The 61,391-nt window shown below is 38.1% G+C and overlaps 5 protein-coding genes and 2 non-coding genes across 8 annotated transcripts; 5 read left to right on the top strand and 2 right to left on the bottom strand.

Moving 5' to 3' along the window:
* The first annotated feature begins 1,325 nt into the window (after positions 1 to 1,325).
* On the top strand, positions 1,326 to 16,039 carry LOC103722171 (eukaryotic translation initiation factor 2 subunit beta-like). Its single transcript, XM_008812625.4, has 10 exons — positions 1,326 to 1,535; positions 1,815 to 1,902; positions 2,195 to 2,300; positions 2,444 to 2,499; positions 2,602 to 2,644; positions 2,820 to 2,917; positions 6,109 to 6,254; positions 10,499 to 10,641; positions 12,075 to 12,160; positions 15,717 to 16,039. Exons 2-10 carry the CDS (start codon positions 1,858 to 1,860, stop codon positions 15,792 to 15,794), a joined length of 801 nt encoding a protein of 266 aa, XP_008810847.1. The 5' UTR covers positions 1,326 to 1,535; positions 1,815 to 1,857; the 3' UTR covers positions 15,795 to 16,039.
* Positions 13,423 to 13,503, top strand: LOC113463751. The gene has a single exon (XR_003388546.1). It is a non-coding gene; the product is annotated as a small nucleolar RNA SNORD34 (small nucleolar RNA).
* Positions 15,034 to 15,131, top strand: LOC113463752. The gene has a single exon (XR_003388547.1). It is a non-coding gene; the product is annotated as a small nucleolar RNA SNORD34 (small nucleolar RNA).
* A 2,490-nt stretch (positions 16,040 to 18,529) lies between the features above and the next one.
* On the bottom strand, positions 18,530 to 25,356 carry LOC103722170 (serine/threonine-protein kinase AtPK2/AtPK19-like). Its single transcript, XM_008812624.4, has 7 exons — positions 25,146 to 25,356; positions 22,082 to 23,016; positions 20,287 to 20,369; positions 20,066 to 20,186; positions 19,771 to 19,944; positions 19,163 to 19,270; positions 18,530 to 19,084 (listed from the first exon to the last, which is right to left on the bottom strand). The coding sequence occupies exons 2-7, from the start codon at positions 22,736 to 22,738 to the stop codon at positions 18,758 to 18,760; spliced, it is 1,470 nt and encodes a 489-aa protein (XP_008810846.2). The 5' UTR covers positions 22,739 to 23,016; positions 25,146 to 25,356; the 3' UTR covers positions 18,530 to 18,757.
* Positions 25,357 to 28,218: 2,862 nt separating this feature from the next.
* On the top strand, positions 28,219 to 30,617 carry LOC103722184 (high mobility group B protein 6-like). The gene is made up of 3 exons (XM_017846432.3): positions 28,219 to 28,724; positions 28,892 to 28,960; positions 30,269 to 30,617. The coding sequence occupies exons 1-3, from the start codon at positions 28,317 to 28,319 to the stop codon at positions 30,329 to 30,331; spliced, it is 540 nt and encodes a 179-aa protein (XP_017701921.1). The 5' UTR covers positions 28,219 to 28,316; the 3' UTR covers positions 30,332 to 30,617.
* Positions 30,618 to 36,157: 5,540 nt separating this feature from the next.
* Positions 36,158 to 49,276, top strand: LOC103722169 (phospholipid-transporting ATPase 1-like). Of its 2 annotated transcripts, none has more exons than XM_008812620.4 (9): positions 36,158 to 36,505; positions 37,302 to 39,294; positions 39,964 to 40,294; positions 40,494 to 41,346; positions 41,545 to 41,668; positions 42,484 to 42,703; positions 44,509 to 44,967; positions 45,070 to 45,370; positions 48,809 to 49,276. In XM_008812620.4, exons 2-8 carry the CDS (start codon positions 37,902 to 37,904, stop codon positions 45,266 to 45,268), a joined length of 3,579 nt encoding a protein of 1,192 aa, XP_008810842.2. In that variant the 5' UTR covers positions 36,158 to 36,505; positions 37,302 to 37,901; the 3' UTR covers positions 45,269 to 45,370; positions 48,809 to 49,276. The 2 variants fall into 2 exon arrangements, with proteins under 2 accessions (XP_008810842.2, XP_008810844.2); XM_008812622.4 differs by having other exon boundaries at positions 48,833 to 49,276.
* A 1,019-nt stretch (positions 49,277 to 50,295) lies between these two features.
* On the bottom strand, positions 50,296 to 59,638 carry LOC103722167 (transmembrane protein 87B-like). The gene is made up of 6 exons (XM_008812618.3): positions 59,255 to 59,638; positions 57,537 to 58,470; positions 55,744 to 55,839; positions 55,121 to 55,257; positions 53,703 to 53,886; positions 50,296 to 51,151 (listed from the first exon to the last, which is right to left on the bottom strand). Exons 1-5 carry the CDS (start codon positions 59,479 to 59,481, stop codon positions 53,730 to 53,732), a joined length of 1,551 nt encoding a protein of 516 aa, XP_008810840.1. The 5' UTR covers positions 59,482 to 59,638; the 3' UTR covers positions 50,296 to 51,151; positions 53,703 to 53,729.
* Between the last annotated feature and the right edge of the window lie 1,753 nt (positions 59,639 to 61,391).

Raw genomic sequence — 61,391 nt, forward strand, 5'->3', positions numbered from 1 at the left:
GAAGAGGCTATCTTGGGAACCATAAAACATGGAAAAATGTTATAAATAGATAAGTAATTACATCTAAAAAAATAATTACTCAATTATTATTTTCATTACCAAACATCCATACAATCAAAAATCATAAAGAATGAGAAAAATTCTAAAATTATCAAACTTAGTATAAATATTGATATATTATAAAAAGACTATCATAAATGATATGGACAGAATTTTGGTGTAACAAGATAGGTTGCGGTTTCACTAATCACTGCTTGATTTTTTTTTTCTTTTATGTTCGAAAAGAAAAAATGATTGATACATACAAAAAATGCATGAATACATATATTCATATTTTTATGTATACGATTATATTTGTATGTATGCCACGTAACCTAATTGGGTTTTTGGTTTTCCGGTATAAGTTTTCCCAAACCCAACCCAATGAGACTTTAGGTAGAATTTCAGAATCCAAACCCAACCCAATAACTTATTAGGTTTATCTTCCATATGCAAGTCCTATATTTTCGTACTATTGCTAATTAGGCTAGTGGGTTCTTTGGCCTCCATTGATGCATCTGAATGTAGTTTTCTTTTCTTGAGGGTTTTGTGGTGATTTTATGGTAGTAGGTTATAGGGGATATAGATAATTGGAAAGTATTTAAACTGGGGTTACGAGGGTTACTAAATTAACTCCACCCTTGATTTGTTGCATGTGTCATCAGCGTTTTTGTCCCTTGATTTACTAACCACTTATCATCTAGGACGAAAAACACGAGATTTCTGATAGCACTCGAATGGGGAGAACCCGAAGACATAACGTTAGAGTTCGAATGTTTTTAGATGGTAATTCGCTCTTACTCCTTCGTTTGATTGCTATTACATTTCACTACTTGAAATTTTCAACAACTTCGAAACCGGAGCAAACAAGCGCGTAACCAGCGACAACTAGATACTATTGATTAATTTGACCTAAATACATGGTCATAACCAAATGCAGAGCATCTAACAATCAATCATGATGCAAATGGATGTGAATCTAACCAGCAATCAATGCGATCTCAACTCGGCCTAGATCAAGTTTTGGATCCAAATGTTGCATTCACATGTACACATGTACAACTTATTGGTTATAATTGACAACCTCTAATTTTTTTTAAGGTCAAAATTTCGCACATTTAGATGTAAAAGAAAATCTAGACAACAAAAGAAGGTAGCTCTTTGCATTTAAATTGGACGTGTTTGATAAGAACTTGTAGATCCACCAAGCAAATTGGCTCAATTCAGAAAACACAACCAAAAGTACATCGTGTCCTGGTCCTGGTCAAGCTGGACCGGACGAAAGCCAATTAAAACCCCACCGGATCACTGAACCGGCGATTCAACCGAACCGTATCCGACATCCGCTCCTAGCGATTGCCCTTGCCTAACCCTGTATAAAGCGGCGCCTCTTGCCGAAGCTTCTGTCCGGAATCACTCGCGCAGCGACTGAAATCTCCGGATGCTCATTTCTTCTTCCAAGAATTGGTGGATTCGTGATTGTTAGAGGGATAAAGGTTTTCCGATCTATTATCTATATTTCCACATGCTTCAATAATTTCTTGTTTTTTTTTTCCTCCTGTTTTTGCTCATTGAAAAAGAGCTAGGTTTAGATCGTATTTGTTCGAGATTTAGGCTTTTCCTCGATCTGATGCATCTGACGGCTGGATGTTTTGATTATTCTGCCGTTTGTTTGTTTGTTTCCTTAATCGTGACTTAGGGTTCGATGATTCCTTTTTTCTATTTAAACTTGTTAAAAGAAATGGTACTGATTCTTTCCAGATTCTTATTTTTAGGGTTAGGTGTGTTCTTGTCTGAGGATTTGAAGGGACGGTCAATATGGCTGACGAAAAGCCAGCCGAGATGAAGGAGGAGGTGCCGGAGGTAAGTTTCTGGACTATTTGTTCGGCAGTTTCCCTTTTTTTTTAAAGAAAGATTCTTCATGTATCAGACATAAGGCTTGCCGTTATGGGTGTAAGATTAGGGTTAATGTACAATGGGAATAAGAATGACACTTTGTTTGATTCTCTGTTGATGCATCAGTAATGGCTTTGCCACGATTTTGCCACGATAATTTGTCTTCTCCTTCTTTTTCGTATTCTTCTTCTTATTGTTCTTCTTATTATTCTTTTTGGTAAAAGATCTGTGTCATTTATTAGTGGTAATTGTCTTGTAGGTTGCCCCCTTTGATCCTACAAAGAAGAAAAAGAAGAAGAAGGTGGTAATTCAAGATTCTGCTGAGGAGGTGGATAAACTAGCTGAGAAAACGGAAAATTTAACAGGTGCGTGCTTGTATTTGAACTGGTTAAAAAATTTCGAGTGCAGTGGGGAAGGCAGAATGAATGTATTTCTAGGCATACATGATTTTTTTTATTATGCATAAAGATGACTATTATGAAGTTACCTCTGTATTCTGATGATGCAGTTGCCGAGTCTGGCGAAGTAAACTTTGTCGGCATGAAGAAGAAGAAGAAGAAACCGGTCAGTTTGCACCCAGATCTTATGATGTTGAGTGAATCTTTTGATCTTCAGACAGCATCCTTGGTACGATGATGTGAACTTTATGGTGTTATGTGATTTCAGGTAGAGACTGATGAAAATGGGGATGCTGGAGAAGACCTTAGTGGTAAGGACTCTTGAATTCGTGTGTATGGTGCTCTTTGTAGAAAAATGAGTTAATTTTTTGGACCCAAAGAACCAGGAGAGTTTTACTTAGCATGCTCCGTCATAGTAGCATATCTGTTAAATATCCTAAATTAGTCCCATTTACAGAACAAGCTACAATTTTCACTGATGTTCAGGTGACCAAATTGGAGAGGATGAGGAAGGGGAGGGCATCGTTCTAGGAGGTGCCCGATACCCCTGGGAAGGAACTGTTCGGGATTATAAGTATGAAGAGGTTGGTTGTCTCATTAAATTTGTAAATTTGATTGTTGGGCATTTCTTTGTATATGCTTTGTTCTTCGGAGGCACTGACACTGACAATAAGATGGTGGTTTCTTATAATTCCATCTTCTTGGTATTGTAGTCTTTAAGTATTAATTAACTTTCAAGGTTTGACTCTTAAGATACTTCTGTTGTAATGCAGTTATTACAGAATCAAAGTTTTAGCAAGAGATCATTGGTTATTGATATTGACAGTTGGATGTATTCAAAGGTGCTAACTATGATATGCCAACTCAGGGTGATGCAGTACATTAATAGGCTAGAGCAGCAAAATGATGGGCCACCAATTAAAAAACAAGATATAAAGCTGGGGAAGGAAGAATGGTAACTTTGAGATATACCAGTAAGAAAGATAATTAGAACAGGCAAATGTATTTAATTTGTTCATAAATATACGATATAAAGCTGGAGAAGGAAGAAAGGTAACTTTGAGATATACCAGTAAAAAAGATAATTAGAACAGGCAAATGCATTTAATTTATTCATAAATATACAATTTCTGTATCATGAGATGCAACCCTAACATATATAGGCTGACTGATTATTGATCTTGATCTTCAATTTGATCAAACTAAGGTTGTCAAATTGCTTAGGCAAAGCCAGACGGTAGAAAGCTTTATGACCTTGGCGAGTGCCAAGGTGCTTGGGTAGTTCGTAGGGAGGAAAGCCTTGAAGCGTTATTATGAATTATTTTGGTGATATACATAAATTAGTATATTCATATTATCATATATGCACTCTTTTTTCCCAATAGATGGCATCATAAAACCTTTTTCGACACTTAAAAAGACCAAAGAACAAAATTTAGAAGAGAAAGGAGAGGGCTCATAGAATTTTTGCTGCTGCACCAACCGGCTTGCTATAGGACCATGCAGTCCGCACCAAACAAGGAGTATAAGAAGGAAGAAGAAGAGAATGGTAGAGACGTAGCAAACAATAGATTGCAGGGCTATATCAAACACCGGTCATGAAGAAGAACAAAAGGAGATGGAAAAAGGAAAACAGTGGCTAGCAAGCAAGAAGGGCAAAAGGTTCATGTTTTTTTTCCAGCAAATTTTTTACAACCATGAAGTCCTAGTTATATGAAACACGGAAGAAAAGTTCATGTTTTTTTAATTGCTTAATTGGGTAAAAGTTATGAACTTAAACATCTGGAAAGGCACCAGATCTAGGAATCACAAAAACTTTAAGTTCTATCATTTAACTTGATTACTATAATTGCATACAGGATTTCCACAAGCTTAATTCGGAACCAAATTCTGCCACTTAATACCCTCGAGTCAAGGAACATAAAACATTGCAATGTCAGTGTACATGGACATGTGTATCCATATCTGCCGAACCGACCGGTTCCGGTCCGTTCAAGCTGTACCGAACCGATGCCGACAGCTACCGGTACGGTTCGGCTGTGAAAACTGGTACCGAACTGAAACTGGTGCGACCGGCACCGGTAGAAGCAGGGAAGAAGAGGAAAAAAGAAGAGAAGAAGAAGAGAAAGAGGAATAGAAGAAAAAGAGAAGGCAAGTACCGGAAAAAGGAGAATCTCTCTTCCTTGCTTGCGGGCGGGACCTCTCTTCCTTCCTTGCTCATGGGAGAACGGGCGGAAACCGGAAAAGAGAGGAGAAGAGAGAGGCGATGAAGGAGGGTTCGGAAAGAAGAAGAGGAGGAAAAAAATAAAGAAAAAAAAACCCAGTGCGTGGGGGCAAGTGGGGAACCGGGCACGAGTGGAGAACCGCAAACCTGCTCGCGTTCCACGCTCAAGGAACCTCGCCCGCACGCGGTTCCCTGCGCTGGCCGCGATTCCCCATGCGGGCTTGCCGCACGGGGCTTTTAATGCCACATAGAGTGGCATTTAACGCTGACGTGCGCGCCTGCGCGTCCGACGCGTTTTTTTCCCTATCTCGACCGGTTCGATACCGGTTCCAATCGGTACTGGTCTTCACTGGTACATCAGTGCTATCGGTACCGCAGACCTTATATGTATCTGGTGGTAACATTTCTCTCTTCAAACAACCAGGACACCTAGTTTATACACTTTCTTGTTTTCTTAATTGTTCATCTTGTGCAATGTAAACAATACAAATCATACTTCTGCTGCATAACCATCATAGCCACTGAGTCTGGTCATAACTATTTGGGGCTGGCTTTACGTATCCTTGTTTGCCAAGCAATCCTATTTAGGGCTATAATCGATTGTACCTTTCAAGTGATCCATGTATTTCTTTGCACTGGAGTGCATGTATAACTGTTCAAAAAAGAGTTTCTGGCTGTCATAAAAGAAAGAACAGGGCAACTGTGGAAGTCCCAAATAAACTGTTTTGATGGTGCATGCTATTTAGAGCTGTGCCAAAAGCAGATGAATTTTCAAAACTCTCCCAATTTCTTCAAATTTTTGATTCTGTCTTCCGATGGGCCTATGTAGATGACTATGCGACAAGGAGATAAAAGTAACAATATTTCTTAAGCAAAGCAAGAAATTGATTGTGACAAATGACCAAGATTATTAATGAAAATCTTGGTTCAACATGCATGGGATTTAAAGTTGGAGAGCATGTGATCAAAAAACTGTTTTCCATAGTAGGTGAGTTCCTTTAATAGATCAAAATTGAATCATGGAGAAGAGAGGAAACTAAAAATTTATTTCAAACTGTTATGGTGCTCACTTCTGTTGGCAGGCAAAAATTACTGCATTCAAGCTTACCTTCTTCTCAATCAGGTTCTTTTATAATATATTTGCAAACAGTAGCTAGCTATTATGTTGATTATCTCCAACATCTATTGAGAAATCCTTGCACATTTTTTCTTTTTTTTATTTTTATTTTTACAATCTATAGTGTACTTTTATCACTTTAGTGAAGGGATTGTGAGGGACTATGGATTAGAAGTTGCAGATGGCACTTCAACTAGCATGTTCTGACTAGAATGAGGTTTACATCATTCATAGAATTGTGCTTTTATAGTAGTTCTAAGTGTGGAACTAAGTTGATTTTTATGTCAGTGCATTGCTGTAGCATGTGATGGTTCTTTCTTTGTTCTTTTGCATCTGTTTTGTGGTTTCTTACATATTCATGCTTCACCCCTTTAAAGAATCTTAACTCTTTTATATTTAGTACCAGAAGGTTGATGTTTATTTTGGTCATGCAGCTATTGGATAGAGTGTTCAATATATTGCGAGAAAATAATCCAGATCTTGCTGGTGATAGGCGTCGAACGGTGATGAGGCCCCCGCAAGTTCTTAGGGAAGGAACTAAGAAGACTGTATTTGTGAATTTCATGGACTTATGCAAGACGTATGTATTGGTTCTTTATTATGGATGCCCATGTTTTTTTTATCTTTAAACCAAGATATGATGATATTTCCAAATTTTGAAAAGACATCTCCAAATTTTGAAAAGACATCATTTTTATCCCCTTTGGACAATTAGTGATGGAATTTCAGCTTGCATATGCTTATTTCTAATGAAATGTTGATGTTAGAAGGAACACTGGAAGGTGGGGAGGGCATATTATTTGGGAACAAACAGATCTCATTAGGTTTTCTCTTTTGGTCGAAATGTAAATATTAATTTTGATACCTGTTAAATTATTTCTTATTTTTGTAAATTTTTGAATTTATTATGCTCCATGGTTGTTGATAAGGCTTAGGAGATACTTTCATAATAGGGAGAAAAGAAAAGAGTCATTAGGGAAGCAAAATTTTGCTTAAGTGGATTTTAAGTATATTGTTCTTTGCTGATGCAAATGCTTGTCCTTAGACGACAATGATGGTGTATGCAAAATGTAGGGATGTTGAGCAAAAGTGAAGTTGCATGGAGGTCCTGTTTGTTTACAGAGTAATTGTACGTTATCATTATGTGATGGAAGGAAAATCATGATCTTTCTCTTTTTTGCAAGTGCTAATGTAGATTTTGAGAGAGAAATAAAAGGTAGATTATAAGGTATGTATTGGTAGAAATTTTTTGGCTGCTTAAAGGTGGTCAGATTGCAGTGAATTAGCATTTTGCTCCATGTATAGAACATTTTGAGAATGTGGTCAAGGTAGTATGCACAAAATCCTAATTGGCCAAGGTTCGCCGTCTTGGTATTGGACCCCGTACCGGTACTATTCTATTACAGTGTCGGTACACGGTACGATATGAGATGGCAACGCATACCGAGTGTCGATACGGTATGAGACTACATAACAGTTTGATACTAAGATGGTATGGTATCGGCCGGTATGACGTACCTTGTGATTGGCTGCTGGTATATTTGTTACTCTTTATTAATATATATATATATATGTATATATATATATATGTATATGCATGCATATATATGTGTGTATATATGTGTGTGTATATATATATGTATGTATATGTTACATTATTGATTGTGACTTGGAAAAGGTGGAAAAGTGCAGTTTTTGAATGGGATCAAAATGGAGGAAGAGTGGTTGGTAGAACCTTTTATCACTTGTCAGAACTGTTCTTGATTTTGATATTTGATAAGCTTAACGAATGACGGCTGTTTGTAAGTTTTCTGTCCTTTAGATCTAGCCATGTGCTTTTTGAACCATGGCATTTGTAAGAGTGAACTGGACCCCCATTGTGAGACCCTTCTGGAAGTTGCTTTGTTCGTAGTGGTGATTTTAAATGATTTTGTGGATCTGCTTTTCTGTATGGCTACACTAATTTATGCTTAGGCATTCACCATCTTTATTCTTTTTCCATGTGTTCCTTTAAATTCGGGTTCTTGGAACTTATATCCTATAGCTACCTTGTAAGAATTTTGGATCTTAGTGAATACCTCATACATATTGAAAGCATAAATCACGAAACAAAGGTGAGAGTATTGTGGCTTTGAGGTCACCTCTCTTGTCAGGGTATGTTTATTTAGTTATCTTGTGTTCACAATCATAGATCTCTGTTACAATGTTCACTGTCACCTCTTATCAGGGTTGACTTAAATGCGGTTTCTATTTTGTTATTGTTAATAGTAGTTTTCCTCCCATGCTTTTTTAACAAAAGATAAGAAGGAAATCTAGGTGTACAAGAAACATTACGAAGACAAAAATATTAAATAAATATTTTCCAATAAGTAGCGACTTGGTACCATGGCACATACCGGCAGGTGGCTGGTTTGGCATGGTACGGGTCTGTATTCTGCCGTTTTGGGGTATATTGTAATAGGGAGGGAGGGGGAGAGGAAAAACTGGAGAGGGGAAGAGAGAGGGAGGGAGGGGGAGAGAGAGAGCAAGAGAGAGGGTGAGGAGCTTCAAGATCTTCGGATAGGGAGAGAGAGAGGGAGAGGGACTCATTTGCTCGAGCAACCAAGTGCTTCAGAGAGGGTTTCAAATAGGGGAATCTGCGATTAGATTTTCAAACAAGGAGGGCTTCGAATGGAGAGTGGGTGAGAGAGAGAGGGAGAGAGGGTGGGGGGATGAAGAGAGGAGGGACTCATTTGCTCGAGCGACTGAGGGCTTCGGGGAGGGTTTCGAATGGGAGGACCGTCTCTTATATATGGAACTGAGGTGCTAAACCGTGCCGGTAACTGACTGGGCTGGTTTGGCCAACTGGTTTGGCATGGTTCAACAATCCTTGATATAGATTTTTGCTATTCCTGCATTCATAGAATGATGTAGCTTTCTGTTAGCTAATTGCTCCATTAATGTTTTAACATCTTCTTTCATCCGACTTATTGATACTCTTAGTACTTGAATCGTTAGATGGAAGAAGATGTTAAAACATTACTGGAGCAAGTTGTCAAAAATTAAGATGGTATAACTGGTGTAACATTATCAACCTATTAAATCAACAACTTGCCTTATGATCTTCAGGTACCAAGAATATCAATAAATTAGATGGAAGAAGTTGTTAAAACATTTCCAGAGCAAGTTGTCAAAAATTAGCAGCGGTATAGCTGGTGTAAAAGTACCTTGTACTTAGTATTTAATTCCTATAGCATTCTCTGTATCATTACTGACGGAATATATTATCCTGACCATGTACAAGTTGCGATTCAGAAACTAGTAATTTGCTAATTTTTTGAATTGCTTCTTAGCAATGATCACAAGAAGATTCTGAAGAAGCTAAATCAGGGGCAAATTTTGCCCTTCATTAAGTAGTGAAACTATTTAAGATTTGTGCCAGGCGATCTCCTCCTTGAATATAATGAGTGGTTTTTCACCTTGTAGTTCTTGACTAGGATATATGTAATAATTCCATTCTTAATGCAATAGAGCAGTTGGGATAGGTTTAGCTACAGAGCAAAAAGTTATCTGAAGTTTGGGGGGTTGGGGGGGGGGCATGTTTGTTGGGGACTGTGAAATGGTAATAAAATGTGTAATAGTGATTGAATCAGGTCTAGAATATGCATGATGGACCGAATAAGGAGGAATCAAAATATGCATGATGGACTAAGGGTGTCAAGCGTTGTTGGAACGAACCAGAAAATTTGAGCTTGAATCCTATTGATAGGATGCAAGCTCAACTTTCTCTGCGTGTGTGCATGCACCTTAGAATTGAAGTTCCATGACATTTGGTATGAAACTGTTTCCCAAATTGAATATAGTCTACTTGTTTATGTTTTTTGGACTACAATGAGTTGATAACAAAGAAGATCTTGCTGTTCCTTATGTCCCTTATCACTCTGGCAACTTTTTTCTTTTCGTGAAATTCTAAGCTGCTAAGATTAAATCTTCTATCACTGTGAGAACAACAGAAGAGCCAGTTGGAGTTATTTTGGATTTTTTTCCCTTTGTAACTATTACTGAGAGACAAAGTGGAATTAAGCATCAACTTTTTTGCTACCTGTTCAAAATTAATATGATACCTTTTGTTGAAAATTTCTGATGAAGTTTTGGGGCATGAAGTGCAACTGTGTGGTCAGGAACGCAAAGCCAGGTCATGGTTGTGTTTTCTTAACTCCTGTGGCACATGGTGCTTCATGAAACATTTTGGCAAGGCAGTTGAAGATATCTTTTCTTGTTCTCCATATCCTGCTTGGTGCCAAATTATTTATTATGATTAGTCAATCCTGAGCCATGCCATATAGATTATGGGTTGAGATACAAGCAACCAAAATTATCTGATGTTGCATGAGTGGTGATTGCTTTTTCATAAATTAGATGCACTATTTACTCTTGGAAAATGTTGTAATGTCAGGAAATTGCTATGTCCTGTCTATTTCAAGTCGTTTATGATTGCTATGCTTAAGTCATGGTTGTGAACTGAAGTTTTTCTTTGTATACCAATCAAAAGAAAGATTCTCTATTGTTGTAAATTGAATCTCTGCAGCAAAAGAATTCTGGATATTCATATGATCACTTTTTTAGATTCATTTTTTGTTTTTTTCCTCTTTTTTGAGATCCTCACTTCATATGCAGCACAATTTCTGCGTAAAATCATGGCCATTGTTGAATACAGCACACTTGAAAGATGTTTTTTTTTTCCCATTTTAAGTTATTATTTAACCTAATATTTGTTTGGTCTTCATTTTTTCCATTTCTACATTTTTCAGTTGTTCTCATGATGAGATTTTAATGGATGTCCAGGATGCATAGGCAACCAGAGCATGTCATGACTTTCTTACTTGCTGAGATGGGAACCAGTGGATCCCTTGATGGACAGCAGAGATTGGTTATTAAGGGAAGGTTTGCTCCAAAGAATTTTGAGGGTATCCTTAGAAGATACATCAGTAAGTATACTATCCTGATGTTAAAATCTACATTTCCGAGTGATGTAGCACTATAACATTTTTCTTATTGTGTATTCTAATTTGGAAGGGAATCTAGTTCTATATCAGCAACTTTGATGACTAATTATTTGTTTTACATAAAAAAAATTATTTGTTGACAGATTTAAGTGTGTTTGTTGTGGAAGCAAATATGTTCAGTGCTGCATGTTAGTTGTACTCCGGCAACTATTGTTGTTATATAATGAAACTCTGGTTATTTTCACTATTCTAATGCATTAATAAGGCAGAGAAACATCAGAAGCAGAACCAAAGCGTTATGTTCATAAAAAAATCTTCTGGCCTGGAAGTTCAAGTCTTTTGATCAAAAGTAGATTTTCAATGATAGTTTCAAATTGTACTATGCTGTCCTTGAGTTAGTTTATTTTAGTCAAAATGGACTGGAGCCTCGATGAAGGCCTTAAAAAATAAGAAATCTTGAAAAGCCAATATAGTGATATGCAGAGAATATGATAAAAGCAATGAAGACATGCTTTTTCCATCATCTGTTACAATGTTTAATTGTTTAGCATATTTTAGTACGTTATAAACCATTTACAGGTAATTATACATAACACATAAGGTATAGATCCTCAATTTTTTTTTTAAATCATGACATGTTACATGAGGGATAAGTTGCTTGATGTAAATATCTTTAAAGTAAAAGTTTTACAGCATCAATTCTTATCAAGTGTCACATATTTAAAATCATTGATAACTACCTTAGTAACTTTTGATTTCTGCAAAGACTAATTATCAGTGATGTAATAATAGTAGCTGCTGTTAGAAGAAATATGTATTCTGCTCAACCACTGAATTGGTCACTCAAGCCGGTTTGAACTAGTTCAAACTTATGATCAATTTATTGTTTTGCCTGCCTTAGTTACATCAACACAAGCATATGAAGTTGACAAAGTGCTCCTAGTATTTGCAGATCCTTCCATATAACCAGTTACGTGAAGGACAATATCATGAAAATTGAATGATGTGGAAATATCGACGTTGGTGAAGGCTCACGCTTATAAATTGTTTGCTTCACTGTTAATTATGGATACATCACACATAAATATGAAGCAAAACTAGTAATTTGCCGAATGTTCCATAGTTTTGGGTGCTTTCTGCACCGGGAAACTAGAAGTGGAGCCTTGTAATTGGATACTGGCTAGGCTCCAGATTTTGAAGTTGATAAAAGAAAGAGTGTAAAATCTAAAGTACCATTAACTCCTCCATGCATGCCAATAGTTTATTATGCAGATGCTAAATGTTTATAGAGGTTAAATTTCACCAGTGGTGTTGCTGTGTTACACTTGAAAGCACTAAGAAATTTATGTGTGTTTTTGGTCCCAGAAAGATGTTGGCCATCTTTAATTTGTCTAATTTTGACTCTTTTTTCCCAGATGAGTATGTTATATGCAATGGCTGCAAAAGTCCTGATACAATTCTTTCTAAGGAAAACCGTTTGTTCTTCCTCCGCTGCGAGCAGGTGGCCACTCAGCTTATTGTTTTCTTTATATGCATTTGTTAAATTTTTGAACTTGCTGTTCACTCTGACTTTACAAAGAGGTACTTGCGGCATTTGTCTTATTTTCTTTGTTTGGTGAGGCCTATTATGATTAACCAATATGTTGCCTTCATCTCTTTATTTAGTTGTATGATAAGAATCTCCTGTCATTCTGAGGCTCTCCTATGGGGAAAGTAAGGAACTGATATCATGCCTCAGGCTTCCCACCCCATACATAAGAGAGAGAGAGAGAGAGAGAAGAAAAATGTCAAAATGAGCACAACATGACTTCTAAAACTCATTCTGTTTTATAGGGTTAGGCATTTCAGAGGTTCAAATGGTCTGCTTGGTTCTAGACCTCTGGAAACTTGTATTCATGGTCGGCGGAACCGTTTCGAACCGCCTGGTTTGGGGCGTACCGGGACGGTTCCGGCAATGAAAATGATAAACCGACGACGAAGGGCAAGAAGGAGAAGGAAAGAGAGAGGGAGAGGAAGAAAGAGAGAGGGAGGTAAAGGCCGGCCAATGGAGGGCTGGCGGCCGCTGTGCAGAGGAGGTGAAGGAGGCGCTTCACCTCTTATTCTCCTGTTTCGTTCGAAACAAGGGTCCCGGAGGGGGCTCCTTTTTATTTTTACGATTTTAAGTGAAAGTTGGCAAATCTCATGCCAACTTAACTTTTTTTTTTTTTTTTTTTTCAAACGGCAAGGAATTTGCCGACTTTCACTTAGAAGTTGCAAAAATAAAAAAGGGCCCCTCTGGGTCCCTGTTTCAAACGAAATAGGGAAACTAGAGGCGGAGCCCCTCCTCTGCATGGCTCGTAGGCCCTCTGCCGGCCTCCCTCACACTCCCCCCTTCTCTCTCTTTTTTCCTCTCTCCCATTCTCCCTATCCCCCGCCCCCTCTACTGTGTCAACACAGAATGGCACAGAGCCATTTGACCCGTGCTGCCGGAAAACCGGTCCGGGCCCCGGTTCCGGCCTAGCGGTCCTTGCTCGTATTCTATGTTACTAGGATTGATATGATTGGATTTTAGTCCTCGCACTACCTCAATGAATTATAGGCTTTCTTTTCCCTCCCTGTTTTCTTGCAAAGGATAATTGTTGTTAACAGGACCCAACTATTTTCAGTTCTTGTCAGTTTGGTCTTGACCTTGGTCGAAAAGGCAATGTAGTAGTTTTGGGCTTGCCAGTTTCTGTTTTTTTAAAACTGTTTGGATTCTTGATACTACTTTTACCCTTAGTTAATGAGGCCTATGATGATCAATATATTGCCTACATTGCTTGATTCAGTTGTATGATAAGAACATCCTTTTATTCTGAGGCCTTCTCATAAATAATCAAAAAGAAAAAATATTCTATTTTGTATGTGTAGGCATCTCAGAGCTTCAAAAGGTCAGATTGGTTCTGCACCTCTCCAAGACTAATGTCCCATATCACTAGGATCATCATTGTTGAATTTTAATCCTTTCACTACATCAATGAATTTCTGGCATTCTTCTCCCTCCCTTTTTTCTTAAAAAAGTTAAGATTGCTGTTACAGCTCAGACCCAACAATTTTTCATGTTCAGTCAGTTCGATTTTGAGTCTTTTGACCGAGGCATGTGGTATTGTCCCATGCTAGCCATACTGTATGCTAGTATGGTACCAAGGTTCGGTTCGGTATATTAGCCAAATTGGTCCGTACTGGTCAAAATGGGGCGAAACCACCCTATATAGATCCGATTTTGGACAGTACCATAGTTGGGAGTGAGAAAACTGTTAGAAGCCGTCTTGTTACCGAGTGCGTACTATATTGTACCCGACTGTACCATTTCAAATTGGTACGCTTTTTTGTACCAGTTTTGCGAGCTTTGCTTTTGACTTTGGTTTGCTTTAGATCTTTTGTAAAAGGTGATTCAGTTTTGGGCTTTTTTATTTATACTTTTTCTTTTTTTTCTTTTTTCTTTACAAATAAATCAGTTTGAATTCTGGTTACTGCTTTCATCTTTCTGTAGGGTATGAGGTCTATGATACTCAACCAACATGTTGCCTGCATTGCTAGATTCATTCGCATGATAGGAATTTCCTCTTTTTTTGAGGCCTGTGCATGCCATAATATTGTGCGCGCTCTCACTGAACCTGGTTGTTTTGGAGGTACAATCAGGTTTAGTCTGGCTCTCTTGATTGTGGTAAGATATCAGGACATAATATTGGATTTCTTTCAATCCTTTAGATGGGGTTCCTTCATATCGTTTTCCTGAAAATATTGGATTGCTGTTATGATTTGAATGCACTTGTTTTTAGATCCAGTCAGTTTGGGTTAAAGATGGGTTGGGTCTGAATCTTTTAGAGAGGGCGGACTAGTTTTTGAATCTTCATGTTTTGCCCTTTTTTTTAAAATATGATCAGTTTTAGTCCTCCTTTCTTATAGCTCCCTTTTTTCAAAAAATATAAAAACCTATGATCATCAACTAGTATATTGCCTAGATTGATTTATTTGTTTGATAAGAATATCGTACCATTCTGAGGGTTTTTGGAAGGAATACAAGGCATGAATGTCATTATGTGTTCTATCTTGCATCTCCCTCATGCTGTTTATATGGTTGGACCTTCCAGCAGGAGATCATGTTGGGTTTGGAGGATCTCTTATTACTGCGGTCCTACATCAAGATTGGATTTTTCTGAGAGTTTTGATATTGCTGTTTTCCGGTTTTGACAATTTGGTTTCAGATTGGGCTGAGTCTTAGTTTTTAAGAATAGGTTGTATGCTTCGTAGGCGGTATACTTCATAATTTTTTCCCCTTATCCCTCCTTTGCCCCTTTTTTTTTCACAAGGATTGCTTTTACTGTGTCACATGTGGTCAACCCAGCCCTCAATACTGGCCTATGATGATTGCAGAATTTTTGCCTACATTGTTTGACTACTTCATTGTGATAAGTGTTTGCTTTGCAAGTTGCAACTCTCCTGAGGCCAGCATATAGATGACCTGTTCTGCTGTGGTTATTTTTCACAATTTTGCTGCTCTGTTTTGATGCTAAAATTGGGATTTAATCATATATGTCGGTTGAATGCAAATAAGTGGACTCCATCAGGCTTGTCATGGCAATTCTTGTCTGGAACACCAGGATAAGTAGATATTTGTTTTCTCGTTGGATATTTTGCAACAGCGATCAGAAAGGTGTGCTTTCAAATTGCTCTAACATCATTTGGTGGCTTTATGTTTCACCAAAAATAAAAAAAAGCAGCCACATGTTTCACCCCCAAAAAAAAGCAGCAGCTACATGAGTGCACCAAATGTATACTCAAAAAGATGGTGAATTATAAACATGTTTTGAGGAGGAAAAAGTTACACAGAGAAGCCACTATGTATACTGTAGTTAACTATTGCCCTGCTCTTTTTTCAGCTCACCTAAAGCATCAAAGACCAAACTTAGCATTTGTTTACTTGGTCTCAAATCATTTACCGTCTGAATTCCATATGGATTTTGTTTTGTGCCTGTGGCTGCTGTTGATATTCAAATTCTTTTTTAATATTGAATCAATTTGTTTCTTTCTTTCAGTGTGGTTCTGCACGGTCCGTTGCACCCATCAAGGCTGGCTTTGTTGCAAGAGTTGGACGTCGGAAGGCTGGGACGTGATCTTATATTGTCTTTGTTATTGTTGATCCTCTCTGACCATTAAAAAACGGATGTTTGTCGGGCTTCACCTGTCTTTATCTTCTCATTCAAATTTGCTCACAGTTTTGCCCTTGAGTTTTGTTATAATCTTCTTTTTATGTGCTTTATTTACATGATTTTAAATTTGACTAGTTTGACAGGATACATACGTGAAGATGCATTTTGATCAAGTTTGATAATTAGTAGAAATGGTGCACCTTAGTTAAGATCCTTAAATGATGTTGAAAGATTCAAAAATTCTCGGACTAAGTTTCAGCGTCGGAACTTCATTTTGGTGCTTGCAACCTCATTGTTTGTGGAATGAAGGCATCAACTGTAGTCTCTTGAATCATCTAGTACACCTGGTTCCCTTCGTGCATTTGATAGTTATTTGGATTTTGTTTTTTTTTTTTTGTTTTTTTTGTGGTAAGCCCTGAACAAGTATTCCTTTTAGGTGGATGGCTAAGCTGTCTCCTAGGTGGTATTTGGCGGCTCAAATAGGATTATTATGACAATCTTAAACCATTGGTGTTCTTCATCCCTGGTGATCTAAGATTATGTTATATTTTAGTAATTAAAATTTTTTAAATATTGGTAATTAACATGTTTGATATGCTCATTGACCATGTAATATCAAAATTATATGTAATATCAAAATTATATTGATGTATTCTAAATATTTTGCAATTAGTAAACTGAATTTTTAAATAAATCATAGAAAAATATAAATGAATATAAGTCAAATTATCAAAATCTGTCAAACCAGCTCCATAGGATCAAAAGTTAATCAAAACTGATCAAATAACTTCAAGGAATTACTGAATCTTCCTAACAAGAAGAATTTTTATTTTTTTTTGCAGGATTATCAAATTCTTCTGAACTTATTTTTCCCAAAGATTGGCATTTTTTTGATGTTTCGTGCTGGATGGGGGGTAATCAAATTCATCTGCATCTACATCATTGTTAATCATAGAGTCATCATCCTATACCAAACGCCACCTTAGGTGGATATGCCATTGAGGCATTAGAGAAGCTGTAGACTTGGTGTTTTTACATGCCGTTTCGTTCAATTCTATTTCTTATTTGGGAGGCTGATTTTAGCCGACTGTTGTTGGAACAACAAGTTTCAACTAGGCTGCATTTGGCGCGAAGATGGACGACATCCCTGAGGTGAGCCTTGCGTGCCGCTCAGGAGTTTTCTTTTAATAATAGACAAACTTGTTTGTCTTAGCCATGGTATATGTCGAGCAAGTCGAGCCTTCCTTCTGATGGTAGCTTATATATTAAATGTTAGGGTGATTGTTCTGTTTACGACCGATGCAACTGAGGCTTGTTTAAAACTTTGGTACCGAGCAGCTGCAATTGCCCTTATCAGGCATATTCGTCGATTTAAATTACCTGTTTCGTATTGGAACTTATTTTGTCAAATTGTATTTGATCGTGTCAGCCTCACATTTCACGAAGCCCATTTCCTTTCTGATAAAGTGGCCGCATGTTTAACCGCGGCCGACGTGGGAACAAATGGGCTAAATGCATGAAGGGGGCATTTGGTATGGGGTGATCGTTTCAGGACCAAGAGTGATGTGGGTGGAGGTGATGAGATCACCGTGTTTGGTTGCACTATGGTGATCCTACGTGGCGGTGATTCTAAATCATCTTCACTATTTAAATCACCGCCCAATCCGGTGATGGGATATCCGTCGTTGAGGTCGGAAATTAAGGATCATTCCGGAGCAGTGATCCTGAATTGAAATTAAAGACAAAAATACCCCTCAATCTTTTTTTTACGCTCGAGCTCGAGTCGTTACCTCTTCCATCTCTCCGCTTCTCTCTCTATCGCGCCTTTTTTACCTTTTTTTTAACTGAAATGATCTATAAAAAAGAAAAGCCTCCGCCCAAAGGAAGGCTTCCGGAAGGCAAAGAGAAGATAATCACATAAGGAAAGAAGAAGGCAAAAAGTCCCAGACTGGTGATGAAATAAAGAGAGGAGGGAGAGAGAGAGAGAGAGAGAGAGAGAGAGAGAGAGAGAGAGAGAGAGAGAGAGAGAGAAGAGGGGGGGGGGGGGGGGGGGGGTGGGAGGGTAGGGAGGTTCCTTGCCCTTGTTTTGAGCCTGCTAGATCAGGTTGTAATGCTATCAACTAATTTAAAAATGATAGGCTTCTTTTATCCACCAAGTATCGCCAAGGCTTGTAATCAGAATGTTCGTTGTTAGCCGAACGGTTGGTACGTTTCTCATTTGTAGGTGTCATAGATGGTGATTGCTTCGCATTGGCATGGTTGCATGGTACGATAGGGTCTTCTTTTTCCGGTGGTCGCGTCTCTACGGTGTTCGAATCTTGGATGATGGTGCATCCTCTCCTCTTCCCTCCCTTTCTTGATGGATGTGTCAGAGGACGATCTTTCTTTTGTAACAAACTGCCTTAATATGAATTAGTGATGGATGTGCGAAGAGGATAATAGTACATGCATCGTCATATCTTTTCCCTTAAACAAATTGCCTGGTCGAACCAATTTTGTTTTATTTTCTAGAGAATAATCTATGGTAGGTTCCGAGAACACCTTCTGTGTTTTTTTTTTTGCTGCTCATGGTCGTATCAAAAAAAACTTCTGTTTATAATAGTAGTTTCTGCCTTATCTTCTGTTTATAATAGTACTCTCTGCTCCCGTAGAGCATAACGTATAGTTAACCTACTAACCATTGTTTTGAGGGTAATTGAAGTAATAACTGAATAACCTAGAAATTTAAAAAACAGAAATCTGAAACATAGAACACAAATAACCAAAATGGGAGGTTAATATAGATCACACATGCCAGAGTAAAACTCCCGGGGTAGGAACAACTAAAGTGTCATCGGTGTACATGCACTTGGAAGCAACACAAGAAATTTTGGATAACTGATTAGACTAAAACCGCCATGTTCTAATTGCAAACTATTTTGGATGCTCTACCCGTAGATGTCCTCCTTTGTCCTTGAGCCTAAGGGGCTGGGCATCTGAAGAAAAGGAGCAGGCCTCACATACGTGAATCCTGCAAAATTGCTGTCTCCAGCGACTGGACTGGCAGCTGGAGAATCCAATAATGGCATGCTGGTCCAACACTCGTCGAAGTTGGCAACACAGTTCTTGCCAGCAACATTGGGCAGGAAGCTTGGTCGGACTTCCCGAGCCGCCAGTTTCCTCCAGTTGATTGACTTGAACCACTTGTGGCTCTTGATCTCATTGCTGCCACCAGGCCCGCTGCCAAGGCGTTTGCTTGCTTCTTTCTGCAACAACTGCGGGCAGAAAAGAAAAATAGTCTGAGAAGACCATGAAAAATTTGCAAGGGTAGGAAACAAATGATGTAGACTTACGCCTTTCAACAGCGAATGAGCTTCACTGGACAGGTATGCTGGCAGTTTTATCTTCTCCTTTACTATTTTCTGCTGAGCCTTCTCCCTATTGCCATTGACAAATGGTGGCTGCACAAATATATAAAGATAAACATAACTAAATGAGAAAAGCTATGCATATGGTTCGCCGTACCGGCCCAAACTGAATAGTATGGACCGTACCATACTGTACTAGTTCAGTACCAATATTCAGTATGGATGACGTATCGATATTCAGTATGCCAAAAAAAACTCTGTACCATACCGACACAGCGCTAGTGTAGCATTGGTATAGGAATCGGTACTGAGATGGTAAACTTTAGCTACGCATGTGCACTAGAAATAAAGCAGAATTCTAAAATTGCCGATCGACTTGAGAGGAAATGATCAGAAATATTACTAATATCATAAAACTACCACTTCTAGTTGCTTAAATATGTGACATGAATGAAAGACCTGGTAGATAATATTATTATTACCCTAATTTTCAGAAATTATCCCTTGTCATTGCTCGAATTCATGACGTGAATAAAAGCTCTGGTAGACAATTTAGTATCTAGCAGGTGACGTGGACAGAGAATAAAACTAACCTTTCCGGTAAGCATTTCAAACAACAGGATACCAACGCTCCACCAGTCAGCAGCCTTATCATGGCCTTTCCCAAGTATGATTTCTGGTGCCATGTACTCTATCGTGCCGCACATGGAATTTGATCTAGTGTTTTCATCAAACTGCTTCGCCAGGCCAAAGTCAGTCAACATGGCCTAACCAAAACATTAGAAAATTTTATCAAGGTGATGTTAAACAACAGTTACAAGAGGGATGGACAGAAAGAATTAAAGACCATAAGAAAATGGTGCTAGACCATAAGAAAATGGTGCTCACATGACCATCAGCATCGAGAAGTATGTTCTCAGGTTTGAGGTCCCGGTGCATTATACCATTTGCATGAAGGTGGGAAACAGCGGACACTATTTCAGCTGTGTATATGCGTGCCAGATCCTCTCTGACAAAAACAGTAGTAGATTTCATGAATGGGTTTCATATATTTGAGATCATTCTTGACATCCCCCCCCAAAAAAAGGTTCAGAGAATAACATGCTCACCTGAATAGACCGTGACGATACAGCTGAAAAAATAAGTGTCCCCCATTTACAAAGTCCAGCACCAGGTATAACCGATATTTTGTCTGCATGACATATATACGATAACTATAAATGGAGAGTTGCCACACAGAATTCCCAAGGGTTCAAGACATTATACAATCAGTTAGTGCATCTTGTCAAGGTGAGGCCCAAACCTTTACAATTCAACTAAAGAAACAGGGACTTCGGTAAATAGATGCTAGCTGCTGCAGCTATTTGGAGAAATCAGTGGACCAAAGAGCGAAGGCAAGAGCCATAAGGCTTTCTGTATCGCACTTTCATAAAGGTGTTATCAGTGCCAGGTGCTCTCCAATGGCATGTTATAGGAGAGGTGTGTTCTGGAAAGTGGTCTTTTTTAAGTGGAACTCCCACAAAATGTGTCTATATTCTATGCAAGGATATTCGAACTTGCCAGCAGCCCAATTAGGGTTTGTTTGGATAATTGAGCTAAAAATCTTATAGGATTCATCCATTGGGCCCGTACAACCAGCGAAATCATAGAATTAGAGGCTGGGCTGGGCCCATATTCATAAATACCCAAGAATAGCTTTGGAGTGGGCTGGCCCAAATCCCATTGGGAAAGAAAAAACCTTGCTATTCCACTCCAAAGCTATTCAGAGTTTTTTTCTCCCTACGGGATTCGAGCCAACCCACTCCTGAGCTATTCTTGGGTATTTATGAATATAAGCCTAGCCCATCCTCTAATCTTATGATCTAGCTGGTTGTACTGGTCCAATCTACGAATCCTATAGGATTTTCAGCCCAATCATCCAAATAGGCTCTTAATGTTTTTCCAGTTCACATGTATATATATCTAGGAATGGAAACAGAAGACTGTCTCTTATTGCAGTTGGGTGGATTTGAAAGCCAAGACATACTCTTTCTAGTAATATTCTTCAGCCTCCCAGTATAGTTACAGAAGTGACCTGGATTTTTTCACCTTTTCTGGTGTGTGTGCGTGTGCGCGCGGTGGGGGGCAGCAGCACTCATTAAAAGTAAATAAATATATAACGAACTGCTGGGTGCTTCTTGAGTAGCTGAATTTCTTTAAGAATCCTAATACTTTGGTTTCTTGATCTATGGCAATTGTATACACTATTTGATACAGCAATAACTATCAAAGATAAAAAAAAAGTAAGAAATAAGGTACTTTTGGCAGACTTGGTGATCTTCCATAGATCATGGGTAACATAATTAAAACAAGGTAAAAAGAATGCAGTTCTTAATGTACTTCACTGAAGATGCTAGGTGCATGGGTATTATAAGCTTGACTTTAATGGTCAAAAGGACATCTGGGTGGCACTACTAAAAGCTTTCAGAAATGCTAGTTAAAATACCATAAAATTTGTGCACATACTGAAGATCCATGCCTGACTGATTCATCCAGCACATATGTAGAGATTGTGCATTGTACCTTGAGAGGTTTCAGTCCCACCCAACATCAGCAGTGCTAACATATGTTCTACTTACAGTGAGATGAGTCCTAATGAAAGACTTTTAAAGATGATTTTCTAATGCAAAAACCAGGAATGGCGTCAGGAATTCTCTGGCATGAGAAATTCTTTTCAATGCAAAATAGAACATACTCCAGTTTATGGATGGAAAATCGGCAAGATGACACTTTTGGTTTCAAAAACACAACAAAGAACATATGTATTCATCACACCTCATAAGCATAAAATATTAGATCATTCTCCAAGTGCAACATATTTTTAGATATAAATGTGGAAAAGAATAATAGAAAAGACAATAATACCTGGAAAGAGTATCTGAGCTGCACAATGAAAGGATGATCAGTTTTTGTCAGTATATCTCTCTCAGCTTTCATGTACTCAGAATGATTCTTTTCCATAATCTTATCCTTTCTCATGACCTTCATTGCATATATTTCTGAGGTGCCCTTCTTCTTCACCTGAAACACCTTTCCAAATGCCCCTTGCCCAACAACCTTCATAACTTCAAAATCATCAAGCCCCACACCCTCACTCTTCTCAGATTTGCTATCATGCTTTTCAGCAGTGCAGATGCATAATGCCTGGTCTCCTGTCTCTTCAGAAACACTCCCTATGAGCTCCAATGAGCTCTCAGTTTCATGTAAAGTGAGCTTGTTGAGCTGCAAGGACTGACTAACACGAGCCATGGGCCCCACCAGAGAATGTGATCGCTTGCAAATCACCACTGGATCATCATAAACTTCCTCATTTGAATCTGATGCAGGAAGAGAATTCTCAGAGGCTACTTTATTTACATCAATCGAGGCTTGAACTGGGGCAGGACCAAATACATCAGAAAAATCAAACTCCGTGCTCTCGGAGGGCACAACATCAGGGGGATGCATCGGAAGAAGTATCTGTCTCTTGAAGGACTTGTCACCATGTGTCCTGGTTAGACCAGAAATCTGAGAGGAAACCATCTCTAAGAATGCTAAGTGGATGGCAGTTGTGATATGAATAGTTGCAGACGGTTCCTGCTAAAGCTAGCTCCCTCCACAAATCTCCGAGACAACAACTGATGAAGTAGGAATCCTGACAATGGCCTTGAACAACTGGAAGTTCACGTATACAACCGGAGCTCCCAGGAATGCTGGGAGTAAGCAAACCAAAATCCAGAAGTTGCCCTTGTTTCCCGAAGTACAGGAAACAGTAGCTGCCACAGTGCTTATAGAATTCATGAAGAATGAGCTGTCTGAAGCTGTTGAGTAAAGTAAAAAGATTATAAGTCATATGACATAAAGATAGAACCAGACTACCAGAAGCACTCCAATGTCATTGATGTACCACAAGGAGAAAACAAAAATGCAGCAAAACATGAAAACATTATCAGACTCCAATATAAAGTATGACAAGGGCACATAATGAAGTTATAATAGTCGCAGTAATTTCTGTTGATCATCTACAACAACATGTATGCATAGTAGATGATTCCTTTCCTGCATCCTTGCTGTATGTGAACCATGTTCATGGCCATAGTCCTCTAAGACATGGATGTTTTATGTTAGCCATGTTAATGGTCGTAGTCCTCTATGAATCAGAAGTAGGAGGCACATTTTAAGCCCTTGTGAGTTTTTGGCTACACATTTTGTTGTGGTATCTTAAAGAAAAATATGCCTATATCAAATATATACACAGCAAGTGAGGCATGGATGGAAAGGAGCAATCTGAGCTTGATAAAGCAACCAAGTGTGTGCAAACTGAGACAATTAGTTAGAGGAGAACCGGGAGTCGGCAGCAACAGAAAAATGAAGAATAAATAGCAAAAGAAAATCCATAACAGAATTACATATATCTAACACACCCTGTGCGATAGGTATATAAGAATAACTCTTCTCACATCAATATGAAATGGGATGATAATAACAAGGAGGGAAAGTGAAACCAAGTGACGGTCAAACAGAATATTGCATCATTGGTTGGGGAAAAAGTCATAAAACTAAGGCAATAATGGTCTCCTTGTGCTTACAGACAAAAAAAAGCAGCCTATATAGATTGACACAATAAAGTTAACATATAAAATTGTTCTTGATGAGTTAAGCATAACAGCTTTGAGAAATAAATGACTGCACAGATAACAGACACTTTAGCATGAGGGTGATCAGATCTGACAAGTTGTTCAAACCTCATCAACAACTTCATATTCATTTGTTTGCATAGAGACAAGCATTGGCGCATCACTGAAATAGTGATTGCAAAGTGTTTACTCAAAGCCCATCTACAGTTTTACTCCTAAAGAATTTAATGAACAGAAAAACAAAAGTTAGATGAAGTGCACAGGGGCATCTAATTTGATTAGAGGAAGTCAATGGGAAGAATCTGCACCAAGTATATGGGAGTCAGATGTTAAAGCATCTAATATGCACCTCAAGATCTCACAGTTGCCTCTCAAACCTTAATTTTCCACTCAACACCGTGCTAAAAAACCAAATTACATGGAACCCCTTTAAAAATTCCATTGTTCCCGTACACACAAGTCATATCCTAATGCCCCTACCCTAGGAATTTTCTCCCCCTGCACCTCCCCAGCTCTGGGGAGGAGGAATAAAAACAAGAAGAAAAGATGGGGGAAAGAAACACACTTAAAAAAAACCCTCTTTCCAATTGCAAGATCCAAACGCCCACGCCTCTATTAACAGCTAACTCATGATCCCTAACACTAACGCCAAGCCTTCACCCAGAGTCGTCTCCTTTGCTCTCTCCAACTAACCATCTCTCCAAATAACCAGAGGCCCTGATTATTATCAACAACATTTCCGCTCAATTTTTGGGCAAAAAAGGCATGCCAAACCTCCACAAATCCATCCACTTCACCAAATCCAACCACATTAACTCAAAACCTCCCTTTTTTGTCCTGAACACGCCTCAATAAGATCTACCAAGAGGACCAACCGAATCGCACGAGATTTCCAAAGAACAATATTTGAGGAAAACGGAAAGAAAAGAATCTTATTTCCCCAATTCTTCAACAAAACTATCCAAATTTTCCATGAGAGAGGTCACAGAACCGATTGATTAAAAGAAGGCATCTTTATGAGGCAGAATCTACTACCAACTATGTAATTGAAAGAAAAAAACCCTAAATAAACGATGCTATTAACCAAATTAGATCGGATTACAAAAAAAAACTAGGGAACTAAAAGAATAAAGATCCAAGATTTACATACAATAAGCAAAATAAACACATGTAAATCGATCAAAACAAAGATCTCGCATACGCAATCGAATTGAAGCGCGTTTAAAAGCCAAAGATCCCGATCTGAAGCCCTCTAAACACAAATTAAAAAGACAACAAAACAAAGTGGAAAAGGGGGTAGAGAATTCCCTCACCTTGGAAGGGAGCGACGATTCGATCAAGGAACCGAGGGCTTGCTCGACCACCGCTTCGCGCGATCCACTCCGCCGCTCTTATTCGGGTGGGGCGGCCTTCCGCGCATCAAAGCCGAGCCGATGGAGAACACGTGGAGAAATGCTACTGGACAATCCGAAACACCCCGTCGCTCGTTATTCGGGAATATGCGTTCTTATCGGGTGGGCGCTCGCCGAAAGCAACGCGCAAACAACGTGCTATTTTTTCGGGCGTGGCGGCCTACCGCGAATCAATACCGAGCCCGATGAGGACACGTGGCGAAATGCTACTGGAAGATCCCAAACCCCGCGTCGCTCCTTCCAGGGGAGTATGCGATCTAATCGGGTTGGTGCACGCTGAAAGCAACGCGCAGGCAACGTGGGCCGTCCGATCGGATGGGGCGGTCCCTTTCCCGCGTGGCCATTGACCTGGCTTTGGTCTGGCGTTCAAGGAGTCGTGCGGGACGCGGGGAGTGGGGGGGGGGGGGGGGGGGGGGGGGTGGGGTCAGAGAATTCGTTGTTTAAGCAAAGGAGATGCGGAGTTGTCCCGCTACCGTCAGAGCCTGGATAAGTGGATAATGTTGAGATCATGATATATTATACCGATCCAACCAAGATAGTATAAGACCGTGCCATACTGATTCGATATCTATATTCAGTATATATGGTATATCGACATTTAATATATCAAAAAAAAAATTTACTGTACCGTATTGATACTGTACTAGTGTGACACCGATATAGAGTCCAGTACAAAGACAACGAATTTTGGTTGAGATATACTTGATGTATCATGTCTAGATTTGATAAGACTCGATTCCACATCTCATTGCATGCCAAGTTCACTTCTGCAAGCCCATGCAGTGCATGGAGCATGCACAAGAGATGGGGAAAGTCACAAGCTATGAAATTATTCTGGCAATTGATTCATTACATCCTGGCTCTAATGGTAAACTTTCACATGGATGCAAACCCAAGTTGTAGATCTTGAGGTTCTTAAATGTTGACATTTTTTGACCCGGATTGCGGCCCATGGGCTATGGATACGGTCGTCACATCCATGAGCTCCTCCGGCCTTGCCCAATATACCACACTCGGATATTAACTCAGGTACATCCTCCTGAGGAAACACACCCGGATACTTAATATTTTATATGGTGTTATTAGGTGCATTATGTTGACATTTTTCGCTCAAATGTGAAAGTTAACTCAATCATTGACTTTCAGAAACAAAGTTCTATGCAGTTCATGCAAGATGGTGGACTAACTAGAGACGTTTATCTTTGTACTAGTCTATTGTTTATAAAATTGTTTTGCTAATCTTTTTCCTATGTCGAGATGGAAATGGATCTATTGATCTATACACTGTTGCAATAAATAAGAAGAATAACAAAAGAAGAAGAAGAAAGAAAAAAAGAATAAGAGTATACAATATTTATGTGATTCGATTATTGACCTACGACCAGGAGCCGATACAAAAGTTTTGCTATAGAAAAATGGAGATTGCAAAATATAAGGTTTCATCTCAAATCCTAGCCTAACACTCAATTAATTATTTTCTTTTTGTAGGATTACAAAAAGTGAATATAATATAATAAGTCGATTTGGACTTGAATAATCAAGTTAGTTTGGCCTGGGGGGGGGGACTTTTTTCCCCTCCATTCCACTCCTTTGGCTTACCTTGCTTCGGAAAAAATGTCTCTTTTTATCTCCGTAAAATTTGTAAAACAAAGCATACTCAACAAACAGCCAAGATGAATAGTTGGCAAAATAATTAAGATTTCCTACCTTAGAGGGCAGGACCGCAGGAGAAGGAAATGAGAGTTGTTATTGGCAAAATCTTAGATACCGACATAATGATGCATTCTCTTCATCTTTCCTTCTGTCTCTAATCCAAGCTTCATGTTTCCTTCTATCTCAATCCGGGTCATGTTCATAAATCCTAATAAACATAAATCCACTTAACCAAGACGAACTTCGGGTGGCCAGACTTAGACAGCGGTGCCTAACTCGAACTCATATGTTATATCCAATTTGGCTAGTTCAAATTCTAGATCAATCAAGCAAAACGACAGTAGAAAAGCAATCATACTGGCCAAAGATCCAACCAAGAAACACTTCAAAGAATATTAGATAACATAAATATTTCCAACTGAGATAAAAGACTCATCCATCGGCCGGGATGCTTTGTATCTTCACATTTGATATTTGAGTTAACAAAAATGTTGCTTCTTGTATTTTTATTACTATTACAATCAAGAATATAAAATACTTTAGTGGCATTAATGCTTAATACATATTTGAAAATCTGTTATGGACATAATGATATTGAATATAACTCGATATTCTGTATATCTAATGTCACACAAATGTGTTTTTGGAATTCAGCGATTTATCAAAACCGATCTATAATGTCTCATTGTGTATAAAAAAGAGTAAGAACAAGGATAATACTCAAAAGAAAAAAATTCTTAAAATCTCACTATTGCAAGTGTGGTTGTGTGCCTCCAATTTTTTTCCAAAAATTAGTTCTTAAAAATATTATACTATATAATAATATATTAATATATAATGATAATAATTGTAATACTTTATATCAGAATATTATATTATACTATAAATATATCATTATATTACATTATATCACAATATATTACTATGTTTTATTATATAATATAAAATTATCTTATATTATTATGCTATATTATATTATATTATATTAAGTAATATTATATTATGTAATATATTTATGTAATAATATATATTATATTTTATTATATTCTTCCATACAAATACTATGCAATATTCTTTATGTTTATTTTATCATTTTAAACATATTTTATCAATTTGTTTGTAAATATATATTAAAATTTTACGGCATCTTAAAATTATAGTTATCGAATAATAAACAAATTTTAAAAAAATATTTTTTAAAAAAATTAGTTTTTCAAAATTTTACCTAAAACTTCAAAACTTTACTGGCTTTGCCAACGAGGCGTTAGATATTTAACGCATTCCTCGCGTCCAATCCCGCACATCCCTATCGGTTGACGCCCACACAGTGGTAAATAGCCGTTGCCACTTCCCCCTTTCGAATTCAAACGTTCATCCCTTCTCTCTCTTGCTTTGTCTCTCTCTTGGCTTCCCGCATTGATGGAGTCTCCAGCAGCCGGAACCTCGGGAATCCGGTCGCCGCCTCGCCGGAAACCCCTCCAACCGAAGAATTCTAATGCGAGTCCGGCGCCGGCGAGCCTTCCGAAGCTGAAACCGACCCAGATTTCGCCGTTGATCAAGGGGGATGCGGACAAGGAGAACCGTCCGATCCATGTGGCCGCGATTGGGTCGCTGGAGGCGTCGCTGGCGGAGGAGCTGGAGGCGATACGGAGGAGGAGGGAGAGGCTCCGGGTGGAAAGGGAGAGGACGGAGAGAATGCTGAGAGAGAGGGATCGGGTGTTGGAGATGGCGGTGAGGGAGTGGGAGAGGAGAAGGGAGGAGCAGAGGAGCGTCGAGTTGGAGCTCCAGAGGTTGGTCAGGCTCAAGGAGCTAGAAGACTCTTGCATGGTTAGCTATTGCATCCTTTTTTAATCTTTGTTTGTTTGTTCTTCTGATCATAGATTTCCCACTGATTAAACCAATAGTAAGGATAAAAAATTCCCTGGATATTTTTCTTTGGCATTTGTTTGTCATTTTTTGATTGTCGTTTTAATATGGTTGCAAATATATTGCAGAGATTTTCTCCTGTCAAGTCTCTTAGAGCTAAAGAAGAAGAGAAGAGAAGTATTAAAGCTCAATCACAGGCAAGTGCTGCTTTTGGCCCTTTTTCCTTTCCCTTCATCATGTGAATCATTTGACTGATGAGTAAGGGTAGCAGTGGACATGACATTTTACTTGCATTTTATATAAAGGAACATGAAATCCCCCGAGACATTAATGAGCCAGCCTAATTCCAGGACTGATAACTTCTAGTTAATCATTTCTTGCAATTATAAGTTATCCTCATTGGCTGAATAGCTTCTCTTTTTCTACGCTCGATTCTTATAAGCACTCTAAATCTTGCAAAACATGATGAACAGCAGGAATCTTTAGTTCAAATATTTCATCCTTATTTTGCAATACCAGCATTGAGGTTTTAACTTTATTAGCAAACTATGAAGTCAATTCACCTCATATTGAGCGTCAATTGGTTTGATTGGTGAAGTCACCTGAGCATGAGTACTAGTAACTGAGTTTGAGTCTTCCCCTCACCTCGATTTCAGCTGGAGTTCCTCCTTTCCTAGTCTCTTTTTTAAGTCATCAAATCTATAATGCTTGTAAGACAACAGATATGAACAATATCATCAATAGAAATCTTTACTCATAAGCTGCATTCCATTCACAGTTGGTCTAATGCTTCTATTCTCTAAAAACTTTGATTTATATGCTAGCTTATGCAACCAGTCTGCGAGAAACTGCCATACTCTCAAGCTTGTTGCATGTGATCCTTGTTTCAGAAAACTTCATAAAATCTATTGATCAATTTGTTCCATGCAGTACATATCCTGTATCCTACCTGTTCCCATCAACTTCTCAATGCTCAGAGATCCTCCTGCATGCAACTACTTTGACCTTGACTAGTTTCAAGGTAACATATATTGGTTTGCTTCTTAAAACTTTGAAAGTCACCATGCCATACTCTTGATTTGCACCCTGCTTAGACCATAATTTCTGGCAATATATTAACAATGTCAATGCAACTAAGAACAGACAGTCCAATGATATTGAGCAAAAAGATCCTTTTTGTTTTATTGAAAAGATACCATGAGCTATATAAAGATTTGGGAGTTGGTCTTGATGCTGAGTTGATGTTCAAGAAAAGGGTATTGCCCCCTAACTATAGATCAGATCCACCGGACGAGAAACTCAATTCCACACTGCTGCTGAGTCGTCGGACTTATCCACCTCAGGGATTTGCACCCTTGATCATGAAATAGGCAGTATAGTGCAAGGCTCATACGTGCTTTTGATCAACTGATAAGTACTACTAGTATAGAACTTCATTTGTCAGTGGCCATTTTTTCTATACAAAACGACAGCAAATTTTAGCTAACATTTCTCCCCTTCTACAGGGATTGAACTCTGCAGCACAAGATAATGAAGCCACAGCGCAGGAAAAAGCACCAGAGAACTAGTCATTCTTCTCTCGCCATTTTATATTTCATCACCACATCTAATCCCTTGATGGATGCTTTCTTTTTATTTTTCGGGCTACATATAGGTTGTGGCCCTGCAGCGAAGTCAAGAAAGTCACATAGCTTATTTGCTGCCCCATGCCAAATATTTGTAGAGGCGTTGAGAGTATCTAAGTAATAATATACATGTTACCATGCTTGTGTTGCAAGTCCATGTTCTTCAGGGTTATAGCTGCAAAAACCAAACAATATCGTGAACTTCACTTGATCATGCTTTATTCGGGGTGACAATTGGTATACTATAATATCTGAATTGGTGCTAACAATTCAAGCTTGTTTAGAGCCTACTCTGGTGGCAAAAGGGTTGATGCACTAAAAATATCTTGGATTTGTTCTAATGTGAAATGGTAATGTGCAGATCATTTTTCATAATTGTGAGGGCCCGTGCATGCATGTGATTAGTCCAAATCAGTTATTAATTGGATATATAGAATCAAAGAATCCAAATAATACATTCCGACTAGCCATTTTGGGTAAGGTCCTGAGTTGTTACAAATAGTATCAAAGTGGACCCAATCCATAACTTATATAGACTAGGAGGCACTTTGCAGCATGGATTCATTGAGGCTGACAATGGATCGATCACGGTGCTTGCAATTAAATATGAATGAATTTGAATCTTTAGTATGATAAGGATGTCAGAGCTTAAACGGAGAGAGAGTATGTGAGGATCCGTGCAACTAGTCATTTTGCATGAGGTCCTGGATTGTTATAATAATTGTTTAGGTCCCATCAAAATCAGTGAAATTAAAACATCTAAGTATGTTTTTAATGTGCTCAACAAGCAGCCAATTATCGATAGGTTTCTGATTTCTATGCAGGTCATTGGAGCAGCTTTCTATGCCTTTATGGCATCTCAGAGAACCACGACTGGCCTCACTTATATCAAAGGCTAGGGAAACTTTTCCCAACTGATGACCATGAGAGCTCAGAATGGCCAGAATCATAGATAATTTTGGACGTGAGGATATGACTCGATCATCCACTTCTGAAAAACAAATCAACGTGGGGATTCACAGCGAAGCGCAGAAGGAAAAACCAAAAAGGAGCAGAATGTTTAGCAATGGAACACATATTTCTGACAATTATCCCACTTACACAACCAAACATGGAATGAGACATTTTAACCTGCGCATGGTTAAGTATGCTTTCCAATCTCAGATGATTAACGTTTCTTAGTAACTTGCACCAGTGGTAAGAAATTTTTTAAATTTAGTTGTTCAATAGTTAAAAAAAGTGTAAACATGAAAGAACATCAGTTAGGATAGCAAAGTCATCTTATTGGTCATGTCGCAAACACATTCTCTATCGATATCTAATCTAACATCAATTTCTCAATAATCTAACTAGGAGATGCTTTGTTCGATGAAGGATAGCTAATCACGAACCATTCATCTTGCAACTTATGAATGACACAAAGAGATGTGTAACCATTGCTGAAAGATGTCAGAAAGATAAAATCTTTGAATACCTTCCAAAATGTAGCATAGAGAAAGCATCACCCCCCCCCCCCCCCCCCCCCCCCCGGGCGCCCAAAAAAAAAAAACCCATAAAAAACCCATCAACCTAAAACAAATTTTAGGGTGAAAGAACATATGGGATTACTAGAATTTGTAACAACTCGTGACACAAGATATAAGAAATCCAATGGTTCTTGGGCTGATTTCTAGAGCTAAGTGAACGAATTTTGGTGCTGAAGCTAGCAATTTAATGCAAAGCATGTCCAAAATAACTTGCACACTTCACATTGCTCTCCTTGCGAGGTGGCAGAAACAAAATTGTTAATTGCCATGCAATCAAAACTAGTACGATATATGATTTCAGTCAATATGACATGACATTTAAAGTACTGCCATTCAAACTTAACAAGTACTCGAATCATTACACCACCATAGGCCTAGTGGGCCTCCTATTGATCTCCAAAAGAGTCCAAAAAAAAAGAGTTCAAGGACGGTTCGGACTGTATCTTTAGCACGAAAGCATAATTGATCTCTTTTTACGACGTCAACCGTTGGATATCTTCTTGCGCATATCTCAAAGCATTTCGTATGATGATCCAACGGTGGATTCGCGCGAAGGAAGATGATTCCTTCTTTCGCGCGAAAGATACAACCCCCTTCTATTAATTGGCCTGGCGTTCACACCCCTGCATTTGGGCAGCTTTTTGCAAGCTTAGCCACTGCTCACTTCGGGTCAGTACGGAGCCAGTCGCGTCACTTTGATATATGGTCAGGTGTCAGCCTCCATCGTCCAAAGTGATGTCATGTCCTCAATTACCATGCCGTGCGTGCAAGCACGGAACGTCTCTTTCTGCCGTTTTTTTCGCTCTTTGTTTATTGTTTTTTTTTTTATATATATACTATGATAGCAGTTCACTCGCGTCCGTTACTCTCGTTCCTCGCTTTCCAGCTGTCTACTTTCAGATAAAGCTTGCCGGTGGAACGTGGGGCCCACCAATCTCAACGGCCCCCCACCCCACGTTTTGAACACGTATCGGCGGGGGCTCCTTCCGCGCCGCCCATTACCCAAAACAACCCGTCTGTGGCCCCCAATTTACAAATCTACCAAAAAGGACTTGCGGAGAGGATGAGAGATGCATCAAATTCAAATACAAATTACAGAGGATTGTAATGTTAATTCCATGATGCTCTAAAGTGCAGTTCAAATTTTTATATCTCTACTATTTCTTTCCATTAAACATCTTTTCATTTCCCATCTCATAAGCTAAAAACTTTAACACTCAACTCATTCGATGAATGAGATTTCTACAACGCATCCATATACATACATACATATAAATGTATTATATATAAATATTGAACAATATTAGATGTTTAGAAATATACTACTATATGGCATGTGGCATATAGCAAAACTTAGTTTAAAGTAGAATTATAGAATACAATAATTATTCGGCAACATTACGATCCCACCATAGTGGGTACGTAGAATTTTCTTTCTTTTGGTAGTAATTTTTTATTAATTAGTAAATAAAAATGATATATCATTTTTAAATACATATTAGAGAGGAATCAGACTCCTATCTACTCTTCTATATATAATCTCAATTGCATGGTGCTCTAAAGTGAAGTTCAAATTTTTATATCTCCACAACTTTCTCCACCAAATATCTTTTTCTTCATCTCATAAGCTAAAAACTTTGATACTCGAACCTCATTCAATGAATGAGATTTTATACAATATGTCTATACGCATATGTGCATATAAGGCTGGAAGTAGGCTTGACTGGGCAAGTCTATGCCCCTTTTCGAACTCGGCCCGATTTTTTTTTGGGGCTTTGGGTCGGATTTAGGTCTGAAAATTTTTAAATAATCCAGACCCGAGCTTAACTTGAGCCTAGGCCGGAGCATGGCTTGAATCTGATTGGGCTAGCTCGAATTATTCATCGGACCAAAAATAAATCTCACCAAACTTGATTGAAGTTTAATATTTTATAATATTGTTACACAAGTAAATGAGCTAGTTAAAAATTGAGGTCTCTTCTATAACACAAGTTAATGATACATGATACATTATTTTCAGCTAAAATCATTTTAATTTATCATTTACTTCCTTATAATTCTCTCTAAATAACATTATACAAAAATAAATTAATTCGGGCTCGGGTTCGATCCGAAAAATAAATAGGCTCTATATTTAAGATCAAACCCAGTTCAAACTCTTTCAAGCCAACTCTGAAGCCTGACTACATAGTCTAGTTGTTGATTGATTTTTTTGTTGTGTTTTTAAAAAAATGTTATAATATAATTTACTAGTCATTATACTAGAGACTAGAGGGTAATAGGAAGAAAATGAAAATACTATTTGATAATTTGATTATTCTTAAAAAATAAAATTAGTAAGAAATTCAATTTTAAAGAATATATTTTGTGAAATGAAATGCCAAGTAGTATTTATTATTTTAATTGTGTAGCAATTGTTATAATATATGACTCATCAAAAAGTAATTTTTATTCAAGTGATTATGCTACATATGCATATAAAACATAATCCACTCAAAGTAGTTACGATGGTCCTCATTCTATCCTTGACTAATAATGACCCTTGACTAATAATAGAGTACTCCGTGGAACCATAAGCATTCTCTTTATCATATAAAATGTGAAAGCATGTGACTATCAATCATACATAACTTTAATATTAATTATAAAATAAAAAAATAAAAAAGAAAAAGCACCATGTTCTAAGAGTTAGACAAAATGGGTTGGAGGAATCAGATCGGACGGATTAGATCGAGCAGAGCTACAAAAATTAATTTTATTGCATACAAATTATTATTTTTACCTTAGAAAGAAGATTTATGAAAATTATATATATATATATATATATATGTCCACATTGGATTCGGAACGAATTTTACTATTTTTCGTACCCGTCTTAGATCCACCGTGGTTCAAATAAAATCCGCCCAAGTAGGATCAAATCAGAGCAGATACTCAATGAAACTAAGTAAATTACCATATTTAAGATGGAATGAAATAAAGAATATCAAACTTTCTTATCTTACCTTTCATCCCCACCTTTCTAAGTTGACAAAATTATGACATTTAATAAGGATTTCGTTCTAAAATTATTTTTGTACCAATTAAAAATAGGTTTGGCCAACGGGTGCGCAGAACCAAACTTTTGGTAGTCAAACTAGCTATGGCATTACACTAGTTAAGAAAGCTAATCCATCTATCTCAATAAAGGGCATTTTCGGTAACACTGACAGCATAAAAGTCCAATAAATCCCATCTCACTGCGGAGTTTCCCATTCCTCCCAGTGCTGCGTCGGTGGACGTTTGTCGATAATAACGTTCAGACCCAAGGGCATATTCGTCAGTATAAAAGAAGTACAGAGCATTGCTTTAGGGTGGTTCTATATACACCCCCCCTATTGCTCAGGACACCCCCCAAAAATTAAAAAAAAATTAAATACTCTCTACACCCCCCCCCATTTGCTAAGGACACCCCTAAAAAATTAAAAATTCCTAAATTACCCCCCACCCTCCCCACCCCCTCACCTAAATTGCTCTCTACACCCCCCAAACCCCCCCACCCCGCTCTTCCCCTCCAAAATACCTCGCCAACGCCCAAAACCCCCCCGTTCCCCCTTCTCCCTCTCGTCGCCGGCATTCTCCCGATCTCCGACCTCCTCGCCGGCTTCTCCCGGAACCACCTCGCCGGCTTCTCCCGAAATTTTTTTTTTTCACGGTTCGTGCTCCGTTCGGCACTGGATCGCCGAACAAAAGGCTTCTGTTCGGCTGAACAGTGCCGGACAGAAGCCTTCTGTTCGGTACTGTGCAGCCGAACAGATCTGTTCGGTTGAGAGTTGCCGAACAGAAGGCTTCTGTTCGGCACTGTTCAGCCGAACAGAAGCCTTTTGTTCGGCGATCCAGTGCCGAACGGAGCACGAACCGTGAAAAAAAAAAAATTCGAAACAAGGTGGAACACGTACCTTTGCGGCCGATTCTTCGTCCCAAATCACTAGTTGCTTGTCCATGCTTCGAATGGGGCTTAAATCTCCTTCAAAGATCGCCTAAACGATGTAAATGGATCGAGGGGTTTAAGGGGGGTTTGAGGGGGGTTTTTTTTTTTCTTTTCAAAACGAAACGGAGGAGGAGGAAGGGGGGTGTATGAGAAAATTTCAAGGGCAATATGGTAATTACACTAAAGGTTAGTTTGGGTTTTTTCTTTTGGTTTTTGGGGGGTGTCCTGAGCAATAGGGGGGGTGTATATAGAACTACCCATTGCTTTACTGCCCCGAGCCGGAGGGAGAGATTCGCGCTCCTCCACCCTTCTCCATCCCCCTTCTCTCTTCGATCTCTCCTTTCCGTTTGGGAAAAAAAGGGGGGATGGGAAGGCCTCGTTCCCCGAACCCTAGCTGTTCTTCTCCAACGGCAATTGATTGAAAGCTGATCTAGATTTCGGAGTCGCGTAAAGGTTCCTTCTGGACCCATTAGATCTGGTACGGGAGCTGCGGAAAAGGCCGGATCTTCTCCAAGGGTGTGGGAATAGCGCGGTATTAGCAGGATCTTGGTGCTCGATCTGGTGTCGGTTTCGCTGGATTTGATGGTTCCAGAGATTTTCTTGAATTTGATCTCGCTAGAGGTAGGTTTATCCGGCTCGTTTCTTTATATATATATATACATATATTGATTTTTGCTGGCATTTTGGTTGAAGAATTGGCTTATGAAGGAAAAAAGAAGGGAAACTTGAGTACATTAGGTTTCTTTATTTTACGTTCTTTAATTCGCTCTGGAGCTTGATCTTTTTCCCTGTGGTGTTTTTGAAAATGAGGGAAATTTCGAGCTTACAAGGGTTTTCTGGTGAGGGTATTTCTCGTTCAATATTACATTCTGATGCACGTATCGGGATCCGACGATGGTAGGTTGTGGAACGTTTATAATTAGGTATTTCAAATTTTTTCTTGAAATTAAAATTTATGCAAGAGATCTATTTTTGGATTTTTGATAGAATGAGGGTTGTCTTAGACGAATTGTTGTTGAAGGTGGAGAATTGGACATTATTACATTATTTCTTTTTGTTCTTTTCAAACAAAAAAGAAAAGTAAACTATTCTCTATATGCCTCCGTTTTTATAAGGTAATTTGCATAAAAGAATGGGGATTCGGTGAATTGGCACTTTGCAATGTTTTCTTTGGGACATGTTGGTTTTCACGAAGAAAAAAAATATAAAGAAATATTAGAAAAAACTTTAGTTTGAAGAATTTGAAAATAAATGGGCTGAATCTTTCTAATAATGCCACTCTGAATTTTCAGTTAGCTTTCACGAGTCCTTAAACAAAATGGCAACAAAAAAAATGTTACTTTGGATATTTTTGGAAGCTTCCTATTGTATTGAATCTCTGATTATCACCGTTTATGTATTTGTTTCTTTGCGCCAGGATGTAGCTTAGTCACCGTGATTTGAGAATAATTGTTCTCGGTGAGGGAAACATCAGATAAGAAGCTGTTGACAATGAAGAAAAAGGACTTTCTTTTGGTAGGATGCTGTTACCAAATTCTAATTGCAGCTTGGATGGGATGGTCATCTGGCTGATTTGTTTTGGTCAGGGAAACTTCCTCTGGATTGCTGATTTGGTTCAATGTCTAGAGTCATCAGGGTGCTCGCTTTCTTCCTTCATGTTCATGGTTTTCAGGGTTATTTATGATTTTCAGCCAACCTTGCTCATTTCATCTTCTCGAGCTGCAGATTCAACACCAGTGCTGCCTTCTTTCTCATTCTGTCTCTTGACGCAGTCTCTGCTTGTCCCCGCTTCCTTCTCTTCTTCCACTTTCAAGGACAAACAAAGTCATTATCTGAACTTAGTGGATAAAGGAGAAGCCTTCTTTCTGTGTGGCTAAGGATTTTCTCAGCGGCGTATCTGGCATTTTGGTTTTACCACTAACACAAACCGGACTCAATCGGCAGAGTCTACATTTTCCAGCAGTTTCTGCTGGAATGCCCTCAACAAGAAGAAAGACAACTGGCTTCTTGGTGTACAATGGAACGTCAGGGCTACCCATCATCCCTTGAAATTTCTGTGACTTCTGCCGGCCAAGAGAAATTGAACAAATCTCAGCGGGTCCGCCACAAGAGTGTGCAGTTTGAAGACCTATTTTCATCTGAGGACAGTCCAAGAGTGATACACATTAATGATCCAAGGAGGACAAATGAAAAATATGAGTTCACAGGAAATGAGATTCGCACCAGCAAATATACTTTAATCACCTTCCTGCCCAAAAACCTATTCATCCAATTCCACCGACTAGCTTATTTGTATTTTCTAGCAATTGCTGCTCTGAATCAGCTTCCTCCTCTGGCTGTCTTTGGGAGAACAGTCTCTCTCTTTCCGCTTCTGTTTGTGCTGTTTGTGACTGCTATCAAGGATGGCTATGAAGACTGGCGAAGGCACAGGTCCGATCGGAAAGAGAACAACCGAGAGGCACTGGTTCTACAATCTGGTCATTTTCGAAGAAAGAAATGGAAAAAAATACGAGTTGGAGAGGTTGTAAAAATTCATGGTGATGAAGCCATTCCTTGTGACATGGTTTTGTTAGGGAGTAGTGATCCAAATGGAATAGCATATATTCAGACAATGAATTTAGATGGTGAGTCGAACTTAAAGACAAGATATGCTCGGCAGGAAATTGCTTCAATGGTTCAGGAAGGGGGCTCATATTCAGGGCAGATCAGATGTGAGCGGCCCAATAGGAATATTTATGAATTTACTGCAAATATGGAATTCAACGGACAGAAGATTACACTTGGTCAGTCAAACATCATTTTGCGTGGCTGCCAGCTTAAGAACACAGACTGGATTGTTGGGGTTGTGGTGTATGCTGGTCAGGAAACCAAGGCCATGTTGAACAGCACAGTGTCACCTTCCAAAAGGAGTAGACTGGAGAGTTACATGAACAGGGAAACGTTTTGGCTCTCTGTATTTCTCTCTGTCATGTGCGCTGTTGTGGCAACTGGGATGGGCTTGTGGCTCAAACGTCACATGCATCAGCTTGATACTTTACCTTATTACAGGCGGAAATACTTCACAAATGGTCAAGCAAATGGAAAATATTACAAATATTATGGGATTGCGATGGAGATATTTTTCTCATTTTTGAGTTCTATCATAGTCTTCCAAATAATGATACCTATATCCTTATACATCACAATGGAACTGGTCCGGTTGGGGCAGTCATACTTCATGATTGAGGACATGCAGATGTATGATAGTAGTTCAGACTCAAGGTTCCAGTGCAGATCGTTCAATATAAATGAGGATTTGGGTCAAATACGATACATATTTTCAGATAAGACAGGTACGTTAACTGAGAATAAGATGGAGTTCCGCAGGGCCAGTTTATATGGGAAGGATTATGGAAGCTCCACCCATGCAGGTATATTCATGTATAATTCTCACTATCTTCTTCCTTGCATAGTTATGTTCATTTTGAACTTTGTTCCTTGTCAAATTATTGTACTTTAAATGAGGCATGTGTGGTATAGGAAAGTTTGGTTGCTGTTAATGCTTGCTCTGATAAAACATTTAGGTCCTACTCTACATATCATTTGTATTTGAAATGATGAAACTGGAAAAAAAAATGATTGTCCAATGATGTTTTCTGCTTTTTAAGTGAGAAACTTACAAAAGTCCTATTCAAAGAATTTAGAGAAGCAATCAATATATTTCTAAGTGAGAACTGCTGTTCTTCTAGTTTGTTTTCTTGGTGCTTATCCTGTAACCGCTGTAGATTTGCTCTATTCTTTTATCATATTGCTTCTCTATTTATGCCCTTTATATTGCAGTTTTGGGCTTTATCAGGATGATACATGCATCTTGTATGCCCCCTGTACCAAATATTAGCGCCAAGGTATGTACCATAACAACAGTCGGTATGGCTCGCAGTGATTGGTGCAAGCATGTGTGCTGAAACTAGTATTTAAAACCTTGCATCTGACCTTGATGGGTGGATTCATGTCCATTTGGTTATATTTTCGTAGAGTAACTTACATCTGGCAAATTTTCTGTACTATGAGCCAATTCTATTGTTTGTTGTATCATGCAGGAGCCCAAGGACACAGGTGGAAACTCAAGTCAGAAATCAATGTTGATCCTGAACTTATGGCATTATTGCACAAAGACTTGGTTGGAGAGGAAAGGATTGCTGCTCATGATTTTTTTCTTACTTTGGCAGCTTGTAATACTGTCGTTCCAATCACTACTAGGGACTCATCTGCTAGTTCTGCCAACGAAGTACATGAGGTAGAAGCAATTGATTATCAGGGTGAGTCTCCCGATGAGCAAGCTTTAGTCAATGCAGCTTCTGCTTATGGATATACGCTTGTCGAACGGACTACTGGCCACATTGTCATTGATGTCAATGGCGAGAGGATAAGGTAGACCGCTCATATTTTTTTGACCTTTTCTCATTCATCATGCAAGTTGTGGCTTTTGATTGACTTCAATTATAAAATTGAGAAAGTAGGAACCTTGTCAAACATTAGCTTGCATTTCTCTTCCTTTACTGTTGGAGAGAATTTTCCTCAAGCATTATATTGATGGTTTTATAACTAAAGTTCCATATATCTAAACCAGGTTAGATGTACTCGGTCTGCACGAATTTGATAGCATGCGGAAAAGAATGTCTGTGGTGATAAGATTTCCTAACAATGCTGTGAAAGTTCTTGTTAAAGGTGCTGATAGTTCAGTGCTCAGTATTTTGAAAAACAATCAGCATCGAGATTCGTTGGCTGACAAAATAAAAAGTGCAACAGAGAATCATTTGACCAGTTATTCATCACAGGGTCTTCGCACTCTCGTAATCGCTGCCCGGAATCTAACTGATGCAGAATTTGAGGAATGGCAGGAAATGTATGAAGAAGCTAGCACTTCATTAATGGAGAGATCAGCAAAACTCCGGCAGGCAGCAGCTCTAATCGAGTGCAATTTAAAGCTACTTGGGGCTACTGGGATAGAAGACAAATTGCAAGATGGTGTGCCTGAAGCCATAGAATCCCTCCGGCAAGCAGGAATCAAGGTTTGGGTTCTCACAGGAGATAAGCAAGAGACTGCAATTTCGATAGGTCTGTCATGCAGACTTCTGACACAAAATATGCACCAGGTGATCATAAATGGTACTTCGGAGCTTGATTGCAAGCGCCTTTTGACTGAGGCAAAAGAGAGATATGGCATAAAATCAGCAAATAATGGAAATGAATTCTTGAAGGAGAATTTTGATTATGAATTTCTTGATACTTCTTGTGACACGAGGAATTCTAATGTATTAATACCTGAAAATGGATCACGAACTCTTAGATATGCTGGAGATTCCCGTGACATGTCAGAATTCTGTGGAGAGAAAAGGTCAGATCTGGATGATACTCCATTAGCACTAATAATTGATGGGAACAGTCTGGTGTACATATTAGAGAAAGACCTTGAGACAGAGGTGTGACTCTTTCTACAATAACGTGGAGTTTATTTGTCATACTTGTCTGGACACCTAAGAAACATGAAATTTACTTTCCAGGCTTGCATCTTGAACTGGCTTCATTGTTGCACTATGGATGCACGTCAGTAGGGTTTTGCTCAAATAACTGTTTGCTTAAAATGATGCCAATACTCTATAATTTTCTTTTTCATGCAGTTGTTCGATTTGGCTACTTCTTGTAGAGTTGTGCTTTGCTGTCGTGTTGCTCCTCTTCAAAAAGCTGGAATAGTTGATTTGATCAAAAGCAGGACAAATGACATGACTCTGGCTATTGGTGATGGTGATGTTTTAAAAACATTATTCTTTTTTACTTAGGTTGCCAAATGCTGAGGGCTTTTTATTTTTCCGATTCAGTTTGATGCATTCCCTTGCTTTACATATGTTGATTGCTGTCGTACGAAATTGATTGTTGATGCTGATACTTTTTTGCCCCTATGAAATAATGCTGGAATACCAGAGTATTTTCTGTATTTTGTCATAAGGATACTCAGTAAGAGCAGAGTATCCACTTTGCTCTGACAAAGGTCCAATTACTGAGTCCAACTTGAAATAATTGCATCCCTCTTGTCTCATTGGTCTAAAACATAAACTGGAGTTCCACTGTAATGCCATAACTTGCACATGCCCATTTCTTTACCCTTACATTTTAGATTTTTGCTGTGTTTATACTTTGTTCTCTCCTTTTTCCCCCTATGAAATTTAAGTCCAGGAGCAGGATATATCAGTTGGGGTGGGGTTAGGTCTCACACAAGTAGACTTGCTTGTGGGTATGTGTCATGCAGTCTTGACCTTTTGGCAGGTTAACTGGTTTCAGATAAGCCTGCCACTTTTCTGATTCGGGAGGCTTATCAGACTTGAGCCATTGCCATTTTGACCTTAATTTATTCTTTGGTTTTTGGCTTAGTTTGTTAATGGCTTTCAAACCAAGTTAAGTAGATGACTATTGCATATTTGAATTTACTGATCCTAATGTGTCCTCTTGATTATCACTTGTTCTTTTGTTTATGGCTATTTTTACTTAAAACATATCTTTTTCATTTTTTTTAAGACACTGTAGATGTTCTGTCTTTCCTTTTCTGAAAGCATTTTTAACAGGGGCAAATGATGTTTCAATGATTCAAATGGCGGATGTTGGTATTGGGATATGTGGTCAGGAAGGTCGCCAGGCAGTGATGGCATCAGACTTTGCCATGGGGCAATTCCGTTTTTTGAAAAGATTGCTCCTTGTACACGGACACTGGAATTATCAGCGTATTGGCTATTTGGTTTTGTACAACTTTTACAAGAATGCTGTATTCGTACTAATGCTGTTCTGGTATGCATGATGACCTTAAACATTTCTAGCATCTTCACTTTTTTTTTCGGTTTCTTATCATATATTTGTTTTTAGGCCATGTTAAATATGAGTGCTAAAAACAAATCAGATGACCATGCTGTATTTTGACCAGCAGTGCAGTGGGTTGGCTAGTGTTTTGAATCTGCTTGGTCTTTCCATGTATTTCAGTAAAACATTTAATCATAAAACATGATTCTTCTGCAACATGTCTTATGAAAACAGGGTAGGATCTGTTTTTAATAAAACTAATTTTGCAGTTTTTATAACCTGTCATTTTCCCAAAAAAAAAGCTCATGGAAAGCAACCAAACCCATGATTTAATAAACTCATGTTGTACATAACCAGTTATAGTAAATTTTGATGACCAAACTGCCTTAAGTTCCTGGTATACTTTGCCATACATCTCTGGTAACCAACTGCATATATTCACTTAGTGGCTTATCCAGCCGTAACCAGATACTTCTTTCTTCTGTTGCCCATTGAATGAAGCTCTGTACTTGCTTATATAAAGTTTGTCTTCCTTTAAAGTTTGGTTACTGAGAAACTGTGGGAAAGGAATAGTAATTGAGGTGGTCTTATTTGTTGCTTGTTTGTCCAAGAAATGATGCTGAATAAAGAAGTGAGGAAAATCCATCATGAAGGAAAAGAGAATTGGTTATTGTACGAGGGTGCAAGAATCTCTCTCTCCCCCTCACACACACACACACACACACACACACACACACACACACAGAGAGAGAGAGAGAGAGAGAGAGAGTTTTCAGATATTGTTTCCCTATCTCTCACATTATCTCGTCCTAGCCACAACCCAAATGACCTTAGGTGCTGGAGAAACATTAATTTCAGATACTTCAATTTGGAACAGTGTTAAATCATGGAGCACAAAGCACTGCAGAAATCTCTGAATGTTATATGATCTCATACAGAGATATTTGTTATCATTGGTGGCTGAAAATGTAAAGATTGTTTATTATCTTACTGAAATAAATGACTGGAAACTATGTTAATATTTCTTGAGTAGTATGAAATTTGCACATCTTACTGCAAATTGTCAAAACCTCTTAAAGTTACAAGTTTCAAGTTTTTAGAAATATTTCATGATGTCTCACGACTCCAATTATCATCCTTTGGTCCTGATACAACTGAAAAGTGCTCAAGTCACAGGAAAGATGCACTTTCATATGTATTTGCGAATGGAGCATTCGGTATTTCAATTGTAATGATGGCCTCCTCGAGGCTTCATGATTTATGAACTTATTTTGGGGACATAAATCTGTGTAGTTTCTAGCATGTGTTAGACTTCTTCAGCAGTAGCATTGCTTATGTCCAAGTATTTATTTTTGGAGTCAGTACTATCTTGTAACTGGAAAATTGTTTGTCAGTGTTTCTGTTATTTAGAATCTGCAAAATCTTTTGTTATTTATTATTCTCTGTTGTTATAGTGGTTTTAATTGTAGAGTTCAGTTTGCATGATTCATTTAAATGTCAGCAGTTGACTAATCATCCTCGCAAATTCAATACTATCTTTGGCTTTACCACATATTCTTCCTGTGCTTTAGAGTAATTACTATTTTGGCCACTGGTGGGGTTTTTCCATTCACTTATGCTTCATGATGAAATTGTATCTTTTCCAATGCGTTCCGTTTACCTATCATGTTGAGTACAATATACTCTTCCATATAAAACACTTAATATCTAGAACTATAAAAATACTGAGGTTTTTAATGGCATTCTTGGAATGATTCTTGTTATTCATCTCTTTGTGATGTGCTTTTCATCCCCAGGTATATTTTATGCACAGCGTTTTCCACAACTTCTGCTTTGACAGATTGGAGTAGTGTCTTTTACTCTGTCATCTATACATCTGTCCCTACAATAGTGGTTGGTATTCTGGACAAGGACTTGAGTCATAAGACGCTCCTCCATTATCCAAAACTTTATGGAGCAGGGCATAGACAAGAGAGCTATAATTTGCACATTTTCTGGATCACAATGCTTGATACCTTGTGGCAAAGTCTCGTTCTTTTCTATGTACCTCTCTTCACCTACAGGAACAGTTCAGTTGACATATGGAGTATAGGCAATTTGTGGACTATCTCTGTCGTTGTACTCGTGAATGTTCACCTGGCAATGGACATCCAACGTTGGGTATTCATTACTCATGTTGCTGTTTGGGGATCTATAATCATCACATATATGTGCATGGTGATATTAGATTCCATACCAATTTTCCCCAACTACTGGTGAGTTTTGTTTGTTTTTTTTAGTGGATATGTATCTATAGATTAATGAATACATATTTCTGTTCTGCTCATGTATCATTTGTTATATCTAATCTTTGGCAGGACGATATACCATCTAGCCATTTCAAGGACTTACTGGCTCACTATTTTACTTATAACAATTTTGGCATTGCTTCCTCGCTTTTTTTGCAAAGTGATCCAGCAGACATTTTGGCCTTCTGACATTCAAATAGCTAGAGAAGCTGAAATATTAAGAAAGCTGCCCAACCAAGGGTTGAAGCCTGATTGTGATATCAGTTGACAAGCATGGCTATCTTGTCAAGAATCTTGTTTATGTGTGGTCAGGCTTAAATCAGGAAACAAAATGGCTTCCTCTATGGAGCTTCTTTCTGGAAGCTTCTTGGTAAGAATAACGTAGCCTTGCCTTTTGATGAACAAATGCCCACTCTTACTGGTTTAGATAGCCTTTACCTTATGGTATCCTCTAATGCTGCTTCTTAATGCTTGGAATTCTTATTTCTGTTCTGTTGGTTGACTGATGGACCGATTGCATCTAGCCATTTATGCGTATGGTAATAGATGAAGTTGGGTTGGGTATGGTTCAAGACATTGGCACTAGGAAAAACCTGTCAAAAAATCTGAATCCTACTTGTTTACTAAATAGGTCAGAAATAAAAGCTGAACCTGACCATGACCCAACATGCGCAACCCATTTAACAAACAGTAAGTCTGATTAGGTTTGCGATGACCTCTTGACTTGATTAACAGGTTGAACAGGTCTTGAAGGAGTCGGGTCATGACTGTGTAGACCTGACCTAACTGGTTAGATAGGCCAAGACTTGAAACCTAAACCCAACCCATTTAATAAACAAGTTTGTTGGTCGACTTGTTTGACATCATGATCCTGTTTATGCCAAAATCAAACTGCTTTTCTTGGGTTAGTTGTGGGTTGGTTTGTGGATTACCGCTCCTATTTATGTTATAGATGAAATGCAATCATACTTCCCTTGTTACATGATAGAATATACTATACTTCCGGAGGATTTTGGAGAAAGTCCTATCTTTTTGGCAATCTACATTAACCACAATGGTGTTATTGATTCTGATAAATAAACGACGCCTCTCCAACACTATTGCTTAGTCAGCCACTTCCCTAAACCTGTTTCACGTCATTGCTATCTCGGCCCCATGCATCTACTACTCCCCCCCACCCACACACACGTGGGCCGCACCACCACGCAACAACAACTACTTGCTTGTCTCAGAAAATTGCACCCCTTCACCAATGCTCCTATCACCATCAACAATGATGGAAGGAATAATTAAGGGAGCATAAAAGGCTGGTGCCAGGTGGGGGAGGCTGAGTATGATAAGAATGGGGTTTGACATTCTGGAAGATGATGATGTAGAAGGAAGAGGTTCTAATTGTGAGAATTATTTAAAAGCCTTAATTAATGAAACTTATCCCATATGTATGAGGTAAATTCTTTGCATAAAGATGTCATCCACCCAAAAAATGAGAACATATGATTGTTGGCTCCCAACCAAATAATAACCCTCAGCAAATTGGTGCCAAATTTCTAATTGAAGTAACTTTGGTTAAAAATGAAGCATTTCATGAGTTGATGAGACCTGTAAGACCAATTGTTGAGTAATTGACTTGCTTGGATCAGTTGATTTGTCCACAGATTATACATACAACTTAAAAATGAATGCCAAGGTTCATAAGACAAAATGGAGTGGGAATTAGGGCGAGTTTGGGCAACTATCTGTTAGACAAAATGAAGTGGGAATTAGGTAAATTTGAATATAAATGCCCTCCTTTCTCTGTGTGTACAACCATCTGTGTGCTTGTGCGCATGCACATCTGTATATGTATGCACATACATAGTTGTTTGAAAGATAATTGTCAATTGATAATAATTTTCACTTCATATAACTAGCTTGAATTTCGCCATGATTGTCTGCATTATATCTAAAATTTCTGTGTAATAGATCCAATATTATATTTATTTTGTGATAACATATAGCCATTAATTGTCAAATGGGGCCTTTCCATTCTATTTCCTTCAAAATTGCATTTTGTTCATATATTTATAATATTAATTTAAATTATTTTTTAAAAATTCAGAAGACTACCTCACTCAATTCTGAGAGAGAGAGAGAGAGAGAGAGTCCTAAAACCTACTGATAGGGTTTGATCCCTAATTAAATTAGTCTAAGTCAATGATGGACCATATATATTATGGATGTCCATTATTGCTATTAATCTAAAAACCTTGAAAAGTTTATAAACCAAAACCTATATGTTTTGGAGGTCTTAAACATGTACATTAAGTGGACCTGAAAAAGACCATTTAGAGTTTTAATGATTTATTTATTTATTTATTTTGTTTAGAAGCATCAAACTTATTTAATACGGTTAATAGATGTTCTAAGATGCACAAATCATTATCCATTTGATGCATAAGTAAGAGATCTTCAAAACATATTTTTTGTTTCAAGCACTTGGATATTGCCTATCCTGATTAATCATGAAAGCACCATCATTCTGATCTTTCTTTAGGGTCCTAACTTGACACTATTTGTGCGTGTGGCCCCTTGTAAAAATACAAAAAGTTTGGGTTGTTAAATTGGTGGAGGTGACCAAACCTTTTGACATTATTCACATGAAGTGAAAAGAGGTAAAGAATATTTTTGATTTGATAGATGGTTTGGAAATATCAAACCTGCTGAACTTTTTTTGTTCCTTATGTAGATCAAGATCAATAATATGGTTTCTGTCTCTCTAAATATGCATCCTTTTTCAATCAGTGAAATAGAAAGCTTAGAGATTTCCATTGGTTTTTGTGGCTTTTAGTTTTCTATCATTTCTTTTAAGATTGTCATGCTGCACTTTGCTAGTTTTGTTCAATGTCTTGTTAATTTTAGCTACTTTCCATAAATTGATTCTTTTTAGCTTCACTCAAATCTTTCTGTGAAATAGAATTAACAAATTGTACTTGATTTACAGTGGCAACGTATAATGTTATTTATTTTCTTATTTCTGAAGATATCTACTGTAGGGAACAAACACCATTTTTGAGAAGTTGACTTTATTGCCCTTATTAGCTGGAATTTTCTACTTAGTGTAAGGCATCGATATCAAAATCTTCCTAGAATCTCGAACCCACATCCACTTCTTAGATGCCTTCTTATATCTAAAAAACATCCACTTTCCTGCACCTGCTCTTGTTCCCACACCTACTCCTGATTTTGGTAACTAAGGTATGGTCTCATGCCATATTATCGAAAGATGAACCACCCTAGATAGAAGATATAACCTAAACACCCATTCAGGTGTAGATATCTGACTCGTGCTCTTTGGAAAAGTTCAAATTTTAATCAGAGAATAGAAGGTTAAATTCTTGGCTAAACTAGCTGCTCCTTAAGAACCTTGATCAAGTACTGCAGCGACTTTTCTCAACATGCCTTCAACTTAATGAGCCAATTTTTAAGAGATTGTTTGTTCCTCGACCTTTTGTAAAATGAGTATATTGTTGAATGAAGGTTCAATAGCGGCTTTTCAGAACTATAGAAGGAAAATTCATTAATGGCATTCAAACGATAAGTTGTGCTCGAAGTTAAAGTTTCCTAAGTTGTTGAAGTTAGATTATAATTGCACAATTCATATTGAACAGGAGACAGACCCACACCTTTAGCTTATGTCAAATACCACCACTGTGACAATGCATATGTTCTGGATCTTGCATGAATTTCATGTCATCTCTCTGGAAAAACTTCCCATTTGTTAACTGATAGCCCACGTGACGTGCGTGTAATGTACTTCCAAATTTCACAGATCTCATGTGGATGTGTCCACCAGGCAGGACAAAAGAGGGATACATGTAGCTGTCGTTGAAACTTGGAAGGGAACAATCCGCAGTAGAAAGGGAACTCAAATCTTGAGACACTGAGGCCTCCAGGTACACTGACAAGACATGAAGTTCTGAAAATGCTTAGAAGGCTGATTACAGGATGTTCCAATGTTGTTTATAGATGAAGGACAAAATGATGTCACAGATATCTCATTTGGGTTGGTAAGGAAGTAGGCGGTAACTGAGTACACAATTGTGAGAAAATTACACGTATTTTCCCTTTTCACTCTCCTCCACACTTCTTCTTTTGTATAATTGAGAAATTATATTTTATTTGATAATTGAGGTTTAACTATGGCAGCACCACAATTTTCGTGGGACTTCATGTTCATACAAGATTTGCACTTTATGTGGATTTCATCAAATGGCATCGCTTTAAATATGCTTGCTTTCATCGTCTATCAAAATTCATAATACAACTGATGCTGGTCTGAAGCCTGGTTGTAGAAGGTGGATGGTTTGATGTTTGGTGGACAGCTATTCACATGAAGCATGCCAAACTATAAAATGTATCAATATTTGATATTTTATGAATTCCGTAGTGTTTGTTCTTTTATAGAGGTAGATTTAAATAGGAGTCCTCAGCAAATGAGGGTTCATAAAGCTGACTTCTACTATCTGGTACATGGCATATCTAAATTCATCTGTTATTCATTTTTTACGGTTGGAAACATACATAACTTGTATACGGTGAGGTGGGAAACACTAAACACGAGGGGAGAAAAAGCGACATTTGATGATAGGAGGATGCGAAGTGATTCTGGTTGCTGCTAACAACCGTTGCGTGCGCTTCATTCATTTTTTCAGCTAATTTGAGAAGTATGGCATGCGTGGATAATCTGGCAAGAGGCAAAACTTTGAATTGTGGAAAATGTGTGCGCAGACTTGTCAGAAGTTCCTAAAAAGAGTACTTACATGGGGAATGTTAAATAATCCCTACATGAAAACACTGGCACAGAAGAGGGTATGATCATATGTTATCAAACATGACATCGTTAAGTTGCAGTCCATGCATTTCCTAAATTAGTTTTGAATAAATTAGTGATCAAATTACAAAATTTGTGCATCATCGGATAGCACTTTCACCAAATTGTTCTTGAAGAACCGTTCAACCAAGGAAAAAATATCAAGAGTCTTGATCTCTATTATCCTGCAGAGAAGGCAAGGAAAAAGATGCAGGCATGTATTGATGCAAACACATACTCATAAAATTAGTGACTGTCTATGCATGCCGTGGGCATGGGTAAAGTCGTCTGGCCGGCGTGCGCAATCGACATTACACACTGCTGCAACCGTGTGATTCTTGTGCCGGACAGGCTTAGGCCTATATAAATTGTTAAATGATCTAATAAAAATATTCAGCTGGAGAAAGACCCCCGCCTTCCTAATGCAGAAGCATGCAGCACCTGTATTTCCAGCGCTAGAACTGTCATATATTGTTGTTTCCACCAAGCATGATTACAGATGCTATATAATCCCATGCATCGCACTTGCAATTAATTTTAATACATTGCAAGTTTACATAACCACAGACCTTTATATTGAATGTGCAATTCCCATTGTTTTCGACAAGCAACAGGTGTTCGATTTCAGAACATCATCTCTCGCAGCAATGGCTCGGTGAGCCCAGGGACCTGGCTCTGACCTGCTTGTGGTGAAGTTTGTATAGGATAGAGGGTGGAGAGTAGCCCCTCCCATCAAAAAGGAGGAGAGAAGCGAGATGGAACTTCATCCTTTACGAGTGTTCGTAGAAATACTTCAAATTCACCCGTCGGAGGCCAGTTTTGGACCCAGAATGTTTGGCACTTGCATATCAAGCAAGCAACTCGGTCAAGAATTAACACAAACAGAACACTCTTTAGAAAAATGCAAAGACTAGTGGATGGTGGACTATGTACAGGGAATGCACTGGCTGCAGGGGTAATTACAGCACATTCTTCTCCCAATTTACAAGGCCATGGGTGCTGGGCATACGGTGTTTGTCATGTGATCACTAACCCTTAACAATATATTTTGAGTGGTAACAGACTACCAGTTCTACAAGTACTACTTCCTACGCTCACCCAACTATAGTTTTATCTCAAACTCATTTTGATCCATAATTGGTACTCAACAGGCAATTATATGGATCATGAGGGAAGAAATGCTTCCAGCAAACATCCATGGGCAACATTTAATCATGTATCCTCTTGACGCAGTCCATAGTGTATGTTCCAGAGCTTTGGGTGTGCCAAATCAAAGACTGTTCGTACCAAGCAATTCACTTCCTGCAGGGGAGGGGAAAAAAGAATCAGAATTAAAATCATTGTCCAGTATAAGTTACAAAAAATGAACCAATATAACCCACGTAACAAATAGGCCCATTCCTTCAACAGTACAAGGGATATATCCTCGAAAATCTCTTCCGCCACCAAACACCTCCTAAGTGAATTAGAAAGCCTAGGCAGATCCTGCCTCGACTGCCAAGACTTGGAGACCAACCAGGTTTTATGGTGCCCGCCAAAGCAGCAATTTCTTACAGGGTCTGTGCCCATTGTTGTACATACATAAATATGTATTCCTTGCATTTTTCTAAATGATACATGGATGCTAATGTCAGTATATATTAATCAGACTGGATTCCAAAAAATAAAAAATTAAAAAAAAACTTGTTCTATAAGTGACCCTAAAAGGTCTTCTTCCAAAACACAAGTCCTAAGCTCAAGTATCCAGCAAGCTGGACAGAATAAAGAAGCTCTGCAAAACAACAATTATATATGTTACTAATTTTTCATCTTCCTTTCGATGATAGCTATATGTTATTAAGTCTCATTTGCAGAACTTAGAATAGATTTTGCAGTTAAGTGTATTTAATTCTTATCGTGTACCCGATATGTTAATTGCATATAATGTCATTATTTTTAAAAAAAGTGCAAAATACAATATTTTTAAACAAACCAGATGAATTGAATGATAATTGATTGGTATACTAAGTTAATTGGCAGTCATCTTTGCTATAGGTTACGTCCATCCCCCAGGTTTTCTATAAGCTCTCGTACTGGACCTCTATAACCCTATAAGAAAGATGAACCTGAGTACACAGAACAAACTTGTTTAAAAATGCTCTAAGAACAGAAAAGGCAGAATCTCTCTATGGTCTGGACCAGGCCCATCCGTAGTAACTCCAATTCTTGATAGATAGAACTGTCAGGTATTGCAGGAATTCCCCAAATGCAACCAAATCAAGAAAATGGAAGCAGAAAACCACATAAATAACAGAAAGGATTCAAATTACATTGACAAAAAGTTAATATGAAACTATGTTCCCAGGTAATTCTGGAAAGATCAAAGATCTTTACTAACAAGGACTTAGAAGTAGATACCTAAAATAATTTCCAATGCATTATCCTGATCTAGGGGCCCCTATAGGTTTTGATATACAAAGATCTATACATCTTTTCCTCCAAGGAAAGAGCTGGTAGAGAAATTTGACGTAACATACCCAATTTTTCGTCTTAAAGTTCTAATTGAGTAAGCAACTCATACACCTCTGAATATGACCATTTCATCAGCGGTTATTGTTAAATTTTAAGGAAAAACTAGAAAGTTGAGAGAGACTTTAATTGGATTATTGACTATTAATCCTAACCTGTACAAGCGGTTAGCTTATGGATCACAATATCCTTCACCAAGGTTTAATAATTTTTTATAGAGTTCTAATTTGATAGAACCTTAAAGCATTCAGAGTGTTTATTACAATGATGAGCCACATCTTATTTTGTGCGCACATGACCCAAACAATAGCATAGCTTGGAATAGGCCTATTCAACTATAAGTGGTGGTCCCAGTTTGAGACCATCCAGCTAAATCTAGCAGAGAATCTTCTTAGTGTGGGTACTATCCACATACCACATCTTGGAATATAATCAGCAAAGCAATCACAAAACATGAAACCCTGGAAGGAAATAAACAGTTAAAATAAAGAAGCCAATTCGAAACCATGGACTTAGCAGAGTTCTCTAAGCAGAATCAAAAGGTCCCAGAATACATTAAGATTTGCCAGATGGTTAGAGAAATCTGGTGACACCAAAATCTCTACAAAATATAGTAAAATACTTGTACATAGTTAAATAAGAGAAGTATGAAATGATGTGGGGAAATCTGTACTGTCCTTCATACAATTTGAGGTACTCAGGGAAGAAATTTACATAAGGGGTAGAATCCCTCATTCATAAGCATATAAATCCTGGTGAAGAAAGTCTTTTTTAAAAAAAATAAATATTTTTTCTACAATTTTAACTCTCTTGGTGTCTAAAACAAAGATTGCATGCTCCAGAGTTGTGTGCAAGGAGAAGGGTTGTTGGTGCATAAGGGAGTATGCGCAAGTGCTACATTGGTTTGCACAAAGTAATCTGCTGAGTTCATAACAACTAAAACTCAGAAAGTGTCCTCATATAGAAGTTGTATAATCAATAACATAGGTTTTTATTTCATGAAAGTAACAGTGGGAACGCCACGATACAAGGTTGTACACAAAACTTCTCCTCAATACTTGTGCCTGCACATAGACCCTCTTCCCAGCACATGCACTGGGGAGGGTTGCTCATTTGAACCTAAGTAATGTGGGCAATGATGTAATGGGCTATATCATAGATAAAATCAATGCATGAAATATGATCAATCATGAAATAAATATCAAGGCTATAAACTTTTAAGCGATCCATCGTTGTTACACAGAAAGTAAAAAAGATTTTCATGTACTATAATTCTACATAGTTGCAATTACTCATTACTTCGATGTTCTTTATATAAATAAATAAGGTATATAATATAACATACCAGAATCCTGATGCAGTAAAAGATATGTCACTCTCGTTTATCCTCCTCAATGTCATCTCCCATCCCAAGTACATGATCCATAGTTTTCCTATTAACCATGTCTCCAATTCCCTTGGCACCACTGCCTGTGAGTGAAACTCCCTCCTCATCAAAGTCATCACCTGTATCCTCTGAATATGCATATCTGTAGAGATAATACAAAAGGTGTACATAATGAAATGTGGAAATTTAAATCACCGTTACTTCTTTATTCATAACATATCACCATGAACAAAGACACCATTTGATCTTAACTGTGCCGATCCTGATTGAATTTGACAATTAAGCTCTCATCATGCTCAAGTTCCAAACCAACTTCTGGCAATAAGTTCTAGCAGCATCTGAGATTACAAAAGAAAATCCTACGCTTACCTAATACAGGTGCTAGGGATGTTGGTAAATAGGAGAATGACCAAGATTTTATCAGCTTAGGACCCATACACCATCACCTACATGGTATTTCAAGCAGAGTCTGCCATGTAAACAGAGATATGTATGACAATGTCATGACAAAGACTTGAACAGGTCATAACCCGAAGTCCTGGTGGGATATTTGATGCACATCATTCTCCATTTTTTATAGGTGGAACTAATTTGCTAATCCAAGAGAAGGAAAACAAGTTCCAAATTCATGAATGAGAAGAACTACATAACAAGCCCATCAAATTAATAAACAAAGTGCATACATGCCTGTATATCAACACTGACAAGATGAGAATATTATGAACAAAAGACCATAGTAGAAGAAAGAATGGGGCCATATTATGTGAACCTAATCTTAGAGAATACAAGGGGACGTATTACAGAATGTAAAGAAAAGCTTGAAACTCAGTGAGAAAGTATAGCCAATAGCATAAGCTTGTACATGCACAAAATGGTCAGCGGAAATGTATAATTGTCATAATATATGGAGGAAAATAAAACGAAAGAATGATAATGGTGAAGTAAAGTTCAGTTTTTGTTAACACAAGGTAGAGAGGGGGTTTTTGTGAGAAAAGTATCAACTTTTTTCCCCAAAAGCTTAAAAGGAATATATGTCTTAACTTTGTGGTAGGTAAAACATGAGCATAATTTTAATGTTTGATTTCACACATTCCATTTAAACTGAATTTCGAATTATTGGCATGTTTAGTACAAGGCCTAATTTTGATCGAAAATGAAATATTTTGTTATACATAATTGTAGCATTCATGTGCTTCCCAAATATTTCCCTCAACCAGTGGAAGCTTCAATTAGACTGTTCTGCAAAGTATAGAATGTCATTCTCAAATCTTAGCTCAAGATCATTACTTAACAGAGTACAACAAAAACTTTATTTTGAAAGACAAATTCCTCAAGAATTTAAAACAAAAAAAAGGAAGCAAAGATCAAGAGATTACCTAGTTGGGTTTTGCGACGGGGCCCAGAGAATGCAGATAATTGCAAGAAGTGCATAGGAGAGGACATTCCAAAAAGCTGGGATGATCCAAGCCCTTTGCCAAAGTTCACTCAATGGATCCATTGCATTGAAATATAACTGCATTCTCGCAAATCCAGAAGAGTGGATATTAACAACTCAGCACCATCTATAGAAGTCTTGAAGTGCTTGAATAACAGTTCAGCACTAATAATCTGACTGTTAACCATTCATGTGTTTCTGATGCCAAATAAAATTTCTAATATAACCCATAAAATAAGACATCTGCTTGCTGTTACTGCCTTTGATTAGTGATTCCAAAAATTGGGGTGCCAAATATATAGTGTAACCAGTTCTCCAGAATTATACTTTGGAGGGGAGAACTGTCAAGACAACTTAGAAGTTTTGAAATGGATGCCTTTGAAGAATCAACAGTATGCACTTCATTCACTACTTATACCCCATTCATAGATTCATTCAGACACGTTCAGGTGCACACACAGTGATACATATGAACTAGATGTTTTTTTCCTTTTTTTTTTTTTTGGTTATGCTGAGCATTGCTGACTTTTCCTGAATGATGAAAAATAGCAAGAAAGGAAATACCTCATAGCCAATCCAGGCAACAGAAAGAAGCACAAATATTGCCAGGGAGTTTGTGAACTTCCGATACAGCTCAAGTTTGGCCATGCTTCTCCGCATCTGATGTAGTAATTAGATAGAACATGAGCTCATTGACTATAGGTAAACACCATGTGTAAATGTATAAAATAACAAGTAGTTTGATAAGCCTCCATTATATTTTCAGAGACAAGTGAAAGATACTATGCAATTTTAACTTGTTCAAGAGACATGGTATTAATTGCAAGTAACTGGTGATACCATCTCTAGAAATATAGCTTCTTTCAAGTCTAACATCTCTAACTTGGTTTAACAGTTGCAAACTATACAATACTTTGGGAAGAAAAAGAACAAGCATGATCAAATTCCAGATCTCCACCATAAGTTCCACACATGATAGATGATCGAATGATATTCAAAATCACGTCAATGTGAAGTTGACATCTGCATACTGTGGATAAAGCATGTCCAAATAATTGTGCAAAGCAGAACCGAAATGGAAGCTTACATGGAGCACAATAAGAGCCGCTACCATCTCAACCTAAAATCAATGACTTATTCTTATATCAAAGCGAACACAACTGAACAAGTCGATGACAACTCTTGTCAAAAGCCTAATTCTTTTCTTGCAAAAGAAATTTTTTTGCATCATGCCTTTCCCAAATCCCTAATACAGCTATCCTTTTGTTCCTTTATCAAGCAAACAATCCTTCTCCACCTCATAAACAAGAAGCTCTCATATTTCCATTGTTCATTGGAAGTTTCATGTTTAAAATCTCATTATTCATTTTTTAATATTTCCCTATGAAATGACCAGGTCAGATTCCAAGGGTTCCGTGGTGACTTTACTAACCAAATTGGCATGAAAAGACACCAGCTAATAGATCATATACTGGAACCAAATTCAAAACTCAAATCTCAACTCAACAGACAATCATGCAAGATCAGGATTGAAATCCTTAAAATAGAACAACTGAAGAGCCTGTGTGATGCACTGTGAGAGAGAGAGAGAGAGAGAGAGAGAGAGAGAGAGAAGGTAGGGAGAGGAAGGAAGGCAATTAGAGGCAAGTGGTGGGTTGATATGTGGTTTTTTGATGTACAGGTTTCTTTCATGAGAACCCCAAGATCTCAATTTTTTAGAACTGTGCTTTTTCAAGATTTAGGATTGCTTGCTTGGTAGTACTGAGAGAATCTAATCCACATTATATCAGATTTTAGTTGAATTTGGATTTAAAGTCTTATCTTCTTAAATCTCATTTAAACATACAACTTAACAGTAATGAGTCAAGATTAAAATCTCAAAAGAAGCACATTAAAACATGTAAAACCTTGCATCCAAATTGACAAAATTCAATTTTTTTCAAAAGGGTCTGCAATTTTTTCTTTCTTTTAACATGTAATTTTTACATTATATTTTATACATGTCTGCTTCGCTATTGCTATTTGCAATTCAACATCATTATCAAAATAATTTCCAAATAACTTCCTTCTAAATTCTATCACTATGAGAAATGGACTTTAACCACTGAGGCTTGTGTTTTTCTCTTCTCTCCCACCAATAGGCAATTGCATCGTCCATCACGAAGCCCTTTTCAATGTGCCTTTTTCTCTCTCTTTCTTTGAATTAGTTATAATACACTAGCTATAACAAATGGAACATTGCAACATCTAACTTGAAAGGTTCTATAAAGCTTCAAAATGATTTTAAGGCAAGTGCTGCAAGTTAAAGTGTTCATTCATTCATGCTTTTGCAGAAGAACCATGAGATAAAAGCTTACCTGAAGCTTTTCTAAAATTTTTGATAGAGATGAAAATATCCAAACAATGAAGGTCGCATCCAAGAGAGCCACAGGAAGCACTAGAAACAGTCTTGCTTTTCCAGCGAAGTCATTGATATTTCCCAAATGTTCAACGAGTTCAAGCGCCTCTGAAGCAACAAAATATATTATGCCAAGAAAAGCAACCTTGAAAGTTATCCCTCCCAGCGTTGGTCGTACAACACCATAGCCCATCGCAACTACTAAAAGAAGCAGGCGAGATACCGTCTTTTTGACAGCAGTAAAACTTACAGCCCATAGGGTTATGCCCATAGGTCTGGTTCCAGTAGAATTAAAGTTTGCATACTCGAAATACCAGAAAGCCATTTCACACATGCCCAGTGCAATTACAGCTGTGATATGGTAGTGCAGCTGCAATATATCTTTCCAAAATCGTGTAAATTGGAGAAACCAGATAAGTCCAAGCAAAAGATATGCCAACGACATGAAACCATAGAACGTCATTAATGGTGCCATTTTTCCAGGAAGATATCCTTGTGGATTTCTCCAAATAGTTCTGCCTCTGATTACAGTGCCCTTAAGTTGTGGATCACAAAACATAAAGTACAGGTAGTACATTCCAGTTCTGTTTACGAAAACAGTTTGAGTTATCATATTTGCCTCTACATTGGTCCCATCAAAAAATGTCTGAATTCGTTTTGGCCAATCCGGATTATCCGGATTTGGACGAATAATTACTTCCCCTGCTTTACAAGATTTCTCTTTATGTAGATCAGGAGTACAGCATATAACATTGGAGTTAAAATATGTACCGCCAATCATATCCCTGTCTTGAACTTCGACAATTATAGCTTCCACCAATCCAGTCTTTTGTTGCATAGCATGATGCTGTGATGCTGACTCTTTCGTCCTCCGGAAAGTTATTGACTCAAACCTGGAATAATAACTCCAAAAAAGAAAAGAAAGAATGAGTATGAGGTCCTGTTAAGAAACCAATACATTTTTCCAGTGATAGTTGGATTTCTGTTAACAACATGAGATCATCACAGAATGCAGACACCTGAACACAAATATACGAACAAATTTTCTCAATGGTGCTGTTCCTACCATTACACCAAGCACTCCTCAATGAATAACATCACACTGCATCATTGCAAACTCTCTATACTGTCTATACATTATAATAAAAAACAGTATTTTACAAGGTGTTTTATACCATGATGCAGGCCCTCAACTTTGATAGGTTCATACCTGATTCAGCAATACTTGAAGCAGACAAGAAGAAACTATTAACAGAAGAAAGAAATGACAGGGCAAAAGAAGCTCAAAATCTAAGACTTAACCCCAGAAAAACTACCAGATGCCTAAAGATAGCACGTACTAACCAAAACAACAACTTCATGCCTTCATCACCAACAAATTTTATAAAATCTAAGCAGTAATAAAAACCCTTGTTCCGGCCACCAATCCATTTTGGAAAAAATTGAGAGCCAGGACAAAAAGGCGCGCTTAAAAAACGAAAAAGATCGTTCTTGAACACGAACCCCAAGCAAGCAAGCATGCTGATTAGCAGGATTTCAGATATGAATTTCTCGAAATCCGAATTACCAAAACAGATACAAGAGCAGCCGAAAAGTCGATCAAATTAGGGCATATCGAGCACCACATAGTTTAATCAAACCAATAAGGGTCCTTAGAAAGGGAGAGAGAGAGATCACCGGATGAGGGATTTGCCGTCTGAGGTGGGGGAGCGAAGATTGACCTCGGAGGCGTAGAGGCCCTCGCTGCCGCCGTGGAAGAAGAAGGAATTGGACCGGGGAAAGAAGGCTTCGTTGGTGTACTCGTGGATCGAGGCAAGGGCATGGAAGGGGGCGATGGCGAGGAGAAAAAACACTAGGAAAAACCCTAGATCGGGAAAGAGGAGGAGGGCCTCTCGGCGATGCATCTCCCTATCCCTCTCAAATTTTCGTCTCCATTTTCTGATTCCACTGTTTGGGAGAAAGATGTAAACATGGTGAGAGTATTCGTATTCGTAATATATAAAATACTTATTTTAGTAAAAAAAAAAAAGGAGTGTGCATCATTAGTCACAAGCAGCGAGCTAGAGAGCTCGGGTTGCATCTTTCACGCGAAAGAAAAATTGGTCTATTTTAGCGACGTCGGCCAATGCATCGTGCTTCTTCTTCTTCTTCTTTCTTTATTTCTTTTTTTTTTTTTTTTTTTTTGCTAAATCGGGTGATCTATACAACACGTGTACGGATACACCCAATAAAATCGGAAAACAAAACATCTCGGAGCTCCCAGGGCAGCTCCCCGTCCCCTGCCCATAAGGTACTACCGACATGGTTAGCCACATACGTGGCCACCCAATCCGCAGCCCCGTTTGCTTCTCTAAACACATGCTTCGCCTGGACCACCTCTCCATCCCTCATCATCAACCAGATATCGCGGATCAAGGAATAGTCGGCAGCACCGGCTCTCAGACCCCTCTGAATCCAACTAATGACCGTAGCCGAGTCACCCTCCAAGATGACTGATCTAGCTGAGAGCACATGCTGAGCGTGTCGAAGACACGCCCAGGCAGCTCTCAGTTCCGCTCCAGAAACCGTGCAGTCAAATACCTAACAGCCTCCCGCCGCCACTACCCTGAAGGTCGGATCCCGAATAAAATGCATCGTGCCTTACACAGCTCTCAAATCATTATATACGAATATATATATATATATATATATATGTAGATGTTGCTTTGTAATTAAATTATTTTACTAGCTCAATAGTAAATTTGATCTAATTAAAAATTTTATTTTCATTCATATGTTTGCATTGATCTTACTATTGTGCAATCCAACAATAAATTCTTACAATGGAAGGTGAATATACTATCTTGGTGCATTTGATGGCTATTGTATAGCAAGCATTGGCATCAACCACAAGCTGAATACATCGTCACCTCTTTAGTATGTTCTTGATTTAAAAAATAAAGTTTAGCTTGTGATTTGATAATTTAGCATATGCTCAACTAATGAAGAGTCCAGAGGACTATCCATAATCCATGTGATAGAAAATGTCAGGTACAAATAAACTTTATCTTAATTAGGATTAAAAAATATATTCTTTAGTTCTGTTTGAAATAAATACTATTTTTCCATCTAATGACTAAAATTTTACTATTTTTGGCATCATATTTCTCCTTCGTACTCCAATTTGGTGGGCTCCATTGATCTGCTAGACCATCCGATTATGGTGGTCGAGGTAATCACAAATGGTCATGATTACAGAACCGATCCTCTCCAATTCAAGTAAAAACTGAAAAGAAAAAAATCCAAATTTTAGTTTTTATGTTTGGAGGAAATACAAGAATACATATTAAAATAGGTGATTGTTCTCATCTTCATCAAGTTTGCCCTTGCGATGCTCGGCTGCTCGCTATCCTCCATTTTATTTGTAATATATATTATTTTGGAAGGTAATCAAATAACATTAAAATAATAAAGAATAATTACTAAAATTAAAATAATTAATATATATCTTGATCGTTCAAATGCAAAGGGGAAACAAGCAAGGCTTTTGGAGGAGTGGTTTTTTTGTTTAATTTACTGAAACAAATAAATCATATATAGCGGGTACGAATACATCCAAAGAAATCAAAAGATAACAAGTCCCAGAATGCACCGGATAGTCCCCTTTCCCCCAGCCATAAGATCTTTCCAGAGTGGTTAGCCACATAGAAAGCTATCCAATCTGCTGTTCCGTTGGTCTCTCGATACACATGTTGGCCTGCAGGGCCATCTCACCCCTCACCATCCTCCAAATATCTCTAAGAAGCTGATGGTAATCATCCACTCCTCCCACACT

Source organism: Phoenix dactylifera, chromosome 13 (assembly GCF_009389715.1).
Source record: "Phoenix dactylifera cultivar Barhee BC4 chromosome 13, palm_55x_up_171113_PBpolish2nd_filt_p, whole genome shotgun sequence".
Classification (NCBI taxonomy): Eukaryota; Viridiplantae; Streptophyta; class Magnoliopsida; order Arecales; family Arecaceae; genus Phoenix; species Phoenix dactylifera.

Excerpts from the sequence above, each read along its gene's own strand:
- LOC103722171 (XM_008812625.4), top strand. The coding sequence starts at position 1,858 with ATGGCTGACGAAAAGCCAGCCGAGATGAAGGAGGAGGTGCCGGAG. Across the intron at positions 1,903-2,194 it reads TGAAGGAGGAGGTGCCGGAG|GTTGCCCCCTTTGATCCTAC; the intron begins GTAAGTTTCTGG and ends ATTGTCTTGTAG. Across the intron at positions 10,642-12,074 it reads TATCCTTAGAAGATACATCA|ATGAGTATGTTATATGCAAT; the intron begins GTAAGTATACTA and ends CTTTTTTCCCAG.
- LOC103722170 (XM_008812624.4), bottom strand. The coding sequence starts at position 22,738 with ATGGTTTCCTCTCAGATTTCTGGTCTAACCAGGACACATGGTGACAAG. Across the intron at positions 20,187-20,286 it reads TATCGTCACGGTCTATTCAG|AGAGGATCTGGCACGCATAT; the intron begins GTGAGCATGTTA and ends TGTTTTTGTCAG. Across the intron at positions 19,271-19,770 it reads TTGAAATGCTTACCGGAAAG|CCACCATTTGTCAATGGCAA; the intron begins GTTAGTTTTATT and ends ATATTTGTGCAG.
- LOC103722184 (XM_017846432.3), top strand. The coding sequence starts at position 28,317 with ATGGAGTCTCCAGCAGCCGGAACCTCGGGAATCCGGTCGCCGCCTCGC. Across the intron at positions 28,725-28,891 it reads AGCTAGAAGACTCTTGCATG|AGATTTTCTCCTGTCAAGTC; the intron begins GTTAGCTATTGC and ends AATATATTGCAG. Across the intron at positions 28,961-30,268 it reads GTATTAAAGCTCAATCACAG|GGATTGAACTCTGCAGCACA; the intron begins GCAAGTGCTGCT and ends CCCCTTCTACAG.
- LOC103722169 (XM_008812620.4), top strand. The coding sequence starts at position 37,902 with ATGGAACGTCAGGGCTACCCATCATCCCTTGAAATTTCTGTGACTTCT. Across the intron at positions 40,295-40,493 it reads GTCAATGGCGAGAGGATAAG|GTTAGATGTACTCGGTCTGC; the intron begins GTAGACCGCTCA and ends TATCTAAACCAG. Across the intron at positions 44,968-45,069 it reads CCAATTTTCCCCAACTACTG|GACGATATACCATCTAGCCA; the intron begins GTGAGTTTTGTT and ends AATCTTTGGCAG.
- LOC103722167 (XM_008812618.3), bottom strand. The coding sequence starts at position 59,481 with ATGCATCGCCGAGAGGCCCTCCTCCTCTTTCCCGATCTAGGGTTTTTC. Across the intron at positions 55,258-55,743 it reads TTGCCTGGATTGGCTATGAG|TTATATTTCAATGCAATGGA; the intron begins GTATTTCCTTTC and ends GCGAGAATGCAG. Across the intron at positions 53,887-55,120 it reads CCGTCGCAAAACCCAACTAG|ATATGCATATTCAGAGGATA; the intron begins GTAATCTCTTGA and ends TTATCTCTACAG.